The 72089-nt window shown below is 37.5% G+C and overlaps 3 protein-coding genes across 5 annotated transcripts in view; 2 read left to right on the top strand and 1 right to left on the bottom strand.

The window, feature by feature from the left end:
- grap2a (GRB2 related adaptor protein 2a) overlaps positions 1-12096 on the top strand; it is a 20512-nt gene extending 8416 nt beyond the window's left edge. The window contains exons 2-8 of one of the 3 annotated variants that reach the window (XM_023261513.3): positions 1513-1664; positions 1749-1840; positions 2172-2291; positions 6844-7057; positions 9437-9529; positions 9809-9922; positions 11496-12096. In XM_023261513.3, the coding sequence (XP_023117281.1) occupies positions 1587-1664; positions 1749-1840; positions 2172-2291; positions 6844-7057; positions 9437-9529; positions 9809-9922; positions 11496-11675 (891 nt within the window). In that variant the 5' untranslated portion in view covers positions 1513-1586 and the 3' untranslated portion in view covers positions 11676-12096. The other 2 variants (XM_055004983.1, XM_035944114.2) reach the window with 2 other exon arrangements.
- A 1971-nt stretch (positions 12097-14067) lies between these two features.
- On the top strand, positions 14068-31640 carry fam83fa (family with sequence similarity 83 member Fa). The gene is made up of 5 exons (XM_023261510.3): positions 14068-14597; positions 23058-23225; positions 25561-25682; positions 29604-30388; positions 30992-31640. Exons 1-5 carry the CDS (start codon positions 14124-14126, stop codon positions 31039-31041), a joined length of 1599 nt encoding a protein of 532 aa, XP_023117278.1. The 5' UTR covers positions 14068-14123; the 3' UTR covers positions 31042-31640.
- A 4724-nt stretch (positions 31641-36364) lies between these two features.
- Positions 36365-47863, bottom strand: LOC111562787 (cytohesin-3-like). Its single transcript, XM_023261511.3, has 13 exons — positions 47805-47863; positions 47211-47293; positions 46867-46931; positions 44666-44732; positions 42765-42883; positions 41212-41292; positions 40979-41091; positions 40518-40666; positions 39565-39676; positions 39398-39474; positions 39228-39299; positions 38852-39000; positions 36365-38055 (listed from the first exon to the last, which is right to left on the bottom strand). Exons 1-13 carry the CDS (start codon positions 47842-47844, stop codon positions 37977-37979), a joined length of 1206 nt encoding a protein of 401 aa, XP_023117279.1. The 5' UTR covers positions 47845-47863; the 3' UTR covers positions 36365-37976.
- Positions 47864-72089: the final 24226 nt, after the last annotated feature.

Here is a 72089-nt window from a genome sequence, read left to right as displayed (position 1 = left end):
AATGCAGAAGTAGGCTGTATATTCTTCCTAGTTTAAAAATAGATCACAAATTAAGTTTTCCAGTTCCTTTTACTGTCAGATTAATGTCTTTCATTCATACCGACAGTGGCATGACATATGACCACACACTGTATATTCACTGGGATCTGAGGTATTGTTGGTTCGGTGGGATAATGCAGAGTTTAAAATGATCTTTCGGAATCATTAAATCTGTTCTTTAAGTTTCTATGTCATTGATTTTATCTCATCTTTACAAATACATTCTTATTTATAGCTTAATGCCTCTTTATTTTCTTTTTATGTTGTGTCTCTGCTTTACTATTTGTCTCTCAGGGTTATTTTCATCGTTAATTGCTTGATTAATCAAGTCATCGTTTGGTAGTAAAATATCAGAAAATAGTTGCCAGAGCACAAGGTGAGATTTTCAGATGTCTTTTTGTGTTTGACCAACCTAAAAATATTCAGTTTATCATTACAGAAGATGGAGAAAAGTCCCACATATTCACATTTAAAAGCTACAAACTGTTACTTTTGCCATATTTACTTTAAAAAAAATCTACATTATTGTTTAATTTTCTTGCAAGAGAATACTTGTTTAGCTGACTTTTGGTTTCAGCTGCAATACTATGATGAATTTAGAACACTTGAGCCTGACTGGTGCTGAATTATATGGGGGTAAAAAATTCTAGTATTGATATATGCAGCCAATATTTTTCTATATGTACATATACATATAAATCCCAAAGTAATATTCAAAAGGGAAAAATGTCATTATTGCCACTCTTCATTAACTTTCCAGCAATGTATTTCACAAATTAGTTTGGAGCTTACTGGGAAGACACCACTTTGACTCGGCACCAGCTCTGCTACATGTGCTGCAGCCAGTATTGCAAAGAATGGAGCCGGAGCCACTCTGCTGGACAAACGGTGTAATGACGCAAATTCTAAGTTATATCAAACATCTTATTCTGCATTATGTTCTGTGCAATAAACGAATGAAAATTTTTTATAAGGGGAAGCATGCCTACCAATACCGATATGTCTGTGACAAGCCAGTATCGGATGATAGATGTGTTGTGTTGAGTTCTACTCTGAATTGCATTCGTCTGTATGAAAGCTGCTATAAATGCTGTTCTAAATAGGGTTTGCTGTTAATAAATAAATAGCCGGAGCTCAACGTAACATTGAGGTCTTTTCTTGGATTATATTGGGAAATTAAAAGTACCAAAAAAAACTTACTAACAGATCAAAGATGCAAAAACGTTAGAAGAATAATCATTACAGTTTTAAAGTACATGTTGAAATATTCTTGTAACTTCCTAAAGACGAACCACAGCTGTTAAACATCAGTCTAAAAACAGCGCTGCTATCTTATCAGCCTTTTGACACCTCAGAGGGTGAAGTTTCCTCTTCTCAAAGATCAGATTTTTTTTTTCGTGAAAGATGTAGCTGCTCGAGCAGAATTCAGAACTTTTTACATAAAATTTCCTGTATTTCTCCTCCTCCCTGCAGAGGTGACGCTTGTCGTGGACCCTCAACTGATCGCTCTGCTTCTCTAAACCTCTCCGACCCCTCAGCTGCTCCTGATGGAAGCCACAGGAAAATACGACTTTACTGCAACAGCAGACGATGAGCTCAGCTTCCGAAAGGGAGATATACTGAAGGTCAGTGTCTGATTAGATAATAAATCAATTTTTTCCCCTCCATTGCTCGTTTCTGACATTTCTTTTCTCTCTGCTGTCGAACAGGTTTTAAGCCCACAGGACGAGTGGTGTAAGGCAGAAATAAACGGACAGGAGGGATACGTGCCGCAAAACTACATTGAAATGAAGACTCCAATGTAAGATTAAAACCTCTTAACAAGCGGTGAAAGCAGAAATGCTGTAATCTTTACAGCACTGTAGACAAAACCCAACAGGAAAATGCTGTAAAAGAGACAAAAAAGCATGTATTTTACCAAGTCTGTGTGTGTGTTCGGGTGAGACACACTCTGGCTGATTTCCTTCTAAAGAGACCAGGAGCAGGACTTAAATCAAAAGGATCCATTGGAAGATTTTATTCTACGTCTGTCATTTTATGAACACAAACTGGCAGGTTTGTGTACTTTACATGTGGTTTGTGTTGGATAATAAGTTGCGTTGTGGCTTTTTTTTTTTTTTTTCTTTGTGCAGGTGGTTCCAGGAGAACGCCAGTCGCAACGCTGCAGAGGAGCTGCTGAGGTATAAAAACGTGGGAGACTTTGTGATTCGAGGCTGCCAGAGTTCCCCCGGAGACTTTTCCATTTCTGTCAAGTGAGTCACATGGTGCAAAGTGCATCTGACGCTGTTGCAAGTTTAACTTTTTTCAAATTATTATTGTTCTTCATTTATTTTTCACAACACTGAGCATCAGAAACAAAACGAGAAATGTCACTTTAATAAGCATCATAAGCAAATACAAAAGTTCAAAATTTCATAAAATTAAGTAAGATATAAAGAGGGTAAAACTTTATTAGTCCCGGAAGAATATATTTTTTCCAGATGTTGCTCTGAAACCAAATTACAAACCATATGAAGTGAAGTACATAGCAGAAAGGCGATAACATATATGTATACTGACGTAGTTCAGTAATGTCACACATGATAATGAGATATTGCACATTACAAGTAATCAAGCAACCGTAGCATAAAAAAACAAACTGGCTTGTGATGCTGTAGATAGGCTTTGAGCTAAATGCTAACTTTAATATGGTGACATACTGATGTTCGCCTGCTGATGTGGTTTTAAAGTTAACTTTGATTTGGTAGCGACGGTATATTGAATTAAAAACATTATATTCTACAAAACATTTGCGTAGCATTGTACAGTGTTTGTGTTCTATAGTTAGGGTACAGTTATCTATTGCGCTATATCTGAAAAGGTTTACATAATCTGTTATGTGTATTTTTATCTTTGTTCTACTTTTGTATTTCTTGTCTTCTCTCTTACAGTGCTTTACTTTTATCTAGCTGCTGTAATGTGTGAATTTCCCCAGTGACGGATTAATCAGGTTTATTTTATCTTAATACTTAATGATTAATTACTGTTAATTGTTCAACACAGCTTGAAACCTTTTAAAATATTTGTGAAGTTACTATTGTATTTACACTGGAGCTGGTCCAGATCCAAAACCAACACACTTAGCCTTCAGATCTGGACCGACTAAAGACTCTATAAAACACAGTTTCAGACTCATGAACTCTACATTAAAAGGCATTTTCACTGTTTACTTCACATTAGACCAGATCCAAAACCACCAAAGCCACAAGTTCTGTTAATCAACTGTCGTTCTTATTTAAAGTTTTGTACTTTTCTTTTAGGGAAAGTTGACTTTCAGTGAGGGAAATGTAATGAATATTTATGTGGTGTTCTGATATCTGCTCGACTCTGGCAGCTTACTGGCTCCTCCACAATAAGTCTGTGCATATGGCCAAATTTACTTTTGTACTTACAAATAAATAGATTTAAAATGCAACACCAGTTTTAGCCACATTTTATGGAGTTAACAAATTAGTAGGTAAACATTTCTACTTTTTAAGGAGTTGTTTTTTTTTTAATCTCATAGCCATTTTAAAATTTAAATAACTTACTGAATTGGCTCCCAACATGTTTAAATACATCCTTTCTGCCATACGTCCCTCTTTCTAGAACGTAAATGGATGAGAATTTATCTTTCAAGTCATTCTGTTTACTGGTTGCAGACTTGTAATGTTTTCTAATTCTATTTTGAGAGATGTTCTCAACTATTCATGAGTATAGACTAAATATGATTTGACTATAACTCCAAAAAAGTAATCAACTGCTGGACCTAGAATAATTAAACATATGATTAATATCATGTAATTCAGAGTTGAAACAAATCAGCAGCAATTTTAAACAGCTTCATTCATTTTTTCTGGTAAAATGTGGGAAAAAACTGCCTCATAATCTGTGGTTCCGGCTTCCATTTCTTTGCTTTTCAGCACTTCAAGCTGAATATCTCTGGATTTCTGCAAAATGAGACATTTTAAAACTTTGAAGTCTTGGAATACTGCACAGATTAATTCATAATGAAAGTTATTGTTATGTGCTGACCTAAGTTAGTTTTGCTCATTACACATGAATATACATTAACTGCAGTTTGAAAACAAATGAAAACTTCCTGATAAACTAAGCAGTGACAGGAAAAACTATCTCTGGTGTCTGTGTTGACAGAAAGAAGCAGCTGAAATTTGAAAGCTCGTAATGGTTCGAGTTTTATTTATAACAAGATTTGCTCCACGTGTTTGAAGATCACATGATACAAAACTCGCGCGCGCGCACACACACACACACACACACACACACACACACACACACACACACACACACACACACACACCCACCCCAGATTTCTCTTTCAAATTCCCTGAAATTAGGTATCTGTGGAGAACACTTCCTACTTTTTGACCTAACATTGGTAACTAATCAGCCAGAAAGAGGAATTGGTTCATGTTAATATGTGACCAGTTCATCACAGGATGCTACTGTGCTTTAGTTATGTTTGCAGATACTCAGAGTCAATGTAAAAATGTGTTGTCTAAACATTTTTAGGTCCATACTTTTTGCCTTCCCCCCCAAAAAACAACCAAGACTCCCTTCACTGACTTGTTGAGGTTAATTGACAATCAATATACTATTTAAATAAAAAAGGCAAAAAAACACCTGTACTGACTTTAAATTAAAATTATGTCTAATCTAGAGCGTTTTTACTAATCAAGTTGTTGTTATTAAAGCAAAAGTGTTAAAAAAAATCAGTTACACTAAGTGGCCTGATAACTGTCACACATTATTCCTCTCTACGCCCATCAGTGTGCACCACATCACTTTATATATATGATATATATAAAACAAATATCAACTATGACTCATCATCTCGCCTGTTTGCTTCTCTCTCGAGCTGCAAACTCTGCAGGACTGTGATATTTACAAGCAGCTGCTGTCTGCAGAAGCACAAGATTCAGTTACTTTAACATGTCTGCTGCTGCTTTCAGTTACTTTTCTGCACAATGTACGAACTGGAATGAGTTTTTCTGGTGTCAGCAGAAATTCTCCCCTCTATTTAGGATGTTAGATTCTTCTGTAATTTGAAACAATCACAAAATGCCACATTTTAGCATTGCTGTGTGTTTTTATTGATAAGTTAGCATCATGCTAATTCCCAGTTTACATTGAAGCTGAACACTTGCAGATATACAGTTCTTATTAAATATATAGGTGTATTCTTTGCTCTATGTATCACCATTGGCCTCATCTGGGAAGCGTTTTACTAGCTTAGCATTAGCATTGGTAGCATTTTGAGGCTAGCATTTAGCCTAAAGCGCTGCTACGTCTCATTATATCCTCATAGAGCTGCCATTTCACTCTGTTGTTTTCTGTAAATATATTAAATTTGAGACTCATATTTAAATTCCCTTCCTTTCTAAGATTTACTTCATATAGATGTTAGAAATGGTTTTACTTTAACATGATTTTATAGTTCAAGTTGTAATCTTAAAGTATTAGCTTAGCTATCAAGCTAAGCTAATAATAAGCTAGAAGGATTTGTTCAGTTTTACTATATAGCATTAGCAAATAAATGGAAGTAGAAATAGGGCCACATCTCATTTTAACAGCCATTTCAAATGTTTAAAATGTCATAAATTAATACAGCTTCCTCAAAACCCCCCAGTATCTGTCCAGTTACAGTCCATATCAACCAAGCTGTTTCTTAAATATTGTCCTTGTAGGTAATTATGCTAATTATCACAAATTATGGTAATTGTACAAATTTCCCAGCATATGCAAGTTAGATTACAGCAATTTCTAAAATGCTGAGGACTTATATTTGCCATTTTTTAACATAAAAATCTTGCCACTTAACATTTCTGGGTTCACACTGGTGACAAGTAGACTGTTGTTAACATTAAGTTTAAAGATGAAGATGAAGACAGCTTTTGCTTTCTAGTAAACATTGATGCTGTAGTTATGCACGTTGACCAGCAGAGGACAATCCAGCTGAGGGAACAGAATGAACAAAAAATGGATTGTTTGTTGTACCAAATATAGCTGCACCTCTTTTTGAGAAGACTCAAGACAAATTAAACTTATTTTAACTCCTACCATCAGGTCACTGTTTTTAAAACACCCTTGTACGTCAACAAAAAGATTCAAATATCTTTCATACTGCCAAGTCAGAGGTTTATTTACTTGATTAATTAAAGATTTGTTGGAAGACAGTGTTTTTTAACCGAAATCTATCAGTGTGGATGTAGGCTCAGCTGAAAGCCACTTGCAGGTTTGTTTTTTAGTTCTAAAAACAAAAAATGTGATTTCAAGACCTGATCCGAAACAGAACAAAGGTTTACTAATTTGCCCTTTTTTGTATTTTTGCACAGAGAATAAAGGTTTCACAGATCTGAAACTGGGGTTTAAACATCTTTCAACCTTCTCTGCTAATCTACTAAGTGTTACGGGTCTAAGTTTAATGGTGTTTGATTTAGATCTGGGAAACTTGGCAGCGAATGTTCCCTTTTTATGTACTTGTATAAATAGAATAAAGGTTTCCAGATGCGAAACTGGGTTTGAACAGTTACTGGATTCTACAATAGACAGCAGTTGTGCGATTACAAAGCCTCAGAGGAACACGTTGCTTTTAAGGAGATGCTTTTAAAGAGACCTCCACATGGGGGCAGTGGTTAGTCCAGGGCCTGATGCCTCATCTGGATTCATCTTGTTAAAGTGTCTCAACATGTTTTACTATAAGCATGTTTATATTCTGCCTCAGCGACGGACAGTGAAGTTATTCTGACTCTGTTTCCTCGTCAGACATGAGAATGACGTCCAGCACTTCAAAGTGATGAGGGACAACAAAGGCCAGTACTTCTTGTGGTCGGAGAAGTTCACCTCCCTGAACAAGCTGGTGGAGTTTTACAAAAAGACGTCCATCTCTAAAACCAGAGAGATCTACCTGAACGACGGCAGCCTGGACAGCAGGGGTCCGTTCCCGGTCCCGTTCCCGGTCCCGGTCCCGTCCCCGTCGGTAAGAGATTCTTCATTTTACTCTCATTTTCAACAGAAGGACCACGATTTATGCAGGAATTTAATGCTGAAGGGGTGCTATAAGATGACAGCTTTCAGACGTTGTAAATTAATCTCCCTGGTTTTCTCTCAATTAATGGGAAAAAACAAAACTTTATTCACCATTAAGGAAATTCTTGGGTGTTAAAGATACTCAGTTTACTGCTATTAAAGATGAAGAAAACTAAAAAAATATTCTGATTCAGTAAACTGGAATTAGCGAGATGTTTATGCTTCTACCGAAATTCTTTTTAAGAACCTTTACTTTTTTGCAAACTTTACTTTAGTGCATGACCAAATGTTTACTGGGAGAGTTTGCTATGTTTAAATGTGCTGTGGGACTTAAAATAATTTCAAATACATAATAAAAAAAGCAAATAAAATCAATATTATTATATGTTAAATAAATATATTAAATTAAAAAACAAATATAAGTGAATATAATCATGTTTTTCATAATATTAATATATTGTGTAGGCTGTATGTTTAAGACCTTGTTGTGTTTATACTTTATTTTAATTCATTTTTTTTGCTCAGTATGTTCTTATGATAGATTAAATCCATGTTGTTTTATGCTTTTATCCTGGTTTTCCATGTATCTGGGCGAATATATGTTGTTTTATAGCAGGCTATAGCTTTTGGTGTGGATTATTTAAGTAAATGCGTTTTAATGTATTTATGTGACACTGTTAGATAGTACACTAAAGTGGCGAGTATTATATTAATCATTTGGTCTGAAAAATGTCAGAAAATACAACAAAAAAATTTTTTTTTGCATTTACTATGGTAGAAAACATAAAATTACAGATTAGCATAAAATATTAATTTTAAATGCCTAAAACCTTGTTATATCCAAGATAAATGACTTCTAGTGTAAATAACGTTAATTTGCTGATGACTAATAATTTCAAATCTAAAAATAACCAGCGTTTATTTGACAGTAAAACTCCTAAAATGAAGTATAATATTAGTTTATCTAGTAGTTTATGTTCTTTGTTTCTCATCTTCCTCATGTGCTGTTAGATTATTGCTTCTGAAGACACAAATAAAAATCTAATTATTGTAAATGGCATGTATATATAATATTTAGGTTTATTTATTTATTTGCAATTTTTCTATGAAGAATGTAGAATTCTTTAAGAAATTCTAACCAGGAAATGTTGTTATAATATCATTACTTGGCAAATAAACTAAATGATTTGTACAGCGCTTTCTCATAATTAGCTTCTTTTCTGCAATTATGAGCTCTTTTCACTAAATTATAATTATCTTGTAATTATGGAAGTATGAGCTTTTTTGTTTTGTAATTTTCAGTTCTTTTTCCATATTTAGGTAACCTTTTCTTGTAAGGCCCTTTTCACATCATTGTGAGTGCCTTTTTCATATTTATACAACCTTTTCTCATGATTAGGAGCTTTTTTTATTGTCATTTTGAGCGCTTTTCTGACATTTTTGTGATCTTTTCTTGAAATATGTGCTTATTTTTTGTAATTATGATCTACTTTCATGTAATTATGAGTCCCTTTCTCACAATTGTAGGATGTTTTCTCATAATTAGGAGCTCTTTCCTTGTAATTATGACCTGGTTTCATATAGTTATGAGCTCCTTTGTCATGAGTATGTGATCTTTTCTCTTAATTCTAAGCTATTTTCATGTAATTATGGTCGTTTTACTCATTTTTTTCTCAAAATGGTATGCTCTTTTTTAACATTATGATTTGTTTTGTGATTTTGAGCTCTTTTCTCATAATTATTTGATCTTTTTTTATAATCATGAACTCTTCACATAATCATGTTATCTTTTCTTGTAATTATAAATTAATCTCTTCTCATGTTGTAATTATGACTTCTTTTCTTTTATTCAGGAGCTCATTTCTCATAATTCTGGATTTTTTTTCCCTCATAATTGTATGAGTTCTTTTCTTGTACCTATCTTGTCTTTCTTTTTTTTCTGAATACAATGCAGTTCTGATTAATAATTCCTTTTTTAGGGTTTAAAAAACCCTTTGATTTTAATGATTCACTATTAAAAATAGCCGCTCTGGTGTCAGTAGCACCACATTTATCTACATTTGTTTGCATCCATAACATAGTCACATGTTGTTGCTGATTTACTGTCTTAATTTTAGACAAACTTTCAGCAGTTTCCCTCCAAATTATAATATTTAGGTTCTGCTTTTCTTCACTATATAAACACAGAAGTCATGCATGAGGTAATTTGATTTATGAACATGTATAAATAGAAATGAGTACCGCCTTTTTTACTGCTCCACTGCAGTTCCTAATGTGTCTGTTTGTACAGTGAGCTGTTATGTGCTTCCTGTGCGCTTCCTTTCTGCAGGTGAAGAGGGGAAGTTTGCCTGAACAGCGAACCGCGGCGGCAACCTTTGATGTTACACCACGCAGAGCTTCAGACCAGCCTCTCACCCAGCTGGTACTCATCACTGCTTGTCTTCTTTCTCTCTGCTCGGGACTCTTCTCTAAAACAAATCCCGATCTCTGCGAGACTGCCTGATTAAATAAGGAAATGCTGTACACATGCAGTAGTGTGCAAAAGTTTTAAAACTGCAGATTCCCTGTAGAATCGACGCCTCAGCAGGTCGGAACTGTTTTAGGGAGAGGTGGCCATGATGTTTTGGTTCAGTAGTGTATATATTATGTCCCTTATTCTGTACAGATGTATAAAATAAAGTGTTTTTTTCTTGTACTCTAGACCAAGCGAGTCGGTCGGGAAGAGCGATTTCACACCATCGGCCCCACAGGAATAAGCAGCCCAGCCAGCTCTGCTTATCCTCCCCGCAACTGTGAAACCATGCCTCTGCCTCAGGTCAGCCTGCCGCCCTCTGATGCTAAGCTAACATTCAATCTAATGTCATCAGATGCTAGATCCTTGGCGGCGTTAACATTTAGCTTCAAGCCTTGAGTGCTGCTCGGCAATATTTATGTTGTTCACTTTAAGCTTGTAACCATTTTGACAAACAACATGCAGCTTTAATTGGTTTGCAATACAAGATGAGATCGAAAAGTTCCCAGACTGCTCATAAAAATCTAAAACCTTATCAGACTTATCAGATTTTGTCACTGAAGGAGCCTTCTTGTGCAGCAATAGAACATTCTCAGTCTATTTGTAACGCTGTAACCAGAAGTCCTGTTATGAAAACATGTGAAGCACTATCTGTGATGAGCGCTACAGCTACATTCCAAATCAGATTTCTTCTCTTTTAACTTTAATACGTACTGCAACTACCTTCACAAAGTACATAATGTTAAATGCAGTATGCATAAAATTGAGAACTACTGCTTTGTCATAGCACTGGCATCAAGCATTGACCTACACTACCAGTCAAAAGTTTGGACACACCTTCTCATTCAGTGCTTTTTATTTATATCTCTGCCAAGGAACGGCGGAGCTATGTGATGATTGGTGTACGTTTGTACGTCTGTTTGTCTGTGCGCAACATTACTCAAAAACAGAAGAACAGATTTGGATGAAATTTTCAGGGAAGGTCAGAAATGACACAAGGACCACCGGATTAGATTTTGGCAGTGATGTGGCTTATAGTCTGGATCCACGGATTTGCTAAACATTTCTGTATTATTGCAAAATAGCATCACAGTGTCACTGTAGCTATGACAACAAGTAAACACTACATCAGCTGCCTGCTGACGATCACATGATTGCGATCCTACTACAAATCGACCGCTGCAGACATATTGGGACTTATCTGTCGTAAATGATACAAGGAACAATTATTTAAGTGGAATAAATTGATCCAAAACCCACGGCGAGGCGGCATTTAGCCACTCTGGCCCCCACCTGTGGAACAGCCTGCCAGAGAGCCTCAGGACTGCAGAGACTGTTTTTAAAAGAAGGTTAAAAACACACCTTTTTAATCAGGCTTTTAATTAACCTTTTAATTCCTTATGTTCTTATCATTACTTATTTATTATCTTATGTATTTTATTCTTTTAACTGTTCATTTTATTTATCTTATCTTACAGGCCTTTTATCTTATACTTTAAAGTTTTAGTTTTTCTTTTTCTTTTTTTAACTCCAGTGTTTCCTCAGGGGGGTCCTCCACACTGGGGGCTGTATCTGGTCTGCTGCTGGGGGTGCTGTCCGCGGGTCCCTTCAGCCCAGCTGGTTGGGGGGCTCCCCACCTCGGTGTGGGGGTCCCCCTGTCTGTCAGGGTCCGGGCGTACATCTATATTAAATGGCCACATTCCATGGTGCTGTGATTTCTGCCACAATTTTTTTCAAGATATCCATCGGAAATAATACGACTGAGCAGCCTTGGCGGAGTGTGGCGCTCTCCGAGTGCTTAGTGTATAATTTGTAATGTCCTTATCGTCATCATAAACACGATCAGTTGCTGATGAGTGTTTGGTTTCCTCCACAGAGGCCGTCCATGATGCAGGTGAAGGCGCTGTACGACTTCAAAGCAGAGGAAGACGACGAACTCGGTTTCTGCGCCGGTGACATCATCGACGTGTTGGACTGCTCCGATGCGTCGTGGTGGAAAGGGAAGCTGGGACGGAGGAGCGGTTTGTTTCCTGCAAACTACACGGCATCGATGTGAGGAAACCCCTCGATGACGCTTTTAATAGGCCTGCACACAAACTCAACCTGCATGTGCTTCGATGTGCGTTTCCCCAACGCCGAGCAGGCCTCCGATCTCTGCACTGCAGGTCGACGACTGTTTCACACGGTGTTCAGGTTTTATTGAACATTGTTTAGATGCAGAGGAGCAGAGGACAGCTTCAGAAACCTCCTACGTGTTCTACCAGCACTCAAAGTGCTGACGAGGAATGTTCGCTTTTTTTAATGACACGTCTGTCAGCAGGTATTTATTTGCTGAACGCTCGTTGGCCTTGCTGCTGACGAATCGACTCTTTCTGCTCCTGTGTCGACATGTTTTTGTACCGCAAAAAGTTTTATATAGACTTGTATCTTCCTTGCAACTCACTGACTTGAAAATAAAGTATTTTTGATCACTGGCATCCTGTTTAAATCTGATGTAAAGTCGTGACGATGAGGGATTTCTGGGGAAACTCACAGAAAGATAATCTACAGTTTTGGGTGGAATAAACCTTTTAAACCAGAATTTGTTTATTAGAAAGTGCTATTTGGGTGGTATAGACCCTCAAAATACTTAGTGTATGTCTGATGGAATATACCCTAAAATCATGAGTCGTGCACTTTCCTGATCATACAGTTTGGCAGGTGGCGCTGTTGACAAAGTTAATGTAAAACAAGGGTCCTAGAAATGCCTCCTCTTCTGCAGATGTGTAATTCTGGTTGGCTGAACCCTGATCCTAAACAAAACATGTACTTAAGTAAAAGTTTGAGTTAGTTATACTTTTATTTATTAACTTTATACTTCTGTTCAACTACAGTTAAGCAGTTTATATCATACTTCTTACTCCACTACATTAGCTTGATAGCTTTAGCAATTACTTCCTTCACAAATGAAGCTTCTTTTTTATGGACTATATTTAAAGTGTAATATATAATAAGGTTTTGAATGCAGTAGTTATATTTGAAGTTGGATATTTTTACAGTATAGAATTGTAACTTTTACTTGAGCTAGGTTCCAAAATGCAGTACTTTCACTTGTAGTGGAGGATTTGTACTTGTAGTGGAGCATTTTTATAGTGTTGTATTTACTAAGGTTTAGAATGCAGTATTTATACACGTAGTTGAGTATTTTATTTTGTGGCATTTTGTAAAGTTTTGAATGCAGTACTTTTACTTGTAGTGGAGTATTTTTACAGTGACTTTTATTCTTTTTAGACAAACAGTTGTCTGAAAGTGCTTTTCCATTTAGAGTATTTGGTGGCATTTTATAAAGATCTGGTGGAGTATTTTAGCTTGTAGTGGAGTATTTTTACAGTGTGATGTTTCTACTTTTACTTCAGTAAGGTTCTAAAACGCAGTGCTTTTACTTGTAGAATAATTAGATTTGGTGGCATTTTGAAGTGTAATGTTTATACTTTTTATTTAAGTAAGGTTTAGAATGCAGTGCTTTTACATATAGTGGCATTTTGTAAAGATTTGGTGGAGTATTTTTTATTGTGTGCTATTTTGTTAGGCTTTGAATTGCCATGGAACAGTTTTACAGTATGCTATTTCCACCTTACCAAGGTAAGGTTCTAAAATCCAATACCTTTACTTGCAATGGAATATTCTTGTTTGGGAGCATTTTGGAAAGTGCTAAATGCAGTACTTTTACTTTTAGTGGAGTATTTTTGCAGTGTGATGTTTATACTTTTTAAAAATTATTTTTAAGTAAAGTTTCGAATGCAGTACTTTTAAATGTGGTAGAGTATTTTATTTGGTGGCATTTTGTACAGATTTGAATGCAGTACTTCTACTTGTAGTGGAGTATTTTACAGTATGATGTTTCTGCTTTTACTTAAGTAAGGTTCTAAAATGCAATACTTTTACTTGTAATTTTATTTGGTGGGATTTTGTAAAGCTTTGAAAGCAGTGCTTTTACTTGGAGTATGTTTACAGTGTGATGTTTCTACTTTTACTTAAGTAAGGTTCTAAATTGCAGTACATATACTGTAATTTTATTTGGTGGCATTTTGTAAAGGTTTGGTAGAGTTTTTTAACTTGTAGTGGAGTGTTTTTATAGCATGTTGTTTTGTTAGGCTTTGAATTGCAATGGAGCAGTTTTACAGTGTGGTATTTCCACCTTAAATAAATTACTGGGAAAATTTGGGAGCATTCTGTAAAGTACCAAATGCAGTACTTGTGCTTGTAGTGGAGTATAGTTAGGAATTCTACGTTTTACATAAGTAAAGACCTTCCAGCAGGAACATTCCACCGTTTTACTCCCTAGGATTTCCAGCAGGGGGCTGCATGATGATGTGGGAGAATTTTACACCTGCCTGCAGGCCCCGCCCCGTGTTTTACCTGAGCCCCGCCCCCTCTACCTGAGCTCTCAGGTGAGTACAGCTGCATAGAGGCAGTTGAAGCAGAAGGAGCAGCAGCACCGGGAGCAGCGGGAGCACCGGGGATCATGGCGGAGTCTCAGCTCGTGTGCATGGACGATGAGCACGTGAACGAGAAGATACCGGAGAGCCGACCGGAGTTTTACTACAGCGAGGAGCAGCGCGCGGCCCTGGAGCAGCTGCTGCGTAACGGAGACGGCGCGTTCAAGATGCGGCTGCAGGAGGACAACACCAAGGACTTCCTGTGCGCCCAGGAGGTCAAGCTCATCCGCAAGAGCTTCCAGGAGTACGACGCCGACAGCGACTCCGAGGCCGGAGAGCAGGACAGGTCCAAGGGCTCCTCCAGCGCGGACTCCGGGGTTCACTCCACCTACTGGCCGCAGATGTCCGACACCGAGGTCCCGTCTCTGGACATCGGCTGGCCCGGCAGCAGCGGCGTCTACAAGGGGGTGACCCGGGTGTCCGTGTACACACACCCGCCCAAAGAGCCCGGACCGCACATCAAGGAGGTGGTGAGGAGGCTCATCCAGAAATCACTCAAGGTAACAGCTCAGGGCCAGCCAGAAGAAGAAACACACTTTAATCTGGTTTGCAACACAAGTTAAACACACAAATCTATAACAGAGACAGTTAATAATAAATTAATCATTATTTTGTCCTGTTCAGAACACGTTTGACTCTTTCAATAATCTCACCCACTTTATTGACTCTGATAGTAAATGGCAAAGTAAGATTAAGGCACACTTTATAGTTTTTGTGCCTTATCCTTGTACTGCTGGTTATCATTAGAACTTTATACCTGTATTTATATAAGAATCAGGCAGGAATATCCAATCAAACTTCCATATTAACAAAAAGGGCATCAAAAAATAGTAAAAAACGTCTCAGATTCCGCTCCAGCCATAAAGAAGTTAAATTTACATGTTCATTTAACAAAGAAAATCTGCAAATATTCAGCTTCTTGAAGCTTTCACTGAGGATTTTTGCTTGAATGTTTGATGTGAGACTGTAATTTCTGAAAGAATCTGGCAAGAAAACCATCACACAACGTTAAGGGCTGTAGAAAATAGTGAAAAATGTCTCAGACTCAGTTCCAAACTTTGGGATTTTCAATTTACAGATTTTTACAACATAGAAAATCTGCAATTAATAACATTTGAGAAGCTTTAACTGAGGATCTTTGCTTGGAAAATGTCTTAAATGTGTTATGTTGACTGAATCACCTCTAGAAATTTTTGGTTTTTATAATTCTCACCCTACGTCTTTGACTTTAGTAATAAATGGCAAAGTAAGAATAAGACACGCTCAATAGTCTTTGTGCCTTGTCCTTGTACTGCTAGTTATTTCAGAACTTTACACCTTTATGTGTGTCAGAATCAGGAGGAAATTGACAGAAAATTCAATAAAAACCATCATAAAAATTGAAAGAGCTGAAGAAAATAATGAAAAATGTTTTCTTAGCAATCACATTCAGTCCAAGTTCACAAAATATTGACATTACACATTTATAAAGCAAAGAAAACCTGCAGTTACTCATATCAAAGAAGCTTAAACTAAGGGGTTTTGCTAGAAAAATCTTCATTTGTGATGATGTGCTCATTGATTCTGACCTGTGACCAATAATATACAGCAAAACTTTACCTTTATTTATCTAAGAATCAGGCAAGAAAAGTCAAGCAAGCCATGATAGAATCAATAAAATGACTCTGATTCAGGTTCAGACCCAAAGATGTCCGGTTTACGTGTTCTTAAAATGAAGAAAATATTTAAATATTCACCTAGTTGAGGTTTTCACTGAGGGTTTTCGCTTGAAAAATCAATGTAAGAATGTAATTCTTTAACTCAAAAACCATAATGGCTGCAAAAAATACCCAAAGATATTCAATTTACACATTTATAAAACAAGGAGAGTTCACAAATACTCAAATTTAAGAAGCTTTAACCAATAATTTTGCTTGAAAAATCTTCTTATATGAAGAACTGCTGATTGATTCAGCCCTATAAACAATGATACGCAGCATAACTTTTATTTATGTAAGAATCAGGCAAAAAAATTTTTAAAAATCTCAGTCAAACATCATAAAAACAATAACGGGCGCAAAAAATTGTGAAAGATAATTCAGATTGAGACCCAAACGCAAAGATATGCAATTTAGACATGTAGTTATCTGCAGTTATTCACATATGACACACTTTAGTTAAGAATTTTTGCTCATTATTTTCCCCCTAATTTACTGATTCCAATAATAAATAGCTAAGAATTGGACAAACTGACTATTCAGTGTCTTATGGGACAGACAGTCTTTTATTGCCGCGTAATATTACAATTTTATACCTTTCATTTATGAACAAATCAGGAATAAAACAAAGAAAATTAACAGCTGTTCACATTTGAGAAGTTTTAACTAATGATTTTTGTCTGACAGACGTCTTGAATGCGGAGTTGTTGATTGATTAAGGTCTAAAAACATTGACGGCGTGCGTGCAGTGACGTTCCTGCACCTGTAAGGAAGGAAGCAGGAAGATGTTGGACTTACTGAACAAAGCTGCTCGACTTGATGTGTCATCTTTTACAAGCTGACCTTAAAAACAAACAGAAAACTCTTTTATTACTCTGCGGTGCACTAAAAGATAAAAAGTCCCTGACCTAGATAGCCGACAGCTGGATAATGGCTCAGTAACATCCACTCTGATTGGGTGCAGGTGATCATGTGACCGTGACAAAGACTAAGAGTGATTACTGTCACTGTTCATGTGTCCCGTCTGTATGAACTCATGACAGTCTGAGGAAATTATAGTTTGTCAGTGATTAAATAGCAGTGAAAATGTTGGTGCGGACATTGGAGGTGAAAAAATCAGTCAATTAATCGGTCAAAATAAGATTACCGGCAAATATTTTACTACTTTATTCATCTTTTGAGTTATTTTTTTTAAACAGAAAACACCAAAAAGTCACAAATTCAAGCTTTTAACATGCTTCTGTTTACAGCTGTGACAATTTAGTAGTAATCAAATTAGAAAAAAACTACTGATGGAAAGACCTGATCACTCAGTATATTCAGGTGACCTCATTCTTTGGGAACATAATGTTGCTGAACCTGACCAACCCCAGATCATAACCCTAACCCCCACAGGCTGGTAGGCACTAGACATGATGAGTGCATCACTTCATCCACCTCTCTTCTTACCCTGATGCCCCCATCACTCTGGAACAGGGTAAATCTGGACTCATCAGACCATCAGACCACATGAACTTCTTTCATCGCTCCAGAGTTCAATCTTTATGCTACCCAGCAAATTGAAGTCTTTTTTTTCTGATTAGCCTCACTGATCAGTGGTTTTCTTAGAGCTGTTTAGTCCCAATCCTTTGAGTTCCCTTCACATTGAGCGTGTGGAAATGGTCTTACTTTCACTATTAAACAGAGCCGTGAATTCATCTGTTGATTTCCTACGATCATCTAAGAGTTTTTTCCTCTAAGATGATGGTTCACCACTGTCCTTCAGGTTTTAATGATGCGTTGGACGGTTCTTAACCTGATTTTAGTAGTTTCACAAATCTCCTTAGCTGTTTTCTTTGGTTGATGCAGGCCAATAATTTCACCCTTCTGAGACAGATTAACATCTTTTCCGTGATCACAGAATATGTTGTCTGACACGGTTGTTTAAGAAATGAGAAGCTCCTCACTGCATCAGCTGGGGTTAAATAAGTTGTTGCAGCTGAAACATATTCATCACTGCAGTAATTATCCAATGGAAGGCTCTTTCCTATTTGTATAGTTAAATCCAAGTGGCGACTTTTGTTTGAATAGGCAGTGTATGATAGTGAAATGAAACCTTTATGTTTTAGACAGTTACGTGAACAAAACAAGACATCCAGACTTACTTATTTGAGATATTTTTTAGATAAAAATCAGGAAAATAATCAATAATTAAAATAATCTTCATTTACAGCCCTGCTTTTTAAGAAAAATATAATGACAAGTGTGCATCATTGTGTTTTGGACTGTTGTTGAGATAAAAAAAAAAAATCCACCTGAAACCTTCATTACCTTCATCTTCAAGCATTTTTCTCTCTTTATAGACAAAGCAAAGATTTGATTAGTTGAGAAATTAAATAGTAATGAAAACAACTTGAGTCTTGAGTAAAAATGTAGATAATTTATGAGAAAGGTGAGTTCTTTTTAAGTGAAAGGTTAATGATTTCAAGCAAACTATAAATTAAAACTAACATTAAGTAGTATTTAATCATATTGTTTTAGAACTGTAAAGGGGAGTTTTGTGTATTTCACAACAGTGCTGCTTACCTGTGGGATGTTTTTGCAGATATTCTATGTAATTCAGATTCAATTCCTAGATAATTACAGGGATTCCAGCGCAGTCAACTTCACAAAAAAACGGGCAATTCATGCAGGCTTCAACAAGTTTGTCAGTTTTTCTGCTTCAAATGGAAATGAACAGAAAAGTGACAGTTGAGATTTATGACCTCAAGCCTGCATTATCATGATCCGCTGCCTTTAACAGCTACTTTGTGTCTCAGCTTGCACGTGTGATCTGACACTTAGGGTCCACGTGAGGCAGTAAAAGTAGAAATGTTGGGAAAAGTTGATTTTTAAAAAATGACAATTTTTACATCCTTAAACTCATGCAGATGCATATAAACAGTATTTTTCGTATATGTTCTTCATAAGTAGTTAAAAAAATTTGCAGAATTTGTAGAGACTCTGTCAAAGAGAATCACAAACAGCTTATTCACAGTGTGATACAAACGCTTCAACAGGTTTATCCTAAATTCTTCTTGACCACAACAGAAACTTTTATTCCACACGTTGACAAAGAAGCTTCTTCAGACTAAAAGCTTGTTCTTCAAAAAGGCCTGAGGTCTCTCTTTCTTTTGTTCCTGTTTTTTTTTTATTACCTTACTTATGGAACACACATGTATGTCACATTACTGGAAGCAACTTCAACCTGAAAATACATCAGTGTGTTTCTAAAGTAACTGATTATGAATAGATGATTAACATATAAATTGATGATAACCTACACTGTAAAAAAGAAAATTATCCTGGATTTTTTTTTTTAAAAACTCTGTTATTTTGCAGATTTCTGTGCTTTGTTAAATTACAAATAATATCACAGAAAAAAGCATAAATTTACAAGTTAATTGCACAACGCAGACCAAAACTGTAAACATAAAAAATATATCTTTTTGTAAAGTATAATTTATTCTTTTTTGACTTATAAAGTCCTTTTATTTTATTTTTAGATTTTTTCCTTTATTTTATTTTTATTTTCTATTTTTGGCATCATTTGACAGGAAATTGTGTATATGATAGAAAATGATTTTTTAAACTGTTTTTTAAGTTTGACAGATTTTTGCTGTTTGTGTCAATTAGAGATAATAACCAGAAAAAACACAGAAAATGGTATTAATGTATATGTTAAGTGAAAAAAGAAATATTGTCCACATCAAAATCTCCATTTTTACAAATGGTAATTTGTCCTTTTACAATGTTTGACCATAAAATTACACTATTCTTTGCTATATTCAAGTTAAAAAAATCTTTATTTTACAGATAATTTACATTATTTGAAGAAAAATTATGTATCTTAAGAACTGAAAAATAGTGCGTAATTTTTTAAACTGTTGTACAGATTTTCCCTGTTCATTAAATTACAGATAATATCTAGTAAATCACAGAAAAAAAGTGTTGATTTACATGTTGAATGTAAAAAAAAGGCCAAACTATAAAACAAACAAAAAAGTAGCCATTAATAAAGTGTTTTTACAAACAAGAATTCATACTTTTACAATGTGTGACTGTAAAATTATATTGTTTTTACTGTGTTTAAATCAACAAAAAATATCATCACTTTACAGAAATTTGCAGTTACGTGAAAGAAAAATTATGTATATTAAGGACTGAACAGAGTACATACATTCTTTACTATCTTACAGATTTTCTGTTTTGTAATATTACAGATGATAAACAGAAAAAACAAAGAAAAAAGTATTCCTTTACATTTTAACCATAAAAAAACAGGTCAAAACCGTATATAAAAAAGTAGTTTTTTCTTCTAAAATGCGGACCGTAAAATTACACAGTTTTGCTGTCAGATGAAAATGTCATTATTTTACATTATTTTAAAATGTATTTTAATTTGTGCTGCCAGATTTTCAACATTATTTTACAGGATTTTATTTATTTATTTATTTATTTATTTTTACTGTCGGAACTTCGCACTGAGGTTGTTTTCACAACAAACTTAAGTCACAATTACTGCTCAGTTATTTCATTTTTTTTTTGCTGCACGTGTTTTTGATGGCCGTCTTTGTACTTCCAGACACAGAACAAGTATGATAATGAACAATAGTAACATGTGTCCACAGGATCAGATGAGACAAAGGGCAGAGTTTTCCAGTTTGACAGGGTTAAAGAGGCCCGTAGCAGCAATGAAAGCTACATGAACGGGAGAGTCATGTGCAAGTTTTAACAGGCTGAGTCATAGATGGTGCTGATGGAGACTCCAAATGTCAGCTTCACATCAGGGCATGCAGCAGAGATTAAACCTCCCCCACTGTCCTGTAGTCCGGGCTAACAAGCCTCCTCTTTATTTCTCTCACCCACTCGGCTCGCTCTGATTGGCTCCCCTCCAAGGTATGAAAACTGAAGCTCCAGAGAGGAACGCTCACTTGTGATTGGTCAGACATGCAGCGCCTGAGGCTGCAGGGCGACGAGATACGGGCATGATGAAACAGGGCAGACGGTGCAGCTAACTGAATGTACTTTCACACAGAAGTTATTACGTTTTTATAGAAGCTGTCTGATTAATTAGCCAATCATATGCTGAGATTGGTCCCCTTGAGGTAAAAGAAATCATCCACTCCTGAAATCCTGCCAGTTTCTTGACAGACTTGTGACAGACATCCACATATACGAATCAGGACTGACTCTTTAGGAGATCTTTATCAGTAACCAAGATCTGCAGCCCGGATGTGTGAACTATGAAAGGTGGCAGGTGGAGAATTACAGGTTCAGCTACATACAGGAGTGAAAATGAAACTGTACAAAATGCCATATAAGTCTAAGTTTGTATGTGAAAAGGCAAAGAAAAGAGAAAGAAATCTTATTTTTAACATAATATCTATGAACCTGAAACAAAACTGTGAGCCCAGTTGTGCCAGAATAGAAATAATTAGGCGTTATCCAGCTATGTCAGAAGGCTCAAGTGTTTGTACTTGTGCTGAACGGCCACGCTGGAATGCTTTTCCATCAGATCACACATCAAGAAAGACAACAAGCCCAGTCAAACATATAAAACAGGCACTTTTCCATTTCAGTGGACACGAAGAAGAGGAAGAAGAAGAAGAAGAAGAAGAAGAAGAAGAAGAAGAAAAAGATTTCTCTGACTCTGAAACATCATGAATGTAATGGAGGTGAATGGAGTAAAGTTTGTGTTGCAACAATTAAAGTAAATATTCTAAAAAAATAAATCACAAATCCCAGTTTAACCCTCATCAAAACACATGTTAGATTAGTGTTCTTATGCAGCTCTGTTACAATTAATCCTTAAAGAGCCACAAACACAAAACTTCATCTGATAATGTTAGTAAGATCCTTGATTTCAGACCAAAGCGTTGTCTAAAAATACTTTTATTGCTGAAAAATCCTGAAACAGGTGGATATAAACTGAAAGACTTATGACTCTCTCCTTCCCGGGTGTTTTTTTTTTTTTTTTTCAAAAAAAGAGATCTTGTGCACTTGATGACACACACGTCACTGATACTCATGTTTTCCTTTTAATGATTGTTGTCGTTTAAACTTCTGTCTGTCAGGAGAACTTGTTGTGAGTCTGCTGCATCAGGCCCGAACATGTAACTGTAAAGCGGCAATAAGGAAATGGAAAAACACTCACATGATCAGTCTAAAGTGACGAGCGAAAATTCTAAGCTGCACTCAGTGATGGAAAAACATTTGGAGGCCGTAAAACACTTCATTGCTAACAGCCGTCATAATAGCGTAATAAAATATTTGGTGTATTGTTAAACTTCATGCACTGTGAACCTATCACAGTGTAGCTCAGATCCAGTTTGTTCGGCTCCTGAACTTAGACACGGATGTTGAAATGCTTAGCGGTGCCTTTGAATGACAAACGTCGCTGGATTATGTCCAAACTGTCTTTGGTAACTTCTCTAACCACCTGGAAAAACAAGTTCTGCTGAGGTATCACCTGCAACTGCTTCGGAGAATGAGGAGTTTAAATTTTGAATCATAACAGTGATAGCAAGTTGATGCCTCGAGGCCATTGGCAAACTGACAGGGGGAGTTTGCTGTAGTGTTTTAAAAAAAAATCATTTTATATTATCTTTTGTATATTACAACCATTTTACAATAAATCTGATCTGAATGGCTTGATAAACTCCGTCCTTTGTAGCATGTGTCACATATGTTTCATTAGGGGAAGAAATACCATACTGTAAAAATAGTCCTGCATTCAAAAATTGTGCTCAAGTATGCACATTTATTAAAGAAAATGTACTAAAAGCATTGAAAAGAAAAGTACTTAGTGCAGCAATCCTCAATACAAGCTGTCATAAGGACATTTGGCTGCAATACAAGCAATATATGTCATTAGTTTTTTAATTTTTCCTTCAAATTTGCATGAAAACCTTCCATTTAATCAAGCATAATCAAGCTAACTTTAATTTTATATATATGGCATTTACTTTTATAGAGCTGTAAAACTGATTTAATATACAGTACATTTGATTTTTTTTTAATGTTGTTAAGCCTCACATCCCTGTAGCATAGTTTAGTAGAGAGACAAATGCATTATTAAGTGTGTCAACAAGAGCGGTGCTACATGAATACACTTTGTGTTTGAAATGCGAATCTCCAAAGTAACTGCACCTGTCAAATAGAGAATCTAAATGGATGTATGCAGGTAAGGTGCCTATAAAGTACCTATAAACATTCTTCTGCCCCCCCCTGTGTGTTTTCTAGGCGGTGGCCATCGTCATGGACCTCCTGACAGACCTGCAGATCCTCCAGGACCTGCTGGATGCCTCGTCCCGGCGTGGGGTGGCAGTCTACGTGGTGCTGGAGGCCAAAGGAGTGCCTCACTTCCTGGATATGTGCTCTCGGCTGCAGATTAATGCGGTGCATCTGCGGGTGAGGAGACGGAGCTCTGCAAACACAGCATGACACACCGCTGCACAGGGAGGAGGCTCACTAATTCTCCACATAAAGAGCAGATGAACATGGGAAACAGATCAGTGAGTCACTGCTCTAACTGACGGTGACTGAAGTAACTGGATTAAAATTTATTCATCATGTTAGGCTCTTTAGGAAATTCCCACAAAGCTATAATCTACCTGTAATCTACTGTAAATGGGTCAAAAAACACCCATATGTGTCAGTGTTGTTTTGTTTTGTTTTTTAAATATCAAACTATCAAACTTACTAATAGAGCAGTTTAACTTTATAAGCTAATTAGCTACTAAGCCAGCTAAGGTACTAAACTGTGAAGTTTTAGTAACAGTTTGTCCACATCTACGGTTTGCAAGCTAATTTGAGCTACATTTAAGAAGGGTCATTTAATTACAATACACATAGATCAAATTAATGTTGTAATTGCATGTAAAAAAAGCTTTTGGTTTTGACAGTTCTTTTAAAATTGGATAGTAAAATAATGCTCTTACTACATGGATATAAAACACAGGGGTACTTCAGTAGTGGAAGCAGCTCAACTGATTTGAAAACAGGAATTATGATTTGAATTAATATCTAGTCATCTGCAAATACCATATTCTAAATATGTATAAACTAATTAGCAAGGCGGTGGAAAAGCTAAAACATAGCTGAAAGTATTTTAAATAATTAGCCAAAAGTAAAAGATAAATGGTTGAAATAATTTGCCAAAAGTAATGGATAAACATTTAAAAAAGCAAAAAGTACAAGATTTATCATCCATCCATCCATCCATCCATCCATCCATCCATCCATCCATCCATTATCTATACACTGCTTAATCCTCATTAGGGTCATGGGGTGGGGGTGGGGGCTGGAGTCTATCCCAGCTGACTCAGGCGAAGGCAGGGGACACCCTAGCCAGGTCGCCAGTCTGTCGCAAAGTCATGAAATAACAGTTGAAAGAGCTAGCTAGCTCTGGTAAATCGTTAGCCATAGTAAAAGATATATCCTCTACCTCTAGCTGAAAGATAAATCTTTAACGCCTAACTTTTTCAAGTTATTAGAAACACCTGAACTATTTAGCAAGCGGTCAAGTGTAAATGTTTGAAAAAGCTAGAAGTTATGGATTAATTGTTGAAATACTAATGGAAACTGTCATAATTTGCTTTTAGCTAAAAGGTAAATCTTTAACTCTTAGCTAACTATAACATTTCAGCTATTTCTAAACAGATGAAACCGTTCCCTAAACGTATGGATAAACAGTAAGTTAACTAAAAGTCAAAGGTAAATGGTTGATAAAGCTAAAAACAACTGAAACTATTGAAAGAGTTAACTGAAAATCTTGGATAAACAGCTAAAGTTGTTTGCTAATGGATAAACAGTGGGAATAGCTGATGTTAGCTTAGCCTAATGGATAAACTGTTAAAATAAGTATCAGAATGTAATAAATAGCAGTTACTAACATAACTGGTTGAAGTAGCTAAAAGTAATAGATTAATATGCATTAAAATGGAGAAAAGGAAACATGTAAAACTCTATTAGAAATAAACTTGTGGAAAATAGGGGTAATAATACAAAACAAATTCCTAGGAAGTAAAACCGGTTAATAAAGTTTTTCAATGGGAAGGTATAAAATACAAGATTTCAATGGAATACCCTGAAAATGCTGAATTGCTGCAGAAGTAAAGCATCCCTATTAAATGCATTCAAGGCTTGAGTTTAATGTGTTGCAGAACCTGAGAAATGATGTAGATTAAGAGTGAACAGCGGTTCACTGAGCCACACTGTTATTCTATCTCCACAGGGACACAATACCAGCCTTATCTGCTGTACGCACAGTTTTGCCGCTACAGTCTGGTCTATCTGGAGCACTGGAAGAGCTGCCCAGTGTGGTGTCAGTTGATAAGGCTGTGAAAGGCCTTTTCAGAGAGCCGGGCTCTGTTACTCTTACTTCTTACAAATGAACATTCATAGATGCGGACAGCAGATCCAAAGACTGTAACTCGATGCTTCACCTCCACAGCGAGAAAAGCCTCCTCCCAGTTTGTTTACTCAGTATTGACGTTGGCTTTCTGTTTTTCTTTTTCCTTTCTCTTCCCTGTAAGTAAACATGTGGATAAAGGGTTTGGGTTTTTTGCTTTTATATGTTGAGAAGGTTGACTTTATGTCACAAGGTGTGACCTGGCCTCTCTATAGATCAACCAGTCATGCACGATACAGCCGGAGACATCTGATAACTGAGTGCGTTTACTCAGACCAGCTGTGTGATGCTAAGTCGGGTGAAATGTGTAATCAGGCGGGTGTTTCTTTGCAGAATCTGCGAGTGCGGATGGTGAGAGGAGCAGGGCTGGCCCTGTCCTTTGGAAAACTGCCCGGATCCCTGAGCTCCAAATACATGCTGGTGGATGGAGAGAAAGTCATGTTTGGTTCTTACAGGTGAATATCCAGCAGCATATTCAACTCACAGATTGTTTCTTTTTTATTTTCTTTGGTGAAAAAGCAGGAAAAATTTAGTATTGGAAAGATGCACATTACAAAGCCTATAAGATAAAATATAAAAGTTTAAAAAATTAAAATAAATACCTCAGTATATAGAGAAAGTACTATGAACAACTGTCAAATTGTCAGTAGCCCTGTTTCTATCAAGTATTGTTAAGCACATTTTGAAGTATTGCATTAGAATAAGTAAATGGAAACAGCAAAATTTGGGTGAAAAGCTCACAGAATTTTGCAAAAACAGTTATTTTGTTGTTCTGACACAGCAAATATTTACATTTTTTCATTGTCTTAGCCTCTGGACAGCATAAAACATGACCGATACCCGCTGACATGAAAGAAAAATTACAGCTTTCACGATTTCAATCAGTTCCGAAAGGCTACTATCATCTCATTTGTTTCTTAGTTTTCTTCTGTTTTTTGCTTATGACTTTTTCCGTTCTGTTTATTTCAGCCACGTGTAACGTCACCTGTACTGCCACCTTCATTACTACAACTATGCAGCTTATTCCCGTAAAAGAAAGTAATAGAACCATGCCTAGTTCGCTTTTTCTTTTCAAAATGTTTGGTGACATTTAATAACTTTGCTTGCCAATTATGTGGAAGCTTGGCTGTTAACTGTATCTGCATCATGCACAGACTCATACAAACAGCTTCTGTGTTACAAGGCCTGTAAAAATTTGATTTAAGTGACCTAGTTGCACTGAAGTTTTCTCATATCTAAAATTTTTAGAGGTACAAATGAAATATGCAAATCACACAGACCTGTTTCTTCCAGTCACATCATCACATTGTTATTGTGGTTTTTACTGAATGTACGGCAATGTTCTTTTTCTCATCAAAGTCTCGACATATTTTGTCAGACCCGCTCTTTGGCATCAAAAGGGAAGTTTCCTGACCTTGTGGTTTCATTGTTTACCTCCTGTCTGTAGTGTGGCTGTTGCGTAGTATAGATTGAGATGTGATTATCTGACAAACAATGAAAGATATTTAGCTTAATTAGAGTTGGTGTTGACTGCTCAGAAAGTCTTTATATGCATGCTTTTAATGTGAGTTAATAAAAATAAAATATTTCTGTCTGAATGTGGCCGTTCAAAGTCACAGAAGAGACTCATTTGGTCAGTTTCACTATTGCACACAATCCAGTTTCTCTATCAAATGGTCTTATTGTGTAACAAGGTGATTGCTCGAAATTATACTGGCAATGATATATAGTAATATTGAAAAAGAATTTTCATTCATTTTTATAAAGGATTAGTGATCACATGAGGCACAAAATTAGAATAACCATGTTATGAACCTCTGTCACTTTACTGATGAGTTTTTGGTGAGAAATTGGTCCTGGGAACAGTGACAAATGACTCAAAATTGATTGGCTCCAAGTTAACACCAGATTTACACATGTGTTTGAGAATTTGAGGTTATTCTTATATATTTTTGTCTGAATTTGTTCAAGTTTAGCTCGCATGACAGGAGTTATTGTCTGGTCACAGAATTTTAAAAGTACAAGTGAATGTAGTGAGGTTTTATCAGCACTTACATTCCTGGATCCAAAAATATCCTCTTCACACAAATGCAACCTGATCTGAACCTCTACTTCCATGTACAGGAAGCTTTACAGAGAAAAATTTACCAGATAAATGAATTTTAAGTTGAATATATGTATAGAAATGTTTTATTTGTGGTGTTTATTTTTCAAATAGTTTTACATTTCCTTAAGTTGTTTGGTATTTGTTTGCGGATTGGACAGTGTATATATAAAAACATCAAACATGTTTGTAAATCTGTTTTTTATTTCTAGATCATGTACAATCATTGAGGTGAGTTTTTCTCTTGAAATGTTTCTCCACAATAGCATCAAGCTAATATTCTACTGTAACCTGCAATTAGCGAGTTGAGCTAAATCTAACTTAGCTAATAAATGTAGGTCGACCTCATAAAATCGGCAGTGACTACCACGACACCGACTTTTGCATAACAACATATCCAGCTTCATTTTAATTGCTTTAAGCAGCAATTACTTCAAAAACGGGTTATTTCCAATTTTGTACTTTTTTCCATTGTTTTTGTGAACCAGAGCTTGATGACGACAGCCCGTTTCCCACACTCAGATGTAAATGTTAAGAGGCAGGCAGGTGTGAAACGGTTATTCAAAAACCAACAGTCTGCAAAACAATAAAAAGTCAGTTAGGCCAGCACGCTAATGAGCCCTTAAACACTCTGTGAAGCATAATAAACCTGTGGAATGATTAATGTCTGAGTCAGACATGTTAAAACCTGTGTGAAGTTAGAAGGAGGAAGCAACAAAACTTATATCCGAGTGCTTGCTATTAAATGATTAACCACCTTCAGACAAAAATACTGACCTACATTTTTTAACCCTTACTATTTGAATGTATGGGGAGACATAATAGTGAATTGATGCTGAAGCAAGTTGTTATTCTCAGTTCATGGCGCTCTGTGGTAACAAAAAGGTTTCACAGCGATGTTTTTTGTGCATGAAAAATCCCAGACTTGAAATGCTAATATTTTAATCTGTATTGTGAAAGCTTCAAGCATATATGAAATGAGGCGAATGAACTGTAGAATCTTGGTTTCCCTGTATGCGATTATCATCACATTTGCACAATAATTTAGTCCCTGTATAAACCGATAACAACAATATAGTCATAAAACACTATATATTGAAACACAAGAAGTTTCAGTTATTGGCAAATACTGTATATTAACAAATACGTTCCCTTATATCTGTTTGTCTCAGTGGATTATAAGCAAGTTATCAAATATTTGTGTGCTACTTATAAATACTAAGTATTACCAAAAACTCTACCAAAACTTGAAACTGACAAATCCCCTGAACCAGACTCCAGGAAAAACAGTCTGATTTAAGTTCCTACATGCAGCAGCCAGTGTCTGAACTCAGATCACACATTTCCACACGTCATCATCAAACCATGTTCCTGACCACATCAGTGACGAGGCAGCTTTCAGTTCGACCTCTTAACACACCAGGAATCGAGCAAAGTCAAAACTGGAGAGCCTGATTCGTGTGAAGTGAGTCATGCTCTGACTCAAATGTGAAACTTCATTATGACTAGAAGTTCATGTCACGAAATTTGGGTCTGTGTGCCGACGGCTGTGTGATTGTTATGAACCTCTACAAATACTGTGCTGACATATTACAAAATGCTTTCAACATGGTTATGGATGACGGTTGCAGCTGTGTGATCATTAGTGATGGTGCGATTTGCAGAGTGTGTTCATTCTAAAGTATAAAAGAAGTAGCTGGTGGTATCAGTACGGTGTGTTTACTTTCACTATACCTTAGGAATGAAACAGAGGTATTACTGTACAGTTTAAAGACACTTTTAAAGGGATTGGTGAAATCTTGAGACGTGCACTTTTTCTAATTCTTGATAACCACACTGAGATTGAGGTTCCTTGTGGCCTTCCTGGACCGGGTAGCACCAGACAGGGATCCTGCACCCTGGCATCAAGTCCGCCAGGCCGCCAGAGTGCGTTGCTTAGGTGGAAGTGGTGGAGAACACAAAGTTGTGGGTGTTTTTAGAGCATGAGGCCAATCTTGCAAAGGCAACCATGACCCCACTGACCTCATTCTCAATCAAGAGAAGTCTGGGGGCTGCAAGCTAGCATGCCTTGGGAGACGAACATAACGCTAAGAATCTCCGTTATCAAGGGGTGTGACAGGCTATTACGAGCACGATTGGTGTTTGTCCATACAATCAAACAACAATTTTGTTTCTGTTATTGATGATGAGTTTATCAGTCACCATTGTTTTTATCACCCCTGTTTTCTTTTCCACCACAGTTTTGGTTTACACTCTTCTCTTTTTCCTGCAGTTTCACCTGGAGTTCGTCTCGGATAGACAGGAACACGATCACTGTGATGTCGGGGCAAATCGTGGACTGCTTCGACAATGACTTCAGGGAGCTGTACGCTGTGTCTGAACAGGTGGACCTCTACCGGGAGTTCAACATCACCAAGCCGCCTCTTCCTACACCCATCAGGAAGCCAAAGGTTGAGCAAATCCTGCCTCAGCCCGTCTCCACGTCTCGCTTTCAGGTATCAGTTGGGGACTCCAGACAGATCGAACTGAAGGTACCTGCACATAAATACCACAATCCCAAGTACTCCCTGGTATTTGGGAACAGTGTAGGCCTGACAGGTTCCCTACAAGACCTGTCGACTCAAAGGGACCTCTCTGTCAGTGGTCTGAACCATGGGAATGGCCTGCAGAACGGCTTCCTCCACAACAGCAAAGAGAAGGTGGACCGAGTCTCTCCCCAGAGTCCTGGTTCACCCACAGAGAATGAGGATGAGGACGGAAAGGGAGGCCAGAAGAAAAACCAGGCAGGTGGACTGAAGAAACGCAGTTCCTTCAGGCACTTCCTGAAGGGCAGAGGCAATCAGGGCACAGAGACTATAGAGGAAGGCGTGGTCACTTCTCAGAGTCCCTCCCCGACCCATAAAGTGTCAGAGACCAACGGTGTCGCAGGAAATGAGCTGGAGGACTCGTTTGAGATCATTGAGAAACCAGGACCACTGAAATCCAAGTTCAAGAAGCCATCAAAGCTCATTCAGAGGAGTATGTCTCTGCAGACCATTAACACAGGAGACGAAGACGGTATGTGGAGAAGTACCTGCTGTGCTTCAAGATTATTTACATTTTGATCAATCTGATTAATATTTTATTGACTATTTGATTAGATGTTTGGTCTGAAAACACTGAAAAACATTTGAAGCAACTGTCCAGATTGAGAGATGTTTTCCAAAATCTGTCTAACAGTCCAAAATCAAAAAATATTTAGTTCGCAAAAGTTTTAAAACAGAAATAGTTTTATTTTAGAAGCTAAACCATAAGAATGGTTGATATTTTTAAGTATTCTATTATTATTCCTTTCCACAATATAGTTTCTATCAATTGGTAATTTACTTATTTAAGGTGCAGACCAAATACGAAAATGACTGAAAAAATGCTTTTTAGTACCATTTGAAACAAAACAAGATAAACTACTCAAGATGTATATTTAACATAAAGTGTTGATATTTAAGCTAAAATTGTTGTACCAAAGTGTAAATGGAGAGAATGTACAGAAATTTATAGTAATACTAATTTATCCAGCCAACAAAATAGTAAATTCTGATATTCTTGCCCTAATTGTGATTTAAATGTAAGTAAAGGTTTCTACGTCTTAATTAACTCTTCCATTTTCTTTTGTTTCAACAGGACTCAAAAGCCGCCGGCGGCATCAGAAGAAGAACTGCATCCAGTCATGAGATGAAAACAGGAGTAGAAAAAGGATTCCGTGGTTAAACATGCTGCAACAGCTGAGTCACAGTATCAAATATCTGTAACCAGGTGACATTATAGGAAATCACTGCTCCAGTCTGCAGTGAAGGTCACCACTAAAGACATATTGTAGTTGAAGTTGTAGCCAAAGTCCTGATGGAGAGAGATTTCATTGCCATTATTTTCTACGTATTTTGTATTAAATTATTCTACAGTCAAGTGTTTCTGTATTTTACACTCGTATGCTTGAACCTGAACACCACAGCGGAGCTGAGGGCTGACCCAGGTGGTGTGGGCAAATTACATCACACCTGTTAGGTATTCTGGTTGCTATGGAGACAGGAAAAGTGATCAGTTGTGGTGTAGTTGCTGAGTGTCACCTTACCGAGAACCCTCAGTAACAGAGTAAGTGTTGATCAGAGTGAGTTGTAGAGGCTGTGAATAATGTACGAGGACCTGTGTGCTTGCACTTTGACATTTTGTTTTTTTTTATCCAGGTGAAACTAACACAAATGAAAATGTGAATCCCAGGAAACCACTTGATCTGAACTTTGTAGCAGAAATGCAATAAAAAGAAATGAAAACAGCTGTAAATAACTGGTCTGTCTGATTTATTGTAAGGCAAAATGCAATGTGTAATCAAATATGTGACAAATGCCTTTTTCAACTCCTTAATTTTATACAGCATATTGCCTTATGTGAAGTATGCTCCACAAATAAGGCTTGGATTTCTGGTATTGGAGTTTGAAAACAGTTTGTTCATAAGATAACAAACAGATGAGTCTTACAGTTCACAAACTCAAGCAATGCAGTAAGATATTGTACTGTATCTTTATGTGCCAATGAAGGACATTTATAAAACTCCTGCACAACCTATATAACGGATAAAACAAACATTTTTTATACTGTATTTGACATAACAGTAAGCTAGATTGAAATGATAGAGGGCAATGTAGTCATTTCCAGCCTGACCAGATGGTGGCAGTGTTGTCATACTGTTGGAACACCATAAACCAGACACAGTGATAGAGAAGACTGTCCATTTTGTTTTATTACCCTGATGGTGCAGTACTTGAGCATTACATTTACTGTAGAACAGCAACCATTTTGTAAATGAAGATGTTCTTGAGGTTGCTTCTGATAAGGAATAAACTTTTGGTTCATGAATTCCTCAATCATATCTTTAAAAGCAGAATCATAGCATGAAAATGACATCATAAGGGGACTGTCAGATCATTATTGTTGTTGAGAACAAAAACTTTTCAAATGTATGTTAAACCAGCCTAACAACTTAGGCTGGAGAAGCCTTCAGAAAAGATGGCCTTTATTAACCATTTTTTAATCAAACAGAATAAAAAATAATCATCAGGGACTTCATCTGAACTGACTTGTTTTTAAAAAAAAAAAAAAAAAAAAACTCTCTTGTTCAAGAACAGCCAAAAACATTACACCTCGCATCTTTTCCAAAACAGTTTTCTTTGGCATCGGTGGAACTGGTGATAAGGTCAAGGAAAGATGTGAAGGAGAATTCCTCAGGACTTTGTTAGTAAGAGAATCAGATTGCACTTACACTAGGCCACTACGTAACTGTGCAGTGGTGGATTGTCTTGATGTGGGTCTGCAGTGGATGGTGCATCACGATGACTGAATTCCAATATCCATACTTCCATACTATATAGTATGCCAGAAAAAGGTTTAGTGTGTCTCAATACATGATGTGTCAAATAAAAATATTCCAGAAATTCCCAGATGTTCTTCAACATCCATTTACATTTCAAAGAATGCAAGCTTGCCTGCTTTTCCAGCCTTTCTGATCCACAATCCTCCACGCAGCAGAACACACCTGCAACATCTCACTTGAGTAACAAACCTGAGTTCAAGTGGTTTCATACAGCCAACAGCAAAAATATCTGAGCAGATTATGTGACGATAGTCAAAGCTTGAGGCGCAATATTATGACAAAGTGGGGTGTGCTATTTGAGTGTGTACTGCATGCAACAGTGTGTACTTTGTAAGAGTAGCTGTAGTCCATAGTGAGAGGAAAAATATGTAAATCGGAATGCAGGGTTTGGTACAGCTGCAAAGAATTGTGGGATGGCATTGACTCTGTTCATAAATAAAGGATGGTCAAGTGTATACTTTGATAAAGAAGATAAGAAAAGATTAACTGAAGCACATATCTTCAGTATTTAAAGAACTGAACTTAGCTCAGATCGCTTAGAATCATTTTACTCTCTTTACTTCCAAAGTTTTTTTTTTTTTTTTTTTTTTTTTTTTTAAAAAGACTATTTGATTACAACCAATCACTGACCTTCAGCACTCGGCCGTTCCTTCATGGACCCTACCACCTGCCCAGGTGAGGGAGGGGTGAGCAAAACCTATAATAAAACAAAATGTGAATAAAAAACAAAGCTATCACGTGGTTTTTACTGACATACGGCCCACATATAAACTTGAGCACTGTTCATCCATATTCTTACTAGGATGTCAATAACTACAGAAACCTCTCTTCTGTTCTCCCCTGCCTCAGTCCCTCACTGCTAATCAGGTAAACCTGCCTTCACTGTCCGTGATTCGCAGGCAACACAAGCGGCACAAACAGGTAAAACAACAGCAGAACGTTAAACTAGTTTACTGACCAATTCCAGAACGAGGTAAGCACATAATCTAGTAGAAGTTTTCCAGTACAAATGTCTAAGTTGGGAAGCCACAAATCGTACAAATGCACACTCTCCTGGATGGAGTCTGTTAGTCCAAACGTTTGCCTACAATTAGAAAAACTTCACACCTCGCTTGTCTGTAAAACAATGAAGCAGCTTTTTACAATAACCATATAGTGATAACGAGTAGCGTGTGATTACTGTGTGACTAGTTTGGGTGTGGTAGGTGTCACTGAGAAGCTTCTGCAGCTATAAGACAGTAGAAACATGGAATATATCAGACGACTCTGAGAAATATTTGGGTTAACAACTGTACACAACAACTGTGTTTTAGTATTTTGTACATGGATTATTTGAAATTTGATAGGTGGGATGTAAAACGTCCTCCAATTCTGGTCATTCCAGAGTTGGAGGACATGATTAATACTAACACAAACAGTTGTTGTGTAAATTTGCATGTCCTGCGACCAAATCTATAAAACTAGGAGAAAAGAATGTTTCAAAATATTTTCAAAACATCAAATAAGTCTGGAGTTTCCCCTAAAATGCCATCCCCCCCCCCCCCCCCCCCATGACCACATCGAATCTCAAATAAAACTGTTAAAATGAAATTTAAACCTCGTGTCGTCCTGCGGGTCAAAATTGACCCATTTTAAAGTTTGAAAATGTGGAGAAAAATAGATCTTCACAGTGAAACTTCTGATGTCCACATTTTCAACATTTTTGAGAAGTTTTTGAACCTTTTTTGGTGGAAAAAAGAAATGTTAAAAGTATTTCTTAAGAACATTCACAAAAAAATCAACCAAAATCCAGAAAATTTCACTGGATTTTAGTAGATTTTTATGTGAATGTTCTTAAGAGAATATTAGAAGTTTTACTGATATATATGTAATAACTAGATATTTTTAGGATTTTTTTTAGAAAATTTTTACTCATTTTTTTGAAAATATTTACAAGAATTTTCTTGTCTTTTTTAAAATCAAACTTTTACGGGAAACTTTTAAGGAATTATCGGAATTTTCTTCCTGAAAGTTTTGCAAATTTTCAGAAATTTAGGGGCTTTTTTTGCTGAATTTCTGGATTTTTTTCAGACAAGGAAACAATATTTTTGGTGCCCGTAAATGAGGACAATGGGAGGGTTAAATATCCTTTTTTTGGTATTATTTTTTGTTATTGATGTCTCTTGTAATTGTGGGAACATTTTGTTTAATCAACATAATATTTTAAATAATAATTTTTACGCATGGAATGTGTGTCCCACAACATGTATGCAACCCTGTCAGCATAATCTTTTTAGCTGGTAGAAGAAGAAAACAGTGGATCATATGATATGCTGGAATTAACATCATCAGACAGTTTTCCAAATGAATGGGTAGAGCAAAGCTATGTCCTCGCTTCTATTTTCCATATTTTCATAACATTGTCAGCCTTGATTGAATGTCTCACTCTACTTCATGCAACCTTGTTATGCATATTATCAGAGCAAGACAAATTCTTTTTACTATTTTCTTTACTTTTTCCATCAGTAAATTTGTCCTCTTGGTCAGCAGTAACAGTTAGCTAAATATCTAGCTTCTACTCCTGAGAAAAAACTAACATTAGCATGGATTAACAACCCTGTTACTGTGATTAGAGTAGGGTTAGCAAACAACAAATAAAACATGGAATAAAATCTGTACTATTGATGTGTAAGCTGAGCCAATCAAGCCTTTGATAGTTTATTACCTATTATTGATGAATATGTAGCAGAAAATTGTAAAAGACAAGGTTTATTTTTCCAAAATTCTGAAGCACAAATGTCCTCCAATTCTGGAGTGACCCATTTATGAATTTTGACAGAACAAATAAATGAAATAACACTAACCTAACCCTACTGCACTTCATTTATTTACGTGTGCAAGTAGTGTCCAGTGCATTTAAGGGGTAAAATGGATTTTTAATGAGGGCATGATAGGATAAAAAAAATATTCAAATGAAAAATAACTAATCTATTAATTTTGCAACTATTGTCATTTTCATACTGGCAGCAGTGATGTCTGAGGAGCACCAGTTAACCAGGAGCCAACAGCAGCAAAGCACAACGCTGACGTGGCCTCTAAAGTCCTCCAAAATCGCACAAAGAAACCTGAAGAAGTTCATTTTTCACTTGTGAGTCAATACACTCTGGATACTTAAAGAATGTATTTCTTTTTGTGTGTTTGTGCTGCCAGGAAACCACAGCTCTCTATCACAGCATCAAACGCACAAAAACTGAACAGGAAAAGCTTCAACAACATCAGATACCACGTTGATCTGATAGCTTTAAGAGTAAAAGTAACAGGAGAGCAGTTTCTCATGTCATCATTATGAGAAAAACAGTCAATGTGCGTGATAGTTGATATTTCAACCATGAGCTACATGTGGTGGAAACATAGCGCCATCTGTTGGAGAAAGAGCAACACAAACCTGCATCAAAAAGTATTTATTGAACAAAATATAGTTTGATTATTAACAAAATAAAGTCATTAAATTATATTTAAAAAAAATGAATATATATATATATATATATATATATATATATATATATATATATATATATATATATATATATATATATATATATATATATATATATATATATATATATATATATCAAATATACTGTACAACTTCTGTGGTTCATAAGTTAAAATTGGAACTTGAAAATATGTTTAGCTTTTAAATCTGTATTTACAGTAAGACAAAAAAAAGGATTTAAGGATTTCAAAAATAAGTGGAGTAGGAAAAGTGTATAATCCTTCATACAACTTCTCCTTTTAAGATTCATGTTTTCTCTGAAGGATGAAAACAGTTTTAACAAAGTGCTACACTCATTTCTCTGAAGGATCAAACCAGCGAGATTTGACTCATCATTTTTACATTTGCACTCTACAGGATATGGTGTGAGAACAGCAGATTAGATCAAACTAGTGAAAGTGTTCAGACTTAAAGGTAAAGCCCTCAATATACAATAATGAACTGTACATTTTAAAAGCTACATTAATCAGAGGAATAAACATATTTGACATAAACAACTTTAAGTATTCTGACATGAAATAATAAATATTAACTCCCCTGGACCATGTTACTGAGGCTTTATACATTTTTACCATTGTTTTGCATCTCTTAGTGGATGTTTTTGTATCTTTAGAGCCATTTTTTGTGTCTTTGTGATCATTTCTTTTCTAATTACAGTCATTTTAGATTTGTTTGTGATCCTTTTGGGTCCCATTGTGGTTATCTGGAATTTTCTGTGGTCATTTGGAATCTCTTTGTGGCCATTTTATGTCTCTGCAGGCTTTTTGCTTGTTTTGTTGTTGTTTTTTTCCCTCTTTGCCGTCATTTTGCCAGTCTTTGAAGTTATTTCGTGTCTCTTTGTGGTCATTTTGTCTGTTGTCAGGTTAAGCGTCTTTGTAGCCTTTTTTGCCTCTTTGTGGTAATTTTGTGTGTCTTGGCAGTCATTTTCTCTGTTTGTCCATTGAGTCCATTTACAGCCTTTTTAGCTTTCTTCATAGTCTTCAGAGGCTTCATTTGTGACTGTGCTCATTTTGTGTCTGTGTGGTATTTTGTGTCCATTTGTAGTTGATTTGTGCTACTTCGTGGTGTTTTTGAGTCACTTTGCAGCCACATTGGGATTCTTTGTGGTTATTTGGGGTCTAATCATTTTTAGCCTCTTTATGGTCATGTCATGTCTCTCTGTGTGTCTTTTCAGTCTCTCTACAGACATACTGAGTTCTCTTTGTGATAATTTAGAGCCTGATTGTCGTCGTTTTGAGTGTCTTTGCCGTGGTGATCATTTGTCTGTTGTTGGTTTGATTCTCTTTTCTCATTTTGCGTGTTTGTGGTCAGTTTGGGTCTCTTTGCGGCAGTCTGCCTGACTTCTCAACTTGAAATGTGAATTCAAAGGCCTCTAGGGTTTGCACCAACAGTTCAGTAAAACACTGATGACAGTCACAGACCAGCTACCTGTAACCTTCCTCTTCCTCTTCCTCTTCCTGCAGCAGGTGTTTGTCAGTAGGACTCATTAGCCCTTGAAGTCGGAGCAGTAGTGCATGCAGTTTGCAGAAGTGATGTGAAGACTTTATACTGCAACCCATTAAGTTCACGTTTCTTCTTTCATACTACAAGTGTCACTTCCCAGTTTGCACATTCCTGTTCTGATTAAGTTTCTCTCATTGAAGCTCAGATTGATTCATGTATTCAAACATGTCCAGGTGCTGCCAGTTTCCACAGATTTTTCACTCCTATGAGGAAGTGTTGCTGATGACTTTCCTCTTGCGTAGAGACACCAGGTCATAAAAAGGGTCCTTGGTGATGCTCGCCCTGAGAAACAACATGAAGATTCAGTTTAAAGCCGTGACTACATTTTATGAGTTCTGTTTGTCAGTGACCAGTTCCTCGTTTTGTTTTCATTAATATATAATCAGTTGATTAGTTTTTCCATTTAATTTCTTAACGTCTAGAAGTGTGTCCAAAGATATCTGATATTACTTCATTATTCTTTTACAAAGTTAAATCTTAGCCTGTCTTATTACTTACGTCCAGCGCTTTGGTCAACACAGGTTGTTTTGAGCATGATCTAAAAATAAATTTGATTTATTCATTTTGGAGAAACAGAGCCAAACGTCGAATCTTCGTAACTGACCAATTGAAAACCTACTCAGATCTTATTCTTATCAGTGGTTGTTTGTGTTTGCTACAGCTAGCAGCCAGTTAGCTTAGCTTAGTTGTCACAAAGACTAGAAACTGAAGGGAATGGCTTACTAGCTTGTCTCTGTCTGTACGTAACTAAATCCCCTAATGGCACCTTTAAGTGATTCATTATTACGAAAAACTAAAATGTAAAAATGTTCATTTTCATATCAGACTAATTCTTGATTCTGAGTGGTTGCCAAGCAACCAGCTGAGACTCTAGGGCTACTAAGTAACAGTTCAGTACGTAACCTTGAGTGTAATTAAACTGCACCTTCAGATTTGAGATGAGCAATGAGTCAGAGGTGTTAATTGTTGCCTGTTTGAACTCTTTCTGGTCGTGTGTTCAGCACAGGCCTTGAAGACATGACTCACAGCGGCACATGGCCTCCCATGTGTCCTCTGCAACATCAGTAGCAGCTCTCACCTGATGGCCTCGATCCAGTCATCCCGTTCTTCTGCGCTGCCTGCACTGAGCTTATAAGACTGGTGTTTACCCTGCACCACTCTGCCTTTGTTCTCCGTCTTGCAGGCCTTGATCTTTTGTCCTTTGGGGTTATATAACTCCAGACAGTACTGTTTAAACACACATGCAGACACACAGAGCACTGTTACTGTGTGCATATGCTCTCTGTCTACTTCAATAGACTTGTGATAGCCTTGTGACTCACTGTTCTGAGCATTTATGCTAGTGTTTCATTTAGCAGCTGCTGTATGATTCATTAGATTCTGTGGCAGCAGATAATGTGTTTGTGGAAGCTCATATACATTGATCCACTGTGGCACCAAAGCTGAGTGATTACCGGTTTGCTTGTGTCTTGTAGCTTCCTGACACAAAGGTTCTCCAGAGGAATAATCCCGATTGGATCTTTATCCTGGAAGATGAGATGCATGTTGGTGTTAGACTGACAATGTTTGACTTTTCCATATTTTATATCTTTATATTGTGACATTTCAGCAGAGAGAAACTCACTGTGGTGTATTCAAAGTAGTACAGGCAGCTGTCCGTCAAAATGAACCACCTCCTCTTCCAGGTTTTAACTCGCCCACCTTCAACAGAGACAAAAGACTTTGTAACATACTCTGAAATCCTATCATCATCTCAGTGTTTAGTGTGTGACGTTGACACCATTGTCTCACCGATTTTAAGGAGCCAGCCTTCTCTGTCTGGATTAAAGAACGTCAGCGTGAGGTCGTTCCCATCATCCTCTGGGATTTTGAAAGGCTCGCTGCGGATGCTCGCATACAGTTTCTGGAAGATATTTGAAAATGGAACCTCAAATCTGAACTGAACTTGTTACTAAAGGTCTGATTCTCCTTTAAACTGATTTTCAAAGCAGTAGAACTGAATAAAAAATGTACTAAACACAAAAAAAGTGAGAACAGGGAAGACAGTAAATTGACATTTGGCTCAAAAGTTGTAGCAGCAAAACTATAGAAACACTTGAAGCTTGGAGGTAATTAAATAATTTTTTTAAATGCCCATAAATGGTCTGAAATTGCAGATTTTCATGCTTTTATATTTCAGTTTTTTTAGACTCCAAAAAGTCATTTTTCTGTCTTTTTTTAGTTGCTTTGTGACAATATGTGGTCATTTTACATCTCTTTGCAATCATTTTGTTTCTATTTGCGATCATTTTGTGTGTCTTTCCTGTCGTTTTAAAAGGCCTTACTGCCATTTTAGGTCTCTTTGTGTTCTTTTTGGTCTCTTTGCACATTATGAGAACATTTTGTGTTTCTTTGTGTTGTGTCTGTTTATGGTCATTTCGTGATTTTGCAGTTATTACTGATGTCTTTGTAGTTATGTGTGTCTTTGCGGTCATGTTGTGTCTACAATCATTTTATCACTCTTTACAGTTGATTTGTGTGTTACTGCAGTCATTTTTGTACCTGTTTGTGGCAATTTTGTGTCTCTTTGCAGACCCTTTGGCAGTTATTTGGACTCTTTTGCAGACATTTTTGATCCTGATGAATAGTTTTTGTCTCTTTACAGCCATTTTGGGTGTCTTTGTGCTCTTTTGTGTCTCTTTGCGGTTGTTTTGCAAAATGGTTTTCCTCTTATAGAATAAGGAGAATAAAAGAAAGCAGCTGACCGTGAGCAGCTCGGTGGGCAGGTCCTCTCCGTTGTTGATGGCTCTGTTCATGGACACAAATCGCTGTAGACTGGGTTTGTCTTTCACGTTGGGGTTGTGGAGACTCGTGTTGAGCATGATGATGGCAAAAGACAAGATGTAGCAGGTGTCTGTAATAGCAAACCACAGTTTAGTTTCTTGAGCTGTGTGCTGTTATCACTGCCGCAGCAGTGCAAATTGTGCCCATTAAAAATAATGGGTTTCTGAAAGTTTGCTTGAGCCAAAACTCTTAGATTGAACATTCGCTTTGATCTGATCAGAGAAATGAGACATTTCTGTGGCTTCACTCGTGCTTTACAAAGAGACCAGACTTCTGTTGACAGCAGATGTGACTTGTAGAGAATTCTCTAATTAAAGAGGCAGAAATAGATCTTGTTAATTGGACTCTGTGAGAGATTGAATCAGTCTCTTTGTGCTCGTACCTGTGGACTGGAAGACCCCTGGGTTACAGTCACAGTAGCGAGTTGCAAACGCCTCCATCATCCTGTCAATCTTCTGAGCTTCTCCTGGGAGACGAAAGCTCCACAGAAACTGTCTGCAAGGTGGAGGAGGTGTAAAAAAAAAAAAAAAAAGACACTCAAAGTCAAGCACACATCATCAGAGAAACTAGACTGAAGTGAAACTGCTGCAACATCTCAGTCAGACTTTCACGAACCTCAACGCCTGCACCAAATTCAGGTCTGAGAACTCATGCAGACCCACAAACGCTTTCAGTATCTCCAGATGCATTTCCTCTCTGTGTGACAACCAAGACAACAGATAAACAATGAAAATAACCAAATTGAAAATCTGTGGCACAAATGTATGAAGCACAGCAGTCAAAGTCAGAACAGAAGTGTTGGTGAGACAATCTGAAAATGCACATTGAAGAAGGAAGGAATGGTCTTGTTCTGCAGATGCGTTCCTTTCAGGGGGAACTTTGTGACCAAAATCTGAATGCAAGAGTTCAGGATTGTGGTTTTATCTGCATTTACTGTATGTTTGAAAAGAATAATTTGACATTTTGGGAAATACATTAGATTAGGTGGCATACATAAGTGACATGACTTTGATCTTGAATCTGATGATTTTTAGACTTCACTTGATGAAATCACAACTTGTAGTCATGACCTTTAACTTGTATTGTGGTTTTATTATTAGCTTGTGATAAATAGTTTTGCTGCCTCTCACTGCTGAATTTCAGCCTTCAAACTGATTCTTTATGTTTCAGTAATTTTTAGCTAGATGAATCTGAATCCATTTGTCTTGTGGTTTTATAAAATACCATTGAACCAGGACCTTCACAGGAACAATACCTGACTCTGCCTCCACTACCTCCCACTTCTCTGCCTCTTCGATCCAGAGAACAACTATTGCCACTATCAAGGGTATTGAGAAAGGAAAATATTTGGAATAGCCTTCCTCTTTCAATGAAATGTTTCACGTACATGTTTGCAGTTGCTCTTGGTGGTCTTAGTATTTTCTCAGAAGGTGTTGTCCTGTTCTGTCTTGCTTCATAAGATGGACTTAACCAGTTTATCTCTTGTTTTCTTTACTGTTTTTTGTGCACAACGTTTGTTGCTGCCTGCCTTATTTGTGCGACACTTCAGTCATCTCCAGTTGTTTAAAAATGTGCTACATAAATAAAATGAATATGACTTGATTTTGAAAGGCAATATAAATATGTTTGTAGGTAGACAGCTGGAGAAATGTAAGTAGTGATTAAACGCAAACTAACAACTGTTCAATATCATACAGGAAATTAATGGAATCAACTAATCTTTTCTTGTTAACTTAATGTAATTGTTTAGATTTTATTCATTAAAAGTTATTTCATCTTAATATATCTAGTTGTTATTATTATTATTGACACCACTTCAGAATTTAAACATAACTTCTTTTTTTTAAATTATAGAGAAACAAACTAGCAAACTAGCATACTTCCCAGCATGCATTGCCCCTATTGCTGTACATGTGACAGTTGATTCAACGTAAGTTTACTGAACTTGTTTTCTCAGGTGCTGTTAAACTTGGCTAGTTTTACATTTTTGAACAAATTCACGAGATCAATTTGAACTAATTATTCAGACAGAAGGCAGCAGGAGAACTTGTGGTTTTAATAGAGGGAGTTGTTCTAAACAAATACGTGTAACTTGTCTGGTTTTTTTAATGTTCTCTGAGTCTGATCCCAGCCCAGTTGGTCCCACATCAGCTGTGTGAATACTCTACCTTTCTCCCAAGAAGTTGCCAATTGCGGTTTTATTCAGTCCCTCCTCTTTGTAGAGAAACTCTGCCACTGAGTCTGATTGCCATTCAAGAAGTCCATTTTCAACCAGGTAGTAGATGCCCTGCAGCAAAAGAAGGAATGGGATGAGAAATCTCTTGTTATGTTGAATGTTGATTCAGACAGAAAAGGGGTGAAATCTTTAAAGTTTATCATGAAGTCAGAGAATTTATATGTGTGTTTCAGCTTGGAAGATAAATTCTCCCTTTCATGTTAAAAGTCGGCCACAACTTGTGTTTAAATTCTGATCAGCAGCGCTAACTCTAAGCCAGTCGTATCACTTGTCCAGAAAACATGTCCTCTTGTCCTTCTGAGTCACTGTTGTCATTAATCAGCAGCACACAGGATGAAAAAGGTTGAATGAATACAGCATGTCGGGTGCTTCGAGCCAAATCTTCAAAATATGACCCTTTTACTCTGAGTGTGCACTCTTGCTAAGCACTTCCTCAAATCAGTTCCTCTTGAAGACTCTTAACCCTGAGAAGTCTTAGAGGTTCTCATCCGCCCATTCGCACATGTATTCAGGTCTGAGCGCAGAGCGGTCACTGGCCGAGGGACCTGGTTTTAAAAAGAGGAAGGACTGAAAAGACGGAGGTCGCGGCGGTGAAGTGGAGTCTTTGCCCCGCTTCAGGGAACAGGATGTGGTTTTTCTCGCTATCGCTCTTTCTCTGCATCTGAGCTTGTGCACAGTTTGCATCTCTGAGCATCACTCGCACTTCGAATCCACATCCGCTGTGTGAGGAGTTATTTCTGCTGTCATGCTGCTGTTCAGCTTCAGATCCAGAGGAACTGAAGTGAGTGAAAGTATAATTTGGACCTTGACTGTGTGTTTCCATGTAAATTGTTTAATTAAATCACACAAAGCCTGTCAGAACCAAATATAGTTCTGATGATTTCACTCGGCGATGTCTCCATGGATGTTCTTTACATGCCAGTGAAGTCCTCTGTATAGGCTGCATCATATAGGAATGTTATAACAGTTTGGTTAGGTTAGTCAGGTTTGAGTTCAAAAAGTACTTGGTTAAGATTAGAGGACCATCATCATAAATAATAAATGTGGTAAATGTTATGGAGCTGTGAGGTTAGAAGAAATAACATTGATTAACAGTTTGAAAATGAACACTAATCTCCCATGTTAAAGTCCAGCGTTTTGTTGGCCTATCCATTCACCCCAAGCTCCTCCTGCACAAACTCTGCGGTTCTACAGAAACACCTTTACTCCTTTTTAGCTCAGAGTTACTCAGGCCGCCAGAGGGCATCATCACAAGAACATAAAGGTATTGTTTTGTAGCATTTTGTGAAATTACTGATAATGTCACGACCACTAGCGGTGGCTTAACAAAAATAGCAGCAGAAGATGTGCCACAGATAAACTCTAGAAAATCACTGGCAAATTACAACTGAATCAATTATAATGTGATAATGCTGTCATAAAGATTTGGTTAGGTTTAGGCACAAAAGTCATTCTGTTAGTCTTAGGGAATCATCATGATTTACGTTGAAATGCTTATTTTACTGTCATGTTGATGAGGTTAAGGAAAATAAATAATATTCGCTTATATTTTGATTCAGGAGACAAACAGAAGTCCTTAAAGTCCAATGTTTTGTTGACCCATCCATCCACCCTGACCTCCTCCATCTGCAAACTTTATAACATCGCCTCACTTCTTACTTTTCTCTCATCATAATTACAAAAGGCACTTGAAAGAAAACAAATGCAATTTCAGGACGTTTTCTGGTTCAACGACCACCAGAGGTCACTTAACAATACTTATACAAACAAATGGATTTTGAGTGTATTTTAAGAGCAGAAAGTCTACAAAAAAAAATAAAAATGTCCACTCACAGTTTTGGGGTCCATGTTGAATTTCTTTTTTCCTCGCAGGAATCTCCTGTTCTTAACAACATTTTTACTGAAACAAAAGACAATTAAAATGAAATAAAAAGATCAGAGGGCCACAAAATATTCATAATGTACATGTTTGTATACATTGATTTTAAAACAGAGTGAAGCATGACAGTATATTAGATATACCAAACACATATAGTCCAAACATTGGAAAAACAATACTATAGTGCTGCCTATAGTCAGAAATGTTCTGCTTGATCCCACTTGGTATTTGTGGAGTTTTCTGTGTTTTATTGTTTGTGTTTTATGTTATTAACTATATTAACCATATTAAGTGAAGTCACTCTCAGCTTCACCTGCCAAAAAGCGTACCATTCCAGCTGGAGTTGTGACACTAAATAGACCTAACTTACATATTTCTTTTGGTCTATTTATTTATTTATTTATTTTTTAATCATGGCCACATTTGTATTGAATATATTAAAGTTGCGTCAGTGACTGGTATCAATGTTTCTGTTGTTTTGCTGTGCAATCTGGTTGCTGAGTGGCAAAAGGGAAGATCTGGTGGTGATCCTGCAGTAATTGCTGTTGTGTCCAATGGTGTATGTGTGCATTATGTTTGCTGAACATAAGCTGTCTTGTTTGTTTTAATGCACTAGCACATATAGAGAGTGACACTGTATTTTGTGTGCAGTTGTTTAGGCTGCATTGTGGTTCTGTATTTTGTTCATGTGTGGACTGTGGTGTGGATCTGGTTCATGCAGTAATAACTTGCTGGCTAGTAATTAGGTATATTCATATGCATGGCATGCAGCAATAATGTTAGTAAGTTACTGAAGCTAAAAATGCTCCCTTAGATTAATTAGTTTTGCTGCCATTTCTCCTCAATCATTGAATCTGATCACGATGTCTTAACGATTAATCCGTGGACAAAATATCAAAATATTTCAGTCAGTCAAACTATTAATAAAATAAACTCCTCAGACCATTTTCTCTATAATGAAGGGTGCATGAAATGGTGGGTGTTGGGGTTTAGTGGGATGCGGCCAGCAGTGCTGAGAAACTCTGGTTGATGTTGCCAGTAACACAATTGCAATCGCCAAATGCGGTGTCACACCACTCACTTATCACCTTCTGAATGCAGCGACAAAAGTAACAGGAAGTCCAAATATGCACTCCCATGCACACAACATGTCACAACACAATTTTGTCTGTAATTCTCTGTGACTGTAACATTGCTCAGTGACTGTTTTATTACAACCATAGCTACTGTACAAACCAGATCACATTTTATCTTCTGTAACATGTTGTCTGTGATGACCTACAGCCAATAGTTCACTAAAAGTAATGGGTGAACCTTTGAAACAGCAAGCTAAAAATATTCCAGCTAAACAGTTGAAATGCCAAGCTAACGTTAATGGACATGCATTTGAAACATTTATCTTAAAGTTAAAGATAAACATTGCTGAAACATTTGAAATTGGTAGCCAAAATGACAGCTGAAATAAGTAGCAAGGCCTAAATTTATAACAGGATTGCCAGTAAGCTAAAAAGTAAATAGCAACAGTTGAAATAGTTAAAATTAACAGTCGGAATAGTTAGCAACAAGTAACAGCTGAAATAGTTAAACAAAAGTAACGCTTGGAATATTAAACTAAAAGTAAGAGTTAATTCCATTGGCTAAAAGTAACAATTGGAATAGTTAACTTAAAGTAAAGGTTGTTATAGTTAGCTACAAGGAAGAGTTAAAATAATTAGCTAAAAGTAACAATTGGAATAAGTAGTTCAAAGTAAAGGTTATTATAGTACAAGGAAGAATTTAAATAGCTAAAAATATCAATTGGAATAGTTCACTGCAAGTAATGGACAAAAAGTTAAAAACATGGCAGAACACATATGAGAAACCCTAAAAATGCTGGGAACCACTGTTGTACATAAATCACATTATGTAAAAATGGTTTTCATATGTCATGTAGAAATGTTTTAGAAGCTCATTTAAAGTTACTTCCGAATGCAGAGGCGTCATCGACTAGAAACTGACGAAATCAAACAACTGTCTCGATAAAGTTGATTGCAAGACTTTGTCAAACTGAGCATTGCATGTGGGAGGCCAAACTACAGCAAAGTGTCAGCTAAATAAGAGGAAGAGGCTGTGCTGACTCACACAGGAGCTGCTGTAACAATGTCCTCATACTCACTTGTGCTCCTTAGGGTCAGGGCTGTGGATTTCTGGCATGACGTGATTGATCTCCAACCTCAGCTTCTGTAGGAGAGTTGAGAAAGACAGCGGCGTTGTTTGTGAGGGTACAAGGTTTTGTATTACATCACAGACACCTGCAGAATCAATGACTCAGGGCCAATTTGCCTGCTGCTATTATAAAATAGCCTTCAAATCCTTCATATCTCAATTAAAAGTTAGTGAATGAAAACGCCTTTTGTGTGCTGTGAAAAACTCAAAGGAGGCAGCCTGGGGTGGGAGCTTACAGGAGAATAATGAGGCATTTTAATGAAGGACCTTGGAGGGATAAATGCAGCGCAGTACCTGAATGTCATCCAGCAGCTCGAACTTATGGCTCTTGACAGTGTCGTCCTGCCTGCGTTCTGCTAGGGGGAGTTTCGGTGGAGCTGTGGGGTGAGAGAAAGTGGGACAGTTAAAGTTAGGGACGGTGGCAAACACTTGATAAAGCATTCAGCAGACACGCAGCACTGTGGACTGACTTGACAACCTACCTCAGGCCTACACTCGCTCTCCCAGGCCGACATGCTTCACAGATTCATACTTTACTGCTCAGAAAATAGCTGCTTCTCTCTCTGGTCTTAAAAAATCAGGTGGAGTATGTATGCATGATGTATGTAATTCACCTTAATGTGTTGAAGTACAGCATAATATGTTAAGTTCCAATGCTGGATAGACAGATTATCCAGTGTCAAAGGGCTCAAATGATACAAAAGCTGAATAAGAGAACTATAATGTGAGGTATAATTTCCAAGAAGACAGTCAGCAGCACTTCGCAGTACGTTCTACACTATATCACACATTAACAATTCTCTAAATCAACCTTACTTTTTCTTTTATAGCTGCCTCTGTTCATAACGATGTGAAGTATAAATTAAAAGTGAAGGATAATAAGCGTACCTTTCCCCCAGAGGAAGCTGTCTTTTCTGCGTATGGCCATGTTGTTGTTGTTGGAGCGACTGACGGCTGTACAGGAAACAATCTGAGAGTCAGAGCGAGAAAAGGGCCGGCGCTGCCATACTGAGGCACTGAACTTCACTCACCAAGACGGCTTACAGCACTTCTGGTGACGTGCAAAATGACAAAATACTCTTTAGGCAACAAAAATCTCATTCATCCCTGATAGTTGTGCAACACTGCTATCATTACACATCTGCTATTACAAAAACTAGTGCTGCACATACTAATGTCATATTAACTGGGTGAATACATGAAATGTGCTGAAATAAAGCTCCATACTTCTACCTGAATTGGGCATTTGCTACAATGATGTAATTGTTCTAGAGTTGCTGTTACATCATGATGTAACCTTTCAGAAAAAAGAAGTTAAAATTCTGGATTCCAGCTTCTTAAATGTGAATGTTCTCTGGTTTCTTTCCTCCTCTACGTCACTAACTGAATATCTTTGGATTGTGGACAAAGCCAGACATTTGTCGCCATATTCTAATATTTTAAGATAAGATCAACTTTTTTTAAAAATTGAAACTTACATGTTACAGCAGCTGGATACAAATGAGGCATGGAAGAAGCAGGACAATAAATACGAAAGTCCAATGATGCTAAAAATAAAGATATAATAAAGAAAATGTGCACCTGTCATATTTTTTAGATGAGGCATGATGAATATGAAATAATAAGTATTGATCTGACACAGTGTGCAGTATTGTACTCTTACACAAAATAATGAATTATACAGTAGAATTATAATCAATTCATCGAGAATGAAAATAATAGCTACTTGCAGCCTTTAATTGCAAAAAGTGCAAATATATATAGATTCACATCCTTCAATAACATAAAATTCTTCATTGTGAAGATATTTTAAAAATCCTGTATTTGCATTTGTACTTTATTAAGTAAAAACTTGAACATAGCATGAAACTATCGGCAAATAAATGCAAAAATATTCATTGTGGCAAAATGTTCCTCTACAGAAAGCATTGCATTCACAGGAGAAAACAGGAAATCAGTGACCTTAACTCATAATTATCACTTACTTTCTTACTATTGTATTTTTTTCATAGTTTGAAGGAAAAAATCTCATGATCGTCTTTCTGACAACATGAACAAAAGCTGAAAATGTAGAAACTTCATAAAAGCAGCATTTATGGTGGAGCTGCTGTGTTTGATTGGGTCAGGCTGCACAGATGTTTCTAATAAAGGGATCTGTGTGTATACGTAGAATATTTTTCTGCTCAAAATATAGTTCAACCTTATGTTGCCATGTTTGTGTCTTCATTTGCAGGAAGTAACCACTTAAACAGAACAGGGCTTCTTTCATTTCTAAATATGAGGCCCCACCTAGTGGGACTCCACATACTCAACACCAGAGACTGTAATTATAATACCATGGTGTTATTTTTCATTTCTTATTATAAATTAATCATGAGTCTGCAGACTTTTTCTCTGGTCTGCATATCTAATCCCATGAGAAGACACAAACTGCCCACTGTTTTCTTCTGATGTCGAAAAATGGGTCATAAATGTTGCTTAACTTTTTAAAAAGTGAAGTCATTTCCTTTGGGTTTTTAGCAAACTGGAGGAAGTAGACAGACAGACAGTGTCAGCAGCTGGTTTCCTGCAGCTGTACAGTAAAATAGTCAAATTAAACTGCAGTGTGAGTGTGCACTCCTGGTAATAAAGGACATTTCATCCAATTTTTATAATTGTTTTGGTCAACAGTAGAGCTCTGCAGAGAAAATGTTATCATGTTGGCAGAATCAGTTCATTAGTAGTTGGTTAAATATAGTGGATAAACAGAATGAGCAGGGGTGGGCAGTTTTATATCGTGAAGGAAACTTCCAGATCAGGTCATTAAATAAATAACAGTGCTCCCCAAACCTTCCTTCTCCATAGCCTGGCTTTCTGTCTGTTAGCCGGCTCTACAAAACCTGAAGCCTCCATCAGAGATAAGTATCACGTTGATGGTGATCTACTTTCTGTTAACCAGGCTTTCTTCTTCAGACTCTGCCATAAAAGGGAACCTAACATCTGGCAGCGTGTTGTCACAGTAATATTGTTTATCCATAAATGTTGCAGCTGAACAGGAGGCACTTGTCATGTTTTCTAGATGTCTGAGCAGCAAACAGCGATCCGGAGTCGTGTTGGTGTCTCATTTCTCCTGGCGAGAGCTTTGTTGCATCAATACCGATTATCCAGCTTCAAACTAAACCGCCGTCAAAGTGACAGAGACAGAAATCATCACTTCAGAGCTAAAACAACACACAGAAATGTATGAATTGGTTCTTCAGCCTTGAGATGAAGTGACAGGCTTTGTATCCAGGCAGCCATATGTACAACTCATGTGATTACAGGAGGTCAAATCTGCAGGGAGGATTGTGATTCAGATCAGATACAGTGATAGTGATCGTCATGAGATCTCTTGGCTACGCTGCCCACTGCCAGGTTTTAGTCCAGTAAATCATGCTGTAGAGATACATGACAAACGCCACCAGACACCCTGCACAAGATCTGTTAATGAGGACGTATTACTGATACAACTTTCAAAGGAATGTAACTGTAAATTGACTGTCGGGTCACCTGCCATATCGTCATTTTACTGTTTTTACTCGTCATTAATTCAAATCATATTGATTCAGTAGTATTGGATTCACTAATACATCCTATGTGGTCTTAGTTTTCCACCAACAACATCTTGTTTCTCCCTGACTTTACTGATTTTATGACAGGATGAACTGATTTATAAGAAGTTTTCAGAATTTCAAATGTGACTCCTGTAAAACGTCTGTCTTCAACCTTTACAGGATGTATAAAGCAGCTCACTAAGACAGTCATCATTTTCAGACCCGTGAGTCTAAACTGTTGCACAACTTCATTCTGGAAACTAAATGTTAACATATAGATAACAGCTTCAAATAGATTTTAGTCACTGAAAGTCATCAAAAGACTGAAGGCGGTTTCTTGTGTGCAATAAGTCAAATGAGTCAAGATCCTTGCGTTTTTATAGCATTTTCCTCTGTGAGTCACCTACTTAAGGGATTTTTGGTTCCACACTTAATATTAAATGCCTTACTGAAGAATGAAACTGTTCGATATGGATGGACACTTTTGACCAAACTTAACGAGCACTTTATTAGGAGCAGCTGCTTATTCATTCAATTACACACTTAGCCAATGATGTAGCATCAAATCCTGCAGATACCTTCAGGTATTGTGACTGTTGTCTGGTTTGAGTGTTTCTGAAGCTGCTGATCTCCTGGATTTTCACTGAAGTCTCCGTAGGTTTTTTAGAATAGTAAAATACAAAAGCATCCAAAGAGCAGCAGTTCTGTGAATGGAAAGGTTTTTGCTGATGAGAGTCAGGGGTCACGTTGATTGGTCCAGTCATTCTACAGTCTCTGTGATTCCTTCATTATGTGACGATCTGCGTATGTTTATCTGTTTGTGCATAACATGCACTCAAAAACGAAATAATGGATTTAGATGAAATTTTCAGGAAAGGTCAGATATGACACAAGGTCCCCCTCATTAAATTTTGGCAGTGATGCAGCTTATAGTCTGGATCCACACATTTGTTAACTATTTCCATATCACTGCAAGATAGCGGCACAGCGTCACTGTAACTCAGCTGTCTGCTGACGATCACATGACTGCGATCCTACTACAAATCCTCCACTACGGACTAATAGAAAATGATACAGGGAATAATTGATTAAATTGTGGGGGTGTTTCCGAGTCCCATCTATTCCTGCTACCCGCTACATATTTAGGTCAGGCGATTCGGTATCCGTACGTAATGTACACATGCAGAACACACACCTGTGCTCAGCGCAAGGTAATTTTGTTTGTGGGTACATCAATATTAAATGGCCACATTCTATGTTGTTTCTGATCATCAATAACTAATAAAATAAAAATGCTGCATTTCTGATAATGCCATATGGGGGAATGAACAGCCTTGGCGGAGTACTGCGCTCTCTGAATGCTTTTTTTGTTTCATAGTACTTCAATAGATATTCAGGGTTGTTAATTAAGACCATTGCTGTCTAAATTAGTGGGAGGAAATAAAGTCACATCATGGATTGCATTCTTTCTAACTTGATTTTGTGTTGCTTCAGCACAGATTGTGATCAAATGTGGTCAACTTTGTCAGTACAGACGTGATTCAGCCACAAATAGGCTGTCAGTGAATTCTCAGATTGTTGTGATTGTTGAAATTAGCCTCATTCCTCCTGCTGTCGGTCAGCAGGACTGACTGATAATCTGCCAGCTGCAGCCTGATCCTCCTTTAATGGTGTCTATCACGGCACTCTTTTGTCCATAATGAAGACTGCAGTGTTTGCAGTGTTCCCACAGCTCTGTTTACATTCAGCAGGGTAGGCTGTGTTAAAAGAGACATTTTAGAATCTCAAATGAGAATGGATCATGGAACAGGTCTGAACAGAACCAGTGGCTGAGATGGTCGACTGTGTCTGGAAGACCTGAACCCTCTGCAGTATCTGTTTAAACTGACTGCTCACATTTACTAATGAAAAGCCACTAACAAAACCACATAGTGACACAAAGCAACTATAGAGATGCACAAACGCTGTTAAGAGATGCAACGAGATACACAAGACCACAAACACTCAAAATTAAATGACTGTATAAAGACAAAAGAGATACACAATGACCACCAACAGACACAAAATAACAGAGAGGAGGTTAGTAAGGCCACAAAGACACACAAAACTACCATAATAAGGCATGTATGACCACAATAAAGCAGTATAGAACAATGTCCAAAGAAACAACAAAATGACCACAAAGAGACACAAAAACTGACCACAAAAACACAAAATAACCACAGATACAATAACCCCAAAGACACAAAAGAGGATTAAGATGATAATGATGCACAAAGTGACACAAAATGATGACACAGACTCACAACATGATAACAAAATGAGAATTGACACAAAAAGAATAGACACAAAGTGACCCCAAAGTCACACAGAATGACCATACAGATATAAAAAGTGACACAAAATGACCACAAAGAGACACAAAGTAACACCGAGACAGCAACATGCAAAATGACACACAATGGCCATAAAGACACACAAAATGACTGTAAAAAGAGACACAACGACACAAAAACACCGCAAAGAGACACAAAGTAACACAAAAACACCACTAAATGACAATGGCCACAAAGAGACAGTAGGTGACCACAGACACACAATCACATACAAAGACACAAAATGACCAATTTTGTCTCTCTGTGGTCATGTTGTGGGTTTTTTGTGGTCATTTCATGTCTCTTACTGTTAACTTTGTGTGTTTTTTGTGTCATATTGCTTCTGTTTTGGTTATTATCTTTGATGTAAAACAACCACATATAGGTGCAAAATGACCACAAAGACACACAAAATAACCATTAAGACACAAAATGATTGTGAAACTAAATATAACCACAACAACACACAAAATGACCACAAGGAGACACAAAGGAATTCCCTTTGGGCTAACAGGGTGACTATGAAGATGTACCACACAGACAAAACGTGACACAAAAAGCTGCAAAGATTAGCAAACTGACCACATAGTGGCAGAAACTGACCGGGAAATGATGTAAAACAACCACTAAGAGCGTAACAGTGACAACAGAGCGCTGGAAGTGTTGCACAGAAAAGTTGGAGACTCTTCAGTGTATCAGTATGCGGCTGCAGCCTCTTTGAGCCTCACATCAGTCAAACTTAATTGCCTCCAAAGTGGGCTTGAGCAGCTGTGGCGTTCACAGTCCCACACAGCAGCGAGTCACGAGGAACCGGCGTTAATCCTGGAACTGCCGCATGAAGGTGCACACGGTGAGATGAAGGAGAGCCTAAATTGTCCTTGATATTGGTAATTATCGAGGTGCCATCCATCCCAATTTGTGCCATTTAGAGTCTCTCTGCTCACACAAGTGTTTAGATTCGTCATTAGGCTTCAAGCAGCGACCTCCCTCTCTGTTCTGAGTCCCTCCTGCTGACGCCTGAGACTTTGGTCAGCTATTCTGCACTGCAGCCTCTCATTTAAGGTCCTGGTGTTTTAGTCAGTTGCCATAGTAACCTGGTATCCATAATGCAAATACGGTCTTCTCAGATTAGAGAGCTTTAGGTAGGAAATAGAGATCTATTTAGAGCAGAGGAATGTAGGCAGTGTGCAGATCAAGCAGAGGTGACAGTAGTCAGATTGGTCTCTTCAGGCATAAAGTTATTCTCAGGGAGTTAGAAAGTCACATAAAACGTATCAGTTAAGTATCGGCACTGGACCTCTTACATCAAATACACACTTTACACACACATTTTACACACGTCTCCAGAGAGAGGTCTGTCAGGGTGTACACAGGTGACTGGTGAGCTGATGCCTGGGAATAAGAGGCAGCATCAACACTGCACCAAGGAGCACCGTGATCAGCACTAAAGCTCGGGCTGGTGAGAAGATAAGTGGTCCTTAAATGGTCCCATAAGGTGATCTGGGGTCATATAGATGTTTACATTGCAGCAGTTTTGTGACTGCATTTCCCTGCATAAATTTGGCACTGAGGACACTGTATTTCAGAGAATATGCAACTGAAATAGATATGATAAGCCTCTGTGGCCCCTGCTTCTGATATTTAATTCAACCATTGGGAATACTTCTCATCTCTGGAACAGTTTGTCTTCTTCTGGTGTATAAATGTCGTCATTTAGAGCTCAACGTCTGATAATAAACACAACAATCAATGTACCGCTGTGGTGGTTATATAAACGCATTTATGACTCACTGCCTAACATTCATCAGCTCTTTGAAGAATGATGAACCCGTTGCTAACAAGTAACGGTTGTTTCTCAGGCAGATTCACCAGATAAAGGTTTCACTGCACCTACACAGGAATAAACTTCTGTGGTTGCTGCTTTTCATGGACGCTTCACAATAACTGTTTATAATCTGCTCTGGTAGAGGCTAAAAAACATTGATTTCCAGAGGGGGCTGCCGAATGACCCCAAACAGCTCCTCAATTAAGGCTGTGCTGAATCATTTACTTTAATTTGTGCAGCGTTTCAGTAGGAAGGAAAAAAAAAACAAAACAAGAAACAAAAAGATCATCAGAAGTGTTTCAAGCACTATTTTATTTATGTTATTAAACATCTCTGCCGTTGAGTCTAAAATGTTGATAATCCATTACTCACTTAAACAACTATTCATTCTCAGACTCTAATTTTCATCTCATTTCGATTCAAATGTCATTTTTTTACACTTTGAGGAGTGAAAACATTTTGCAATCTGTCTTCTTCACCTTCAGCAATTTGACAAATATTATTCAAGAAATGCTTGAAAGATAGTTTACCTCAGCTTGAAGGGGTTCTCCACTAATTTTATACATAAGCTTCCTTTGCATAAATTCTCCTTTAACTCTGGTAGACTCTGAAATCATTATAGTTATCTCAGTTTAGACTGCAAACTTTCTAAGGATACTTGAAAACAAACCTTGACTGAATGAAAAAAAACACACTTCTCTTGATGTTGGACACTGGCAGACTGAAGAGGGAAGAATGTAAAAGGGGCATCCTAAGGAAAGCTTAATAACAATTGATAAGCATCCCCATTAATTTATTTTACAGATAGATTGTGATAAGATGATGGTGAGATTTGCATCTAGCAGAGTTTCTTCAAATGTACATAGACACCAGGTTAAATGACTCTTGGCCATTTTCACCTCAGCTGGGCACTTTCGGTAGCAGTCTACAACTTTGTGATTGTATCTTTGATCCTCCTCTGGACAGAATCTGTGTAGCTCAACTAACTTTGTCGTCTTTCTGACACAGACTTGTTTCTTTGGCACAGTCCACCGATTCTCAATGGGGTGTAAAACCTTAATTCCAGCTTGATTTAGCCTGTTTCTTTACCCATGTGATGAGTGTTTGGGATCGTTGTCTTGTTGAAACACCCACCTGTGTCCAAGACCCAACTTTCTGGTAGATGATCTCAGGTTTTCAGGTAATTTTCAGTCTTCATTATTCCATTTTATTTGTGTAAAGCACCAGTTCTACTGACAGCAAAACAACACTGGAGCATAATACTGCCATCACCATGCTTGATAGTAGCTCTGATGTTCTTGGGAAAAAAGGCCTCACCTTCTCGCGTCCCTAACATATTTCTTGTCATTGTGGCCAAAAAGACCAACTGTCTCTGAGCAGTTGGATCTGTAGCTGCCTTGAAATCACTCACTACTGAGCTCTTTTGATTTTTCTGTTAGCTTTGACATGCTGGGAGAGACATTTACCTGTGCTTATTATTTTTGCTGCCATAATTGGGAAACGTGGATGTGACTGAGTTCAGATTCATTTGTGGTGTTGCAGTAGTAACTCTGCAGAGTCTTAATGACACAATTGTTGCCGAACGAAAGATGGGAGGGCGAGTTCACCGAGTTCAAACACTTAATACTGACGCTCTCACTAACTCACCTCTCTAATACACAAACACATCGAAGCCTGTTAAACATCATTAGAGAAATGTATTCGTTTGTATTCACCACTGCAGTGTCACTGTGCTTTTGCTTCAGAAATGAAGGATCCTTGAGTGAGCTGAGTCTCTAATAAAGTGCTGCAGCCTCTGAGTGATGATTCGACCCTCGTTATTGTGCGAGCATACGTAGAGCACCTGCTCAGGATCAGGACGTGAGCCACTTCTTCTCAGTATGATTTAGACATCCAATTATAGCCGCTTTCTTTTCAGTGATTGCTGATATTTGGGGTGAGATTCACTTCAATCTAACTTGAACATAGTAGCATAGAAACTGCGAAGTTGAGACATAAGCCATTTGAAATCTGAAGGATGTTTTGCAAAAGTAAATTTAATCAGATAAGATGGATAAAATCTGACTTCTTGCACGATGTATCAACATTTGGACAAATTATATGGCATTATGCTCTTCTTTACATGGCATAACAAACTGATTTACTAAGTTGTGCTTTGAAAGTATCAAAGATTTGTTAGTTACAGGAAAGAGCTTGGAAAAAATCAGTAATTCAGCTTTAGTCAAGGCTAGCCATTACTAGCCTTAAGTAGCAATCACTGTAGTTTGCTTTCACCTCTGTACTGTTAACACACCAAATTGTGTTTTAGCTTTATCAGTACTCTGAGCATTAATCTTGGATGAATTAAAAATGTCTATAAATCAAATTAAGTCAACAGAATAATCAGAATAATCAGACTGTTTACTGAAATATCTTTAATATGTGAATCACTAAAACCAAACCAAGACCACTGTAGTGTTTAACCAATTGTAAATATGCACTCAAGTATCAAATTTAGAAGCCAGAGTACTTTTGAAGTACTAGTACTTCATTTTATGTGCTTCAAATGTACTTTTTAACCCACTACATTTACTGCACAGTAAAAAAAAAACATACAAAACCTTAGAATCTATGTGTTTATTGATATATTATATGGACACTGCACATTTATCAGTAGCACTGTAAATGTGTCAGTGTTCGCCAAAATGGAAATGTTCTGTTACTGTTAATGTTAAATAAGCCAGAAGAACAACAACAAAAGATGCAAATTACAATCTACATCCCAGTCAGCTGAGGCAGATGTCTGCCCTCCCTGAGCCTGGTTCTGCCAGACGTTTCTACCTGCTGAAAGTTTTTCTTCCCACTGTTGAGAAATTGTTGGATTTGTTGAGTTCTCTCTTTAATATAATATTGTATGAAATGGACTTTATATGGGGAGTGTCCTGAGATGACTTATGTTGTGAATTTGCTCTATTTAAATAAAACTGAATATAATTAAATTGAGAAAGCAGCTCATCGGACGTTAAAAAAACTCAAGAAAGGCAAGCATACAGAGTGCAGAACAGGAAATGTGTAATGCAAGCCTAAGCAATAGGTATATATAGGTGTCATATAATACGTGAGAAAGCAGCGATAAAACCATCAATACAGTGGAAAAGAGAGAGAGAAAAAGCACACAGTTGATAGTATAAAATACAGACATTTGAAAGGAACTAATCTGAATGAATGCATTTCATAAGTACACTTCACTGACAACACTTATTCTTGTACACAAGAGAATCTGATACTTTATAAATCTGAAGTCAAGCCATGTTTTAAAAAAGGAAATAAAGAGAAACATTAAAAATTTAATATTTCTACAATGTTTTCCTTTCCCCTGTACATCTACCTCTGTGCATCCAGATCTATCAGCTGCACTTCTTTAACTTACAGTGATATTTAGTCTTTTATTGCAAGATGTGTTTAACATGTTTGAACAACATAAAATTAACATTTTGAATGCAGGCCTAGCTTGCAATTTGTCATGTTAAAGGAGCAGTCTGTGAATCTAGAAAAAGAAGAGCATTCTGACATACTTATGTACAAATTGTGCTTTACAGTGGACAGATATCAGACTGGAGGGTGATAATTACTGAATTTGGTAGAAACAGTATTACGTTAGAAATGAATACTTCACCTCTAAGTAAAAGATCAGAGCACTTATTCTGCAACTAATAATTGCCAAAAATTGCCACCATGACATGAGGTAACTAGAAAAGCACTCAGAGAGCGCAGTACTCCGCCAAGGCTGCTCAGCTAATGTATTATTTCCAATGGATGAAATCTTTAATAAAAAATGACCTTGCACTGAGCACAGGCATGAGTTATGCATGTGCATGTTGTGTATGGATACCGAATTGTGTGTAAATTACTCTTATAAAGGTCTGTTGATCAGTTCATCACTTTTGCCAAGCCTTTGTTTTGCTAGTGTTAAAATAACCGTTCCCTCCATGTTTTTATGTTGGTGTATTTTTAATGTTACAAGCTTTTATTTTGTCACCATTCCAGCGGCACAGGAAGTGTTTATCTAAGAAGCAGTTGCTTGACATGACGCAGGTGCTGCCCAAAAGTCCAAAAGCACAAATAAAGATGAAAGAAAAGGGTTCCATGCTGTTGCTGTCTAGGAAAGGATGTGTCTAAACTTAGAAGCACCTAGCTGGAATGGAGACGAGCTCTGACGCTGAAGAAAGGAGTGAAGGACAGAAAGGTGAATTTGTGTTCAAAATAAGGCTGACGGCTGAACGTAAATAAAGGCTTTGTGAAACATCAGGAGCTTCACCATTGTCTGGCTGGGGTTTGCTACATTGCGTGACCTAAATATGTAGCAGGCAGCAGAAACTGATGGGACTCAGAAACACCCCACAGTTTAATCAGTTGTTCCTTGTTTGATTTCCAACTGATAAATCACAGTGAATTTGTTGTAGAATCGCAATCATGTGATCATCAACAGGTAACTGACCATAGACTCTATATATACAGTTAGGGTTGCCACCTTTCAGAAATGAAAATAAAGGACGCCCACCACGGCTCCTCGAGGCCACAGTTCAGTGAAACTCCAAAGATATTCACAGATTCAGTAGTTGAGCCCCTAGTGGCCATCAGAGAAACTGCAGCTTAATGCAACTTTGGCCTCATCATTCATTTCAGGCCCTTCTAGCCTCATTTACTGCACCACTTTTTACTTTAGAGTATTGGATATGTGTATTATGAGGATTATTTTTAAGTTTTACTGCTTCTGACAGGAATGTTGTGCTCGAGGAAATGCATACTGAGCTCAGCCATTACTTTGGTGTCCCTTTTTGCGAGATAAAAGATCCAAAGCTAAGTGGTCATGCCTGGTCTGCTTTCTTGTCGGTTGCAGAGGGGCTATTATTCCACTTTTGCATTCTTAATCGAGTCTTGACGACTGGAGCACAAAAGGAAGACTGTGTCCTTTCTATATTTCTCAGTGCAGCAACTGGGTTGAAAAGAAGATGGCACAATCTCCTCATGATGCCATGTGAAAGAGGCTGGCATAAGCACCCCGGCATCAAAGACAGAGCTCATTTTGGCCACAACAGAACATAATTAATGCACAGACCCGCCTGTAAACACGCTCCAAGACTGAACCAAAAGGTTCAGGGGATCTGCAGAGACTTTGCAGCAGAGCAACATGAAATACTGCGCCGCTCATTAATAAGCAGTTATAAACAAACTTCACTTTTTAAACACATGTTGCAAGAATGCTTCAATTATGTAAAAAGTGCAGCTACCTGTGTGAATCCATTTACACATATACAATGATGATTAATGGGAATCTATGAAGATCATATTAAAAATGTAGTGATATCAAAGCGTGCATATATGTTTTTTATGCTCTAAATCAACAAATACAAACCGATAGATTTGAAAGCAAATGGCAAGATTCAGTTTACAGATATAGTATCACTGCTATCCACTTGATCTCGCTTTTCTCTGCTGATCTCGTGCTCTTGACATCTTGAACCCCTCTGAGCTGCCAGACAAACAAAGATCATGTCCACAGAAAAATTAACATGAAGTCAGGAATTAAATGAAACTGAGAAACAGCACTGCGGAGGTGACAGTCTGAAAAGAGAGTACTTATCTAATCGCAGTAGCAGCTGGTTCCCGTCAAAGCAGATAAAAGGACAACGGGAAACAGCTTTACTTTTTCATTTAGAGATGCGAGTGATAAGCGCTCAGCATAAGCAGCCGCCACACCTGAATACACAAACACACAAGATGCAGCTTTGATTTTGTTCTCATGTGTGAAGGAGTGACTGACAGACAAGTGGAAACTAATTATGTAACTGAAAAATAATTGTGCGTGATCTGTGTCCAAGTACCGTGTATGGATGGGTTGTATACAGTAGATGGTTGATTGATTTCCGGACGAATTTCAAACCCTGTCACTGTGTGGAAGTGGATGTGAATGTCAGGAATTCTGAAATGCAACTCCCATAATTCTGGCATCAGAAATGTGTTGGGAAACCTTTGGACATGCACCTCTGATGAAGCAAGCTGTTAGCTTTAAAGAAAGAGGAACATAAGCTGTGTTTCCATCCACGTGTTGTGACTTTTAACCAAATCTTCAGAAAATCGATCCAGCAATGTTATTCGAGCACCATTCAGACTATGAATATATTAATGTAATGGAAACCTTGATAATGGAGAGCACACTGGACATTGGAAATGGAGAGTTTTGAAAAACTAATGCTAGAGCTACAGCGCCTATAAAAAGCATTCGCCTCCCTTTCAAGTTTTCCCCTTTTAGTGCTTTCCAGTATTGAATCATGGTCAGTTTAATTAGTTGTTTTTTTTTGGTCTTTTTTTGAAAACCATGCCAAGAACTTGCTATTCCTTCAGAGGAATCGTAGCGGTCTTGGTGGCCCCCCTTACTCGTTTCTTTTCTTGCATGATCACTCACTTTTTGATGACAGTCTGTTCTAGCAGATTTGTACATGTACCATATTGTAACCAATGCTTAATGATGGATTTAAATGTACTTTAAATTGTATGGGAAGTTTTCCGCTTTTAGTGCTTTATAGCATTGAATCATGGTCATTATAATTTGGCTTTTTTCGATAAAGTTTACAAAAGACACGAAAACCGATTTCTATCAAAAACTGCCATTTAATTAAAGATATAAAATGTGAAATAAGTGATTGCACAAGTATGAATATTCAGTTTGTACTTTGTGTTTTCACCTGAATTTCAAATGCAGGAGACTGTTTTGACATAGATGTAGGTTGTTTGAGTGTTTACTCAGTTATTTAGCTTGACAGTGGACCCATCTGTTTCTATAATGATTTTTTAGTAACAGAGATGAATCAGAAAGTCTGTCTGCAACAAAGATGAGTGTCTAATCCCCACTGGGACTCTTCTGATTGAACGGTTTGATCAAATGAAACATCCGTGTGAGGTCTAGTTGGTCTCTTATCCTCAGAATTGAGTTGAACAAATCTGTTCATAAATAGTGAGCAAACAATCCTTAAAGACTCAGAGCTGTTAAAGTTAAAGTCAAACTCAGAATAAACATGATCAGCTCATGTATAGTAAAGGCTGTAAGGCTATGGTACCTTATCTGACACAAATCCATGCATTTTACTATTACTTCTGACCTGTGAGAAACACAGATGTCTGCCATCCCCTAGCAGATGGATGAATAGATCACTTACCACCAGAGGTTTTGGAAAAAATAGTAATTTTTAATAAGTTAGGTGAACATCCCCTTTAAGTAGCCAAAGTTGTGATGGTGTTGGAACAAAAGTTTATCCATGTGAAGTCTGGTGTTGTGAAAATAGTACCACAAATAATGTATTGATAAATATGTTCCCAAATCTGTCTGTGTTGTTCACCAAATTATTTTATTAGTTTATTTATGATTTCTTAAACTGTGGTGCTACAGAGATACTCCAGATTACAAACTATACTCTCCAGACTTAATGACACCATGCGTGTCTGGTACAGACTGCATCAAATATCACATCATCATTTCTGGATCTGTTTCAGTAGAAAATAAATGCAAAAATTACCATCACTCCTAAAATCCTGACTCATTTTGCCCTGACATTTTGTGCCATGAGCTCACTTTGCTACGTGGAGATGCTGGAGGAGGAGAAACTAAGAGGCTAAACACCCAAATAAGTTAGACGGTCTGACTCTGGAGGGTAATACTACTTTTAAAATCATTGTAAGAGTCTGGCACAACCTGACATTGGCCTGTTAAACTGACATCCCATGAATTCTACCTTTAAAGTAGGTGTTCAGGCTCAAACAGTGCAGCTTAACAGGCTGATCCAGCATCAGCCTCATGTATAAAATATAAGGAATGTTGAGGTAATTTTTAACTTTACATTCTGCTTGTCATTTGACAAACTGCTATTAAACACATTCAAAGAGAATTTGATGTACTATTTCAATTCAGAATTCTTTTGTTGCTGGTAGTTTTCCTTTAGTGCAGACTGAAACCTCTTTGGGTGCCAAAAATTTCTCAATGCAGAACAAATCCTAGAAAGAGTCAGAGTGTATCAAATTTAGCTTTTGTGGGTCACTGAACAGAGGTTCAACTAATACCTCTTATGAAGCTGAGCAGAGCTGCAGATTCAGGAAATAACCTTGGCAACCATTTTAGTCCACCACGACAACAGACTCCTTTGTCATTGTCGTAATGTTTTCACGTTGTCCACACCTTCTGCATACTTTTCTATTTTCCACTTCAAGTACTGTACTTGAGTCATTGTGTCCTCCACTACTAAGGAGCAGTGGACCTTTTACAATTCTGTTTGCTTTTCTTTATCAGTTTGCATAAAAGACTGAAAAACAGCCCAGAAATAAATACGGCCTTAAGGTCCACGTCATCACTCACATCACACTTACCAACGTCTCTGCAAAACTCTTTTTAAAAAGGGTGAAACAACTAAAAGTCAAGGAGTCTCTCCCACTCTGTTGTTAGATATCAGGACGATGTTTGCTGATGAAGATGAATCTTCATCAGCTGGTATTAAATTTAATATACTCCCACGTACATCCAGCATGCCAATCTCTGTCTTTCCTTCTTTTTTTCCGTTCAGCATGCTAATTTAATTGTACAAACATTGCATTTGGTAATGAACTGAAGGTGGACACAAAGACTCTTGACATCCCCATCAGAAAAGGCATTTAGAGAGTGTTTTAATTTTCTAGCCTTTGTCGACTTTTTTTGCGGCGCTGCTGTTTTATTCCTTTAGGGAGCACGTTTGCCATTTCCAGCGATCTTATTCGTAATGATGAAGCAGCCAGGAAGGACGTGGGCAGTGTCCGTGACCTTTCAGACACTGTAGGAGTCCATTCCCTGAGGCGCTGCGCCGCTCCCACTCTACAGATGGGTGAAAAACTATATGGTAAAGAGAATATAATACTGCAGCTATAGTAAACTGATCTATTCTGCTGGCTTTCTATGAATAAATAGATGGGAAAACCTTGATTTTACCTGTTAGACCAACTGACAGGTCTTTGACTGTGAGGCCCAAACTGCATCTTGGTAAACATTCATCCATTATCTATTCACTGTTTAATTCTCATTGGGGTCATGGGGGGCTGGAATCTATCCCAGCTGACTTAGGGTGAAGGCAGGAGACACCTGGACACATCACCAGTCTATCACAGGGCTACACATAGAGACATACAATAACACTCACGTTCACACCTATGGACAATTCATCAATTAACCTCAGCATGTTTTTGGATTGTGGGAGGAAGTCGGAGTACCCGGAGAAAACCCACGTATGCACAGGGAGAACATGCAAACTCCATGCAGAAAGATCTAAGGTCCAGGCCAGGATGCGAACTGTCTTCTAGCTGCAAGGCAACAGTGCTAACCACCCATCACAGTGCAGCCCAGCTTGGTAAATTTGACTAGTAAAAACAAATATCAGACTTAGTGTGATGGGACCATAGCAAACTGGGCTGGTCCTAGCGGTTAAGTTCAGGGTTGGATTTCTGTCCAACTGCAACCATGGCAGGAAAATGCGAATCTTAATGTTGCAGAACTGTTGAGAATCTACTCTTGTACTCATTTTATGCCTCTTAAAAATTTTCCTGTTTGTTGCCTTGTTTTCACTTGTTTTTAAATCTGTTTTTGTGAATTGCAATGAGCAATTAAGAATATAGTCACATCACAAATAGCTAACAAGTGTTTACTTTTCAAATCTGTTGAGAATTTCATGTATGTTATAAAGTTTGGGAATTTGGGGTGTAATTTTTCATGCCAGTTTTCTTTTTTATGCCCCCAAGCGGTATGTAAATTCATCAGCAGACTGTAGAGTTGTTAAAGTTAAACCATCACAGTGAACCAGTGCTGGATGGACCATCTGGCAAACTGGTCGCTTCCCCAGCAGGCTGATATAACAGGGTTTTTAAGATTTTGTCGGACTGGGCTCAGTGCCTGCTGCAAATAAAGACTGCCAAAATGGCTACGACAAAACAGACAGGAGACACGGCGACCAAAAAAACGACACGTCCTTCAGTCAGATGCTGCCAAATATGAAGAAAAGTTCTCCGACACGTGTGTCTACAGCAGCTGTGAGCGATGTTGGTGGCTATGAAACGACAATGATATGTACAAGCGATCAAGATCATCAGTAGCAAGAAGAAAATTGTTCAATAGCTATTTAATTGAAAGTAGGTGTAGTTTTCAAGAAGCTAGTTCTAAAGTCATTGCATGAGGAGGCTGGTTGAAACAATTAGTAATTACACTACATTCGTGTTTTTAAGGCACAATTGGTCCACAAATCCTGGGATTGTTTTGTCTCAGTCCAGCTCCTGCAGTGAACATTCAGTCTTGGTAATGTCTACTTATTGTTGCAGTACTGTGTGTCTTAAAACTCTGAGAAATAACAGATTTTCTTAGCGATTTGGATGCAGCAGAAACCACCCTTGAACACATCGAGATTTTATCACCTCATAAATATGAAATTGTGAACTTCCTAGAAAAGAGTTGCCCACAGGCCTTTTTTCAAAGCAGACGCTGTTGCTCATCATAGCTGGAACTGAGCCATCTTTAATATTTCTGCTTCATCTGTGTTTTTATTGCTGTGAAAAGTCAGGATGTTTTCAGTGAGACAGGTCCATTTATACCACCAACACTTGTGGTGGAACTTTAGAATTTATTCAGTCTTGTTTTGGGCCTCTTGGTGAAAGTAAATCCACAGTTCATTACCACCAGCATTTGAAGGAAATACCTCGCTTTACTTAATATTGCTGTCTTCAGATGGCCCCACATACTAGGGATGATGCTGCCACCACCATGCTTCGTTTAACAGCGGGGATGCTCCGTCCATTCGGCCGTGACTGGCATAGACTGCGCACTCTGCTGTATATATTTACAATCACAGACAGGGAATTCTGCTCACCGCTGGAAGGCAGGACTTTACTGACAGGCTTTGAGTTTGCTAACAGTTGATCTGGCCAAAGTTTGAACCTCCAGAGTGCAACTTCTGAGGACAGGGACATGCTGAAGTGGCTTGGTCATATGCCTTCTTTTGCAGGGATTGTACCAAATTCTGCTCAGAGGCATTTTATATCAGGTGGACATATTTAGCTCAGTGCCTTGACCTTTTTGTCCACAGCTGGTCTGAAAGTGACAGGAAAGAGCTGCCATATTGCTGCCCTGGCTACAAAATCGACAATAATAAAAAACAAAACTGTGAAAATCTGGTCAAAAAAATGCCAGAAAAATATGTTTAAAAAATAGTGAAATAGTGTAATGCTCAAAGATCATTAAAAAAACAAACTTGAAAATATTTGTAAACAATTATACATTTAGCTAATTTTAGTATGGTAAATCTGTGTAATTTTATAGTTACACATTGTAAAAGCGCAAACTACTATTTGTAAAAGTACATATTTTTGATGTATTTACAGTTTTGTCAGTGTTCAATGTTTTCTGTCTGTGATTTTACTCTATATTACCTATGATTATCTGTGAATGGTTTAACAAATGATTGCTATTTGTCATGCCTTAATATATACATTTCTCTTCAAACTAATGGCAAATATCTGTAAAACAACAATATTTTTGCTCAGATAAATACAGTAAAGAATGTGTAATTTTACAGTCAAATGTTGTAAAAGAGCAAATCACCACTTATAAAATTACAGATGTTTTCATGTGGACATTATGCTAACTGTATGTTACAGTTTACATGTAAACTATTTTTCCAGTGATTTTACTAGTTACACTGCCAAGGAATGATGGAGTTATGTGATGATCGGCATACGTCTGTTTGTGCACAATGTTACTCAAAACGGATTAATGTATTTGGGCAAAATTTTCAGGGAAGGTCAGAAATGACACAAGGATCCAGTGATTAGACTGTGGCAGTGATGTGGCTTAAATTGTGGGGCTGTTTCTGAGTCCCATCAATTCCCGCCACCCGCTACATATTTAGGTCTTGCGATTTGGTATCCATACAAAATGTACACATGCATAACACACGCCTGTGCTCAGCTCAAGGTCATTTTGTTTGTGGGTACATCTATATTTAGTCTAAGTTCTCTTTTGAAATAGTATTTTTTGCTTCATTTTTTTTCCTTTCAGAAATTAACACTGGTGTAGAAGCAGGGGTGAAAGTAGATTTTTTTTTTTTTGCCGGTACTATAGATAAATTGAAAAATCATGATATATATATATATATATATATATATATATATATATATATATATATTATAATTTTAATTCATCAAATACATTTATTGATTTAAAAAGTCTAGTCAGTTATGTAAACAGGCTTTTATTTGTAGTGCAACAATGCAACAATGTAAACGTGTGTGAGCGAGACAGACGCCCACGGAGAATGAACGCTTTGTCATGGCTTATTATCCTACGGTTGCAAGCAAAAATAATCTCGTGTTTGAAATTTACGTAGGAAATAAAGTGCTTAATGTTTCATGCTTAATGCTTCATGCTTTAGCATCACTTTTTTGTGTTCACGAGTACGATTCGCACGGGTCGCGGGATCCGCGGCCGGTTCACTGTTTGAGCTGGCAGCTCATCTCCCGTGATCTCCGTACCACGCCGTTCCGGGACCTAAACTCTTACCGGAACGCCGTTCCGGACCGTACCAGCTTACTTTCACCCCTGTGTAGAAGTGAGAAAAGTCAGTAAATGTCTCATCTGACCCTCAGCCAGTGAAGTGAGAGACTATGCTAGATGTTCACATTAAGGTTCACGACTAAAAAGTATTCACCTCCCTTGGAAACTTTCACCTTTTATTGCTTTTTAACTACATTACAATGATGCAGTGTTTAAGAGCAATGTGAACGCACTGTAAGCTGTTCTTTGTAGGAATAATGACAGAAAATTATTTTAAAAAAGCTGAGCTTGTCTCAGTAATGTTGAACCAATCTCTCGTCTTTAATGCTTAGATTTTTTTTTTTCTTTTTGCATGTTTTTTCCTTTTCTAAGGTTTTTGGGGGGCATTTGTTCCTTTAAATATCTGTAGCTGTTGTGGTAACTTTAAAAAAAATCTTCTCTAATCCAGCTTTTTTTGCATATTAACAGACACTTGCCTACATTCTTCTGCAAATTACACCTCTTGGTAATGGTGTTCACTGCACATTTATTGAATGTGAAAGTATGTGAAATGTGACATCAATCTTCATCTGGTTGGCTGCACACACACACACACACACACACACACACACACACTGCTGCAGCAGCAGATGGACTGATCATCCCTGTTGTCATGGCCATTTTCACGACAGCGAAGGCCTCCTTTTCCTTTGTAGCCTTGGAGGGAGAAAAATCCTTTAGAGCGCAGAAAAGCCTGTTTGTGAAAGCCGAGGACAAGTATTAATGGTGTGTCAGAAAAAAAAGCTACTTTGGCACGTAACAGTCTATTGATTTGTTGTACAAATGTGTCTCCATCCATACATCTGAAAGGAAAATGTTGACGATGCATCTGCTTTATGAGACCCGCGGCACCCATCAGGCTGAGCTGCAGCAGACTGCTGGCTGGGTGATAAACTGTAATGAAAATGTCCTCCCTTATTCATCACAAGCGCTAAAAACCACTTTACCCAGGATGTCAGCAATCTCATGATCATTTGATGCACATATGATATCTTTATTGCTTTTTTTTATTGCTTTTACAACCAAAAGATCTGCAGTTACCACAGAAAGAGAAGATAGAAAATATAATACACGGATATTATATAACAGCAGAAAATGATCTTCTTTTGAAAGTTTATCCTCAAAGCAGATTTCAAAGGAAACTCTATTTGGCTCCTCTTGGATCTGGATGGATGTGGTGAGGGAGGAGAGTTGAAGTTATACCATAATGTGGTCAATAACGCAAAACTCCCTGCAGGCACAGAAAAGGTTTTACTGCTTATTATCAATTTTGATACAACTGAGCAGCCTTGGCGGAGTGCTGCGCTCTCTGAGTGCTTTTCTTGTTTAATAATCAGGAGCTGCAGTGTGATTCCACAGATGCTAGTTCATTTGATTATTCAGAGGTTTTAAACACTTTAGTTTTAGTTTAGATTACAGATTTATTGTGTCTTTTAGTCTAAGTTCTCTTTTGAAATAGTATTTTTTGCTTCATTTTGTTTCCTTTCAGAAATTAACATTGGTGTAGAAGTGAGAAAGTCAATAAAATGTCTCATCTTGAAAAGATTTTTTCATCATCAGATCCCTCTGAAGGCATTTCAGCCTCTTGGATCCAAAACCCACAGATTACAAACTCAAATCTCCTATTATTTTACTTGTGGAAAAGCAGTAGCCAAAAGCCAGTTTTTTAACAACTGCCATATCTGATAACAATTTCACATTTTTGAGAAAACCCTCAAAGAACTGAAAACAAGCAGGAGGTAAAAAGTGTCATTAAATCTGAAAAGTGATTCTTCTTCACAAAGCTCATTCTGCAGAGACAGAAATGCATAAAGAAGGAGGAGCACTCGTCTTTTCCTCTGGGGCACCATTATGACTCCCACGGTGGCGCCACTCAACTCTCTGCAGAGTTTCCGTTCCCTGTGTGATTTGAAGTGAAGAGCAGAGTGGAGGAATTGTCCCTCTGAAACATGGGCTGTAGAGAACGTGTTCATCCAGCTGCAAACAGACCAGCATGAGGCGGAAAACTGGGTCACATCAGGTCTCTGTGGAAAACTAGAAAGTTACAGACAAACCTGTACTCTAGAAATTATGCTTACATGCAGCTAATTTGTTTTGCCAAATGTATTTTGCTAGAAAGCGTAATTGGTGGTTTAATTATCAAACATGTGAGCGCTTTTCCTCAACAAACATGCAACTCAGGAAGATGGAAGGTCTGGTGAGAAGAATAAAGGAGTTTTCTAAGCTGGTGGAGGCTCTGAAAGTCTGCAGGTTTTCTAGAAGTAGAAAGATGCCTTGTCTGTGCACGTTCAAGCACACAACAGTGGAGTGCAGCATGAAATCGATCAGTGATTAATGTGCTCACTAATGTGCATTTGCTTGGGTTGTGTGCAAGATAAAACAAAGAACACACCAAAATGACATGTTCTGACATCTATAAATGACTAAAACGGATATTTGTCAATTTGTTCTGTGTTCTGAAAGGCCTACCTGCACTTCTGATTTTAGTACGTCTGCTTGGATTACAGTTCTCCCTCAAAATCAATACAACTCATTACGTCGAATTAAAATCTGATGCCTTATCGTCTGTAATCTGTAAATATGTGGGTGTAGCTCAGACTTCTTTGCTGTCAGTAAAGCTTTGAACATGACTGATCAGACAAGGTGTTATTTTTTTTTTTATTGTGGTTCATCAGGTTTGGTGTCAGGTCAGCGATTCTCGATTTATTAGGACACTACTGGAGCAGTTTTTCTAGTTAATGTTAAATGCAATATGAAACACAGAAATAATGGTCTTCGAAACAGGCTGGAAGTATTATCGTTTGGAGTTCTCTACCTGTCCCATTATTGTGATATAATAACTCTTAACGTTAATTCTTCAGATTTGGTCCAAGTTTTGCATAGAGTTTGATTGTCAAAAATCACTGTGATCTCTCAAATGTCTATGTTAAAGTGAAAGATTATACCTGCATTTATTTTTTGCACCTCGATCACTGCAGCACACTTTATACCAGCATCAGTCAGAGCTCCCTTTTACCAACTCCAGCTGGTTCAGAACCATTTAAAAAGCGGTTCGTTACGTTTACTTGCTTTACTTCTATAGCTTTGCTAAAGGGGTTAATGTTATCCTTTGCACATCTCAAGTTGTTTGCAGCATGTACTCTGTAAATTTACACATTCTCGAGCGAATAATTTGCATGTTCCAGCACAATAAATATTTCTATCATCCTCATTTGTATCAACGCACTTGGCAGTAAAACGGATTCTGATGTTATTTGGCATTAAAAATATGGTCACATACTCCAGTGTTACATAAGTTCCAAGCTACAATATTAACCTTTTAATCTGTCACGTCCGTAGATAGTAGAATGGATCTCTGCTGGAAAATCAAACTGTCTGTTGAGATCAGACTGGCCACCTATTTGTGTTTTCATTCTCTTCTTGAAACATTCTTTATCGACAGGCCTTGAGTTTTGCATGATATGGCTGTGTTGTATGATCCATTTTTGTCTCCTTTCTGTTTTATGATCTGATTGTTTTTGTCAACTTGGATTTTTTTATTTTTTTTGATGCTTTAAGGCTTTTTCTTCATTTTTTGCTTCTGCTGAGAACTTTGTTGAAAAGTGCTATATAAATAATGTTTATTATTGTCAATGTAAAACACATTTGTGCCCGTAGCTTACGAATTAATGAGAATTAATATGCTAATTATGGGATACAATTATGAAATGTTGAAACTTTATATCAAAAAGTAAAAGGTCAGCTTTTCTGTAATCTTATAATGTTCTGCAGAAACAGTTTTCTCGGCCCTTTTTAATACCATCACTCAGGAACAGAAGGGAAGATGGTGACAATATTTCACATTTGGTCAGATACTGAACTGGTGACATTAATCTTTGATACCACCTCGAAGCTGTGGCGATTATGTAGGTATTCTGTGCTGCTGGATTGAACATGTGTGAAGCATTCACGTTTTAGAATTTGAAGGATATTGTCTCGACTACAGCTGTGTGTTCTATCAGAATCAGCTTTATTGTCCTTTCAGTCTCATTTTTATTTCTCTCAATGAAGTTCTACACTTGCATGTAAAACTGGACAGACATGGAGTTAAATTTTAATCTATCAAGTTTTCAATCTAGTGTTTTATCGTTTCACTTTAATGTTTTGTCTTTTTTCTCTCCTTATCTGTTCCCTTTGATTAGAGCTATAGTTTACTCCCTGCTTGTTCTGCGTTGTTATCGACTTATCAGTCATCTGTGAAGCACTTCAAAGCTGCCTGAAAGGTGTTCTATAAATAAAGTTTAAATGACCGATAAACTGCAACTTGACTGCCAGGTGGAAGCATGCAACTGTGAGGCTTTCATTCTGGTTTCTGTTTAATATTTCAGATAGTTTTGTGGTTGTATCACCTCTCATTAATTCCATTACTTCTAGTAGAACAGTAGGGAAGCTGATCCTTTAAATTGCCTTCAGGGTGTTCTGTTGGATTCAGTTCAGGTGAAATACTCTCTCTTGTGGGTTTCTGACAGTTGGCTTTGTTTCATTATCATGCTGGAATGCTCCTCTTCTGCCAACCTTCTGCTGACTGGGAGTCATTCTGTCAGCCAGTGGTTTGGTTGATCCACAGACATCCGTGGTGCTTCTATAAATGTCATCTCCCCCAACATCTTTTACACTCATGCAGCCCCGTATCATCACAGTCCCACCTCTGTGCTTTGCTGTCAGGACTACGCCTTCACTGTGGTAGTACTGGCCAGGTTCAGAGCTCCTCTGCTGCCTGTTTTTCAGAGC

The sequence above is a fragment of the Amphiprion ocellaris genome, chromosome 19, assembly GCF_022539595.1.
Source record: "Amphiprion ocellaris isolate individual 3 ecotype Okinawa chromosome 19, ASM2253959v1, whole genome shotgun sequence".
NCBI lineage: Eukaryota > Metazoa > Chordata > Actinopteri > Pomacentridae > Amphiprion > Amphiprion ocellaris.
This window is presented reverse-complemented; position numbering and strand designations above follow the sequence as displayed.

Bases quoted from the DNA above. Each gene is read 5' to 3' on its own strand.
- fam83fa (XM_023261510.3), top strand. From the start codon at position 14,124: ATGGCGGAGTCTCAGCTCGTGTGCATGGACGATGAGCACGTGAACGAG. The intron at 25,683-29,603 runs GTGAATATCCAG...TTTTTCCTGCAG, and splicing joins GTCATGTTTGGTTCTTACAG to TTTCACCTGGAGTTCGTCTC. The intron at 30,389-30,991 runs GTATGTGGAGAA...TTGTTTCAACAG, and splicing joins TAACACAGGAGACGAAGACG to GACTCAAAAGCCGCCGGCGG.
- LOC111562787 (XM_023261511.3), bottom strand. From the start codon at position 47,844: ATGGCCATACGCAGAAAAGACAGCTTCCTCTGGGGGAAAG. The intron at 39,677-40,517 runs GTCAGCTGCTTT...AATATCTTCCAG, and splicing joins TGCCCACCGAGCTGCTCACG to AAACTGTATGCGAGCATCCG. The intron at 39,300-39,397 runs GTGAGTTTCTCT...CTCATCTTCCAG, and splicing joins ACTACTTTGAATACACCACA to GATAAAGATCCAATCGGGAT.